The 69,300-nt window shown below is 36.4% G+C and overlaps 3 protein-coding genes across 4 annotated transcripts; 1 reads left to right on the top strand and 2 right to left on the bottom strand.

Annotated features, from left to right (window-relative positions):
* Positions 1 to 13,835: 13,835 nt before the first annotated feature.
* gnrhr2 (gonadotropin releasing hormone receptor 2) lies at positions 13,836 to 16,734 on the top strand. Its single transcript, XM_056462926.1, has 3 exons — positions 13,836 to 14,363; positions 15,620 to 15,824; positions 16,229 to 16,734. The coding sequence occupies exons 1-3, from the start codon at positions 13,836 to 13,838 to the stop codon at positions 16,732 to 16,734; spliced, it is 1,239 nt and encodes a 412-aa protein (XP_056318901.1).
* A 3,910-nt stretch (positions 16,735 to 20,644) lies between these two features.
* wdr93 (WD repeat domain 93) lies at positions 20,645 to 31,820 on the bottom strand. Its single transcript, XM_056462925.1, is given in 15 exon segments — positions 20,645 to 20,793; positions 21,442 to 21,631; positions 23,595 to 23,751; positions 23,870 to 23,930; positions 25,011 to 25,215; positions 25,350 to 25,481; positions 25,580 to 25,663; positions 25,807 to 25,877; positions 29,507 to 29,696; positions 29,766 to 29,850; positions 30,781 to 30,908; positions 30,911 to 31,019; positions 31,102 to 31,166; positions 31,256 to 31,457; positions 31,578 to 31,820. Coding segments are annotated over 15 exon segments (1,998 nt in total). The 3' UTR covers positions 20,645 to 20,717.
* Positions 31,821 to 35,379: 3,559 nt separating this feature from the next.
* On the bottom strand, positions 35,380 to 61,912 carry myzap (myocardial zonula adherens protein). Of its 2 annotated transcripts, none has more exons than XM_056462097.1 (14): positions 61,522 to 61,912; positions 60,639 to 60,713; positions 53,200 to 53,295; positions 48,535 to 48,693; positions 48,317 to 48,409; positions 44,008 to 44,121; positions 43,643 to 43,795; positions 41,697 to 41,822; positions 40,782 to 40,910; positions 40,606 to 40,700; positions 39,252 to 39,357; positions 37,033 to 37,116; positions 36,618 to 36,679; positions 35,380 to 36,529 (listed from the first exon to the last, which is right to left on the bottom strand). In XM_056462097.1, exons 1-14 carry the CDS (start codon positions 61,588 to 61,590, stop codon positions 36,181 to 36,183), a joined length of 1,710 nt encoding a protein of 569 aa, XP_056318072.1. In that variant the 5' UTR covers positions 61,591 to 61,912; the 3' UTR covers positions 35,380 to 36,180. The 2 variants fall into 2 exon arrangements, with proteins under 2 accessions (XP_056318072.1, XP_056318071.1); XM_056462096.1 differs by having other exon boundaries at positions 36,618 to 36,724; positions 61,522 to 61,911.
* Positions 61,913 to 69,300: the final 7,388 nt, after the last annotated feature.

Genomic DNA, 69,300 nt, shown 5'->3' with positions numbered 1-69,300 from the left:
TAAAAGTATTTAAGAATAAAACAATAACAATCAAATTGAATAGCATTTAAAGGAAAATTCTTTTTACAGTTAAACAGCTGAGATTTACTTTAAAATCAGCTGAGATTTACTTTAATACATTCAGGAAATCTCTGGATCGGGTGGGAGCACTTTTATCTTAGCTTAGCATAAATCATTGAATCGGATTAGACCATTAGCAAAAAAAAACAATAAAAGAATTTAGATCAATTTAGGATTTAAAGCTTGACTCGTCTGTAGTTACATCATGTACTAAGAGCAAAGGAAAAAGAAAAGTTGTTATTTTCTAGGTTAATATGTCTAGGAACTATACTCTCATTCCAGCGTAATAATCAAGGAACTTTTCTGCAGTTCCATTGCTGCAGCGGACACACATTTTCTTAATCGTCTTACACACAAACACACACACACACACACACACACGCACGCACGCACACGCACACACGCGCGCACACACACACACACACGCGCGCACACACACACACACACACGCGCGCACACACACACACATATACAGTGTGAGTGTCACCTACAGGTGGTTTGTCAAACCCTCTCACCTGCATGAAGCACACTCCATATTGCGCAATGTTTTGCCAGAAACATTGAGTGTTTATAACAAAGTATCTGTTCAGTCAGTTCTTAATAATAACACTCAAAATACACACAGGAATAATCCTTTCAGTCATTCAGATAAAAGACAATAGTGTTGACTGCGTCATGCAGTAGTCATTTAGTGTGGCTATACTCACAGCAAGTGTGATTGTAGGTAATCACTGGCTTTGCGCTGGAGGTCTCTGTGCTTCAATACTCTGAGGCAAAGACAATTTACTGCTGCCTGTAGAATGGACTCAGCAATAGCATAACAGTATATCTCAGACTGTCTTTGCAGGCAGGGTTGATTTACACACAGACACACACACACACACACACGCACACACACACACACACACACACACACACACACACACACACACACACACACACACACACACACACACACACAGTATTGACTGGTTGTTTTTCTTTTTTTATCCACCCTACAGAGCAAGACTCACCACTCCTTGTGTTTTCCCATCTGTCTATGGCTCTGCTGGGCTCTTACAGTGATTCATAATGAGCCAAACGGCGTGTGTTGAGTTATAGCATCATAGACTCCTCTCTTTTTCCAGCATTTGCATCACCCCACCAGCTTATTGTCTTTTACAAATATATTTAACAGTTTAGTGGGTTTGTAAAGTCGAAATGTATCTCATTATTCAGTCTTGTATAATTTCAACCCATATAGTGCACATATGGGTTACAACCTATAGTGCATATCCTTCATATACATTATTTATTTAATCTCAGTTTTAAATAATAGTACAATGAACTAAATAATACTTTTTACCATAAAATAATTCATCCAATGATATGATGCAATCTATAATACATTTTCTCTAGAGGTCAGATTGCAACAACAACAACAAAAACATCAGGTGGTAGATATGAAAGGGTTGCAGCCTGTTGTTCAATCTAAAGAAGTCTCCTTATCCTTATCTATACTTAATTTTCCATGTACAATATTCATGCTTTGAACGGCATCTGGAATTATATCCCAGAAAGTAAAAACATGCAGCGTGTCGGCTTATGATGTGCTGTTCCCTCCCTATATGTTTTATACATGAGTATTGATCACTGTTGCCCTACACTGGTCTTGGTCTTGTCTCCTGCAAGAGCCTCTGTGGTCTTGATTACAATATTCAGCACCATTTTATGGTCAATTCAGAGGCTTCAATAATCTTTACCCTCATTAATTCTTCATAAACTACAGGAATATAATAGAGATTAACATACTGCTCTGTGTTAAGAGCAAAACATTCAGTAAATACTGTAACTATGTCTACCAGTATAAAAAGAAAAAGGTTAAGCATGTGAAAAATATTAAGTTGGAGGCCGACAAAAAGACTGCTTATGTGTGCTGGTGTTTAGTGTCAATATAAATATAAATGCTCTCTATTTGGAGAATGCAGTGCAGGGCGACATCTAGTGGCCAACTGGTGTAGTATACTGGGTGAGCGAAAGCAAATATTTCATATTTACCAACTTAACAACAAAGGAGTCTAATTATTTTATTTGATAAATGTCCACTATCAGTGTGAGACTGTAGGATAATCAACTTTAAACAGCAGCTTAGGATGTGCCCACTTGGCAATACATCAAATTAGGCCTCGTCCTTCAATAGACATAGACATAGTATATTCATTCATTTTCTTTTCGGCTTAGTCCCTTTATTAATCAGGGGTTGCCACAGCAAAATGAACCACCAACTTATCCAGCATATGTTTTATGCAGCTGATGCCCTTCCTGCTGCAACTAATCACTGGGAAACACCCATACACACTCATTCACACACATACACTATGGAAAATTTAGCTTACCCAATTCACCTGTACCACATGTCTTTGGGGGAAACCAGAACACCCGGAGGAAACCCTCCGCAGGGAGAACATGCAAACTCCACACAGAAACGCCAACTGACCCAGCTGAGGCTCGAACCAGCGACCTTCTTGCTGTGAGGCGACAGCACTACCTACTGTTCCACTGCGTGGCCTGGTACTTTTTTAGATGCTTAAAATGTTTTTGCATTAAAACTGTCATTTATTCATAAGCAATCATACTACTAGTTAAACAAGTACTGTATCCCTTGCAGTGACTCTTATATATATTTAAATACATAAAATATAATAAAAAATACATGTAATTGTTGTATATACTGTCATCTCAGCAAGGTCGCTGGTTTGAGTCCTGGCTGGGTCAGTTGGCATATCTGTGTGGAGTTTGCATGTTCTCCCATGTGCTATAGGTGATCTGAATAAACTAAATTGGCAGTAATGTATGTGTGTGGATGAGTGTGTATGGGTGTTTCGCAGTACTGGGTTGCAGCTGGACGGGCATCCACTTTGTAACACATACAGTGTGCTGGATAAGTTGGCGGTTAATTCGGCCCCTAATTAATAAAGGGACTGAGCTGAAGGACAATGAATGAATGAATGAACTTGCAACATACTAGTATTCGTCTTAAAATGCAATTTAAAGGCTTAACTAAGCTTATTAGGTTAACGGTTTAATTAGGCTTGGTTTTGTAGCCTACTGAAAAAAAATCTACACACACAGTAATTTTTTTTCAACACATCTCTAAACATAATAGTTTTAATAACTCATTTCTAATAACTGATTTATTTTATCTTTGCCATGATGACAGTAAATAATATTTGACTAGATATTTTTCAGGACACTTCTATACAGCTTAAAGTGACATTTAAAGGCTTAACTAGGTTAATTAGGTTAACATGTCATTGTATTAGGCAATAGGCAAATCATTGTATAAAAATGATTTGTTCTGCAGAGAATCAAAAAAAAATATTATCTGAGGGGCTAATGAAGCTGACCTTAAAATAATTAAAAAAAAAATAAAAACTGCATTTATTCTAGCTGCTATATAACAAATAAGACTTTCTCCAGAAGAAAAAATATTACAAATATTGTGTGTTGTATCGAGAATTCCTTGCTCGGTTAAAAATCATTATATATATATATATATATATATATATATATATATATATATATATATATATATATATATATATATATATGTATATATATATATATGTATATATATATATATATATATATATATATATATATATATATATATATATATATATATATATATATATATATATATATATGTATATACAGTTGAAGTCAGAATTATTAGCCCCCTGAATTATTAGCCCCCTGTTTATTTTTTCCTCAATTTCGGTTTAACGGAGAGACAATTTTTTTCATCACATTTATAAACATAATAGTTTTAATAACTCATTTCTAATAACTAACTTCTATACAGCTTCAAGTGACATTAAAGACTTAATTAGGTTAATTAGGTTAACTAGGCAGGTTAGGGTAATTAGGCAAGTTATTGTATAACGATGGTTTGTTCTGTAGACTCTCAAAACAAAAATTTGCTTAAAAGGGCTAATACTTTTTTGTCCTTAAAATGGTTTTTAAAAAATTTAAAACTGCTTTTATTCTAGCCGAAATAAAACAAATAAGACTTAAATATTTTAAATTTAAATATTATAAGACATATTATGAAAATTTCGTTGCTCTGTTAAACATAATTTAGGAAATATTTAAAAAAGAAAAAAAATTCAAAGGGGGGCTAATAATTCTGACTTCAACTATATATATATATATATATATATATATATATATATATATATATATATATATATATATATACACACACACACACACAATATAAATATATAAAATGTATAAATACAATGTATATATTAATGTCTCTAGAACATTGAAGTCTAGAAGTCTTTGAGATGCTATTCAATAATATATTTGTGTTTATGTATACATGTACAAGTACCAAAATTAAAAATTTAACAAAAAAAACTTAAGAACATGGTCCAAAAAATTATACACCCAAATAATTAGGAAAAAGTACATTTGTAAATCAGATTTAAGTGAATTATCTTTCTATTTCTAAAGATGCTAGGTGACCAAACTATTATTTTCATGAATTTGGCTGTTTAACCCTCTGGTAGTCCTCTATCATTTTCAACTGGAAAAATGTAGGGTTTTTAATAAAAAAAATTACAGAATCATTAGAATGGCCTAAAACTCCGTGACTTTGTAGAAAAATAAGCAAAAATATCAGCATTCAGAAAGTATTTTGTTTACAAAAAATGCAAATCCGCCATGATGCTGAAAAAAGTGCACAGGAGCGAAGGGGTAGCACTCTAAAACACCAAGAGTGTGAAATAGACACACACACAACACACGTACTGTATGGATGTTGGGAGCAAAAATATGAACATTTAGAGAACATTTTGTTCGCAAAATCAACAAATCTACCATGATGCCAAAAAAATTGCACAGGAGCGAAGGGGTGACACCACGAGTGTGAAATACACACACATGGTCATACGCACAGCATACAAAATGTTAAGGCTTCTGTATAGTCTCCTTATTGCAATACGTACAGTTTTTGCTGTTATTATATTACAAAAACACTTTAAATCATCGTTTAAAACAAAAATATCTTTTAGATTGTCTAAATGCATATTCAAATCCACAATTCCTTAGTAATTTCTACACAACGAACTCACAAGCAGCTTTGTAGAGATGGTAATAGTAGAACCTAGTGGTTACACATTGTCATTACATGTTGTTTTTTCTCTTTATTTAATCTCAATTTAGTTTTTTGTTTTTGAGTGGCAGAGTCTGTATTTTACCTGGACTAGTAATAATTCTAAATTAATTAAAGTAGTAGTAACAAATGTAATTTTTTGCAATTTTTTTGCATTTGCTTTATAAGGGAATGTATTATTGAGATCTCAATTATTCCCTTTTGAATTGTTGTGTTTATGTTTGAACATGGGTGACATGGTGGCTTCAGTGGTTAGCACTGTCCCCTCACAGTAAGAATGTCGGTAGTTTGTGTTTCCATGTTGTCCCTGTGTTTCCTCCTGGTGCTCCGGTTTCCCCGACAGTCCAAACACATGCGCTATAGGTGAATTGAATAAACTAAACTGGCTATAGTGTATGAGTGTGTATGGGTGTTTCCCAGTACTGGATTGCAACTAGAAAAGCATGCCCTGTGTAAAACATATGCTGGATAAGTTGGCGGTTCATTCCTTTGTGGCGACCCCTGATGAATAAAGAGACTAAGCCGAAGGAAAATAAATGAATGAATGTTTAGGCATTATTTACTGTAAATGTGAATAGTAATTATATTGTGCATAGTGGTTATTCATTAAGACCCAGTAATTATCTGCTATGTACATTTAAAATTGTAATTCCTTTTTATGCTATCTATTCATTAGACACTAGTACTTATTCATTAGGATCTTGTACCTATTAAACTGATAAATAAAGGGTATGGTAACTTACATTTTACTTAAATGGCTTATCTATTTAGCTCTGTCAACAAAAATCTTCCACAATAGTCCACAGCAGCAAATCAACTACTGTGTGACCGAGTTGCACAATATGATGATATTCTTGATGAATCAGTGTTTTGAACTGGTTGAGTGAATGTCATTTCAAACATGTATGGCTTTTTTTATCTGCTGAACACAAAAGAAGACTTGCAATTACTGTATACAGATTTAGAAAAACACTAATGAAAGTCAATGGGAGGAGAAACTGTTTAGTCATTCGTTCATTTCTGGAATATTGTATTTATGAATACACAGTTGAATGACTCATTTACTATATATAAATATTTATAGTATTAAATAAACAGAACACAAAAAGGTGTCAAAATGACAAAAACAAGTCAAAGATGCAAATTGATTTGATGTCAACTGACTACCGTAATATTAAATGACAAATTTGTGCCAAAAAACACATGTTAGATGTCAATTTAATGTTGTTTGACAACATCAACATAGTTTACATGCATTGGGACACAACATGCAGTGTAAATGTGGAATTTGGAATTAAGCTTTTATATGAATATAACGTTTCTTATATTATAATACATTTTGTTTCATTATTTTTGAGGTCAAAAGGACATCAATGTGTAGATGTCAAATGGACGTCAAGGTTTTGTCATTATATCGATTTTTTAATTTCTTAAGCTTTCTTTTACAGCATCGATGTTGTAATGTAATTAAAAAACATTCAATTAAACAGACTTAAGCATTCATTTAGCTGTTCAAGCGGAAAACGTGATGAAAGACATGTAACCGCTAGTGCCGTCAGTAACAGCAGGTGAGAGCAGAAACTCCATTGAAAATACTGGAGTACAATAAATTATCATATTTTAAAGACATGGCGGGGGGAAATTAAATTTAATGCAGTGCTTCATGTCCTGTCTGAGGCCCACTTCATATCGTATATCTATCAGGCAGTGAAGGCCACTGATTTTTAAAGAAATCAGACCTTAAATGTGGCAATTTTATAATGGAAAGACAGTTCACCAGAAGTGCTGAGGCTGGCTGGCTGAATTTAAACGTCTGTGTGCATATACCCCATTAGAGTAGGTAAGATGCCAATATGACGTTCTAAGTTCTCACATCTCTTTCAGGTTCACAGTTGCAACAAATACAACAAATACTTTAAAATGTCAGGAAGAGCCATGACGAACATTACCGGAACATTTGGATATAAAAACAGCAGACACGGATTTGAATAAAGATGCTCAATGTTCTCGTCCCTGAAACTGAAACCGTTTTAAGGCTATGAGGCTTTCGGAGTGGAATCAGTGCCACATCTGAGCGCTGCGTTTGTCCTGCTGTGGGACACATTGACCTTCCTGACAACACTCTTTCACATCACGTCGCTCTATTGCCCCGGAGCATGATACTTACTAAGCACATCATACACCATAAACAAAATCACACACATACACACGCTGACTTCAAGATACAAGTGAGTGTGAATCCAAGGAATGGCCTTGAGAGGGGGTGGGGATGTAGAGTCAGGACCATCTCTAATAGAAAGATAGTAATGGTTCTAGGGGCCCCTGGACCATAATTTCAATCAGGGGCTACAGGAACACCTGCATTGGGTCACACTAACTCTATGCTCAAAAAATGCTGTTTGCTGTTTGTTCAAACTTGAACTACTTAAAATCAGCTGAAACAACACAATCCTTGATTTTTTTTTTCAGGACAACTTAATTTATATTCAATGCACTTTAATTTGTAAAAACTAATAATAACTTAATTCCTAATTCCAACAATTGAGTGGAAACCACGCTGTAAACCCCGCTGCTGTCATTACTAAAGATATTAAGTTAAAATAACTTGACATTACTTAAAATATCAAGTTTTGGCATCAAAACTTAAAGAGCCCCTATTATGGGTTTTTGAAAATGAGCTTCCATGTAGTGTCTAACACAACTTTAAGTAAAGTGAAATATCCAGCTAAGAGTTAAATCTGGAAGTGCACCGTGTTTAAAACTATTAATTCATCTATAAAAGGGTCGACTCATAGGGGTTCGAATGAAGCGTGGAAGTAACGAGTCTTTAGCCGTGTTGGTGTGACGTCGATATGGAACTCAAGCCCCGCCCATTTGTTGCACGCGCAGACCCAGGAAAATTGAAACACTGTGGAAAAAAAAAGAGGAAGACAAACACTGTAGCAGATCCCGGTTGAATCAAGTCGCATAGACGCTGTGCTTTGAAGTGTGAGGGGAAAGTTAGTGTTATTTTCCCTACCCAAAGATGAGGCTGTGAAGAGTCAGTGGTTGAAGATTATTTTTGCAAAAATACCTCGGCATTATGGCCCCAGCCTTGTGCTGTGTTCTCGTCATTTTTCTGATGAGTGCTTCATTAATCTACACGCTTACAACAGGGGATTCATCGGCTGTTTGTTAAAGGAAGGATCAGAAAAGACTATTGATGTATGGGACTTTTTCAGAGCTTGACAGGAACTTTACAGTACACAGTTCATGGACCAGTTTACTTCTCCATTTCACAAGTGTGCCTCCTTGTTTTCTCTAGCTTGCAAATTATGTATTTGATTGTGTTTTATTGCTTGCAATCACTCCACGCGGCTTGTACTGTATCTGGTTAACTCTTTATTTTCTCATATCGCATCTAAAGCAACGTTGAAAACGTAGCGCATGCCGCTTTGTTTACCGATTTAAATGTGTTAATTAACTCGCAATGCACTGCCATTTGTTGTTGCTATGGCCATCATCAGCTGTTCCTGCACACGCGCGGCGGTCACGTTTTAAAATAGTTCAGCTTTTGCCACAGTGTGGATTAATACTGAATGTGTGTCGTGTTTAAGAATAGTGCAATATGCTGGTGTTTAACGGCATTGCTTTAATGCACTCCTGCACTGTGCTCACACATATACTCTGCACTCTAACTACTTCAACATTGTTGATAAGCTGTGGTGGGCGATTCTCTCTGTCTCGCAATGAACAACCAAGTCGACCAATCACAACAGACTGGGTCATCAGACCAATCAGCGCAGATTAGCATCGCGCTAAGGAGGGGTTTGGGAACAAACGAATCACTGAAGCAATCATATGGGAGTCGTTGGGATAATTAGGGCTGCTCGATTATGGGAAAACTCATAATCACGATTATTCAAAACAATTACAGTTGAAGTCAAAATTATTCACCCTCCTGTGAATTTTTTCTTTTTCTTTAATAAATCTTTCCTAAATTATGTTTAACAGAGCAGAATTTTTCACAGTATTTCCTATAATATTTTTTCCTCTGGAGAAAGGCTTATTTGTTTTATTTTGGCTAGAATAAAAGCAGTTTTTAATATTTTGAAACCTATTCTAAGGTCAACATTATTAGCCCCCTTAAGCAATATATATTTTGATTGCCTGCAGAAGAAACTACTGTTATACTATGACTTGCCTAATTACCCTAATTAAGCCTTTGAATCACACTTTAATCTGAATACTAACATCTTAAAAAATATCTAGTTAAATATTATTTACTGTCATCATAGCAAAATCAGTTATTAGAAATGAGTTATTAAATCTATTATGTTTAGAAATGGGCGACGTGGTGGCGCATTAAATAGTGCTGTTGCCTCACAGCAAGAAGGTCGCTGGTTTGAGCCTCAGCTGGGTCAGTAGGCGTTCTGTGTGGAGTTTGCATGTTCTCCCTGTGGAGTTTCCTCCGGGTGCTCCGGTTTCCACTACATTCCAAAGACATGCGGTACAGGTGAATTGGGTAGGCTAAATTGTCCGTAGTGTATGAGTGTGAGTGAATGTGTATGGATGTTTCCCAGGGATGGCTTGCAGCTGGAAGGGCCTCCGCTGCGTAAAACATGTGCTGGATAAGTTGACGGTTCATTCTGCTGTGGCGACCCCGGATTAATAAAGGGAATAAGCCGAAAAGAAAACGAATGATTGAATGAATGTTTAGAAATGGGTTAAAAAAATCTTTTTTCCATTAAACAGAAATTGGGGGGAAAGGGTCGCTAATAATTCAGGAGGGCTAATAATTCTGACTTCAACTGTATATATACAGTTATTTTCCTCCCTGTAAATAAGGAAAGGAAATATAAATACAATAGAATAAAAATATGAAACAAACTGTGCTTTAAGCATCTTCACTGTAAGAAAAAAACTTTAATTATAGCTACAAAAGTCCTTCAGTCAAGAGCAGTGAGGGATTTTGTCCTTTTTTTGTTTGATTAATGCTAAAAACAGTCGGTAGCAGGAATATTGTGCGCTGTCACTTTAAGAGCAGTGCGGTTCTGATTAATGGTTTCACTTTCACGTGTCTTTTGATTCTCAACTCGTTTGTTTATTACACAAATGAGGGTTAATATGAATAGTCACTTAACACCGCGTTTTGACACTTATTTGACAATTAAAGTGCGCACATTAAGATGATTTTAGATGTGTGTGCTCTGCTCGTCTCGGACCGCTCGTCTAATCTCTCTCAAACTTTTAAAAACATGAATGATTCAAATGTACATCAATGAAAGTTACATTACAGTACATGCTTTTAGTCATTTTCACATGAAACTGAGCTTTCATGTGAAAATGTGGTCTCTTCATTGAATGAACTTAAATGTTTAATTACAGATAACTTAAAATGGGGCGACATGTTACATCTTTTTACTTTTTCTTGAGTGTGTTTCTGGCCATATATTTCCGCTTTTAATTTAGAATCTTTAATTTCTTCAATTGAGAAATCCACTATACGTAAATGAATCCTGCATGTTTTCCTCAAAAACACGCATTTCTTAAAAACATTCGCTCTGGAAGAGAACTAGCAATAAATTAGTTGTTCAAACATGCAATCCCAAAATGTAAATGTCTCTTTCATCTCAGGGAATGAAGCTGTCTCATATTTAGAAGAAAATGAGAAAATGACGCAAAGAATTTAGCGATGATAGTGAAACAGCAGATCATATTTGTGCCAAGAAGATGTCAGCATATCAGTGATACAAACTTTTTACTCTATTTACATTATTGTGGACAGTAGCGTGTGTATAGTGAACATATTAGTTATCTTTCTATCTGTAACAGGAAACATTCATTCATTCATTTTCCATCAGCTTAGTCTCTATTTCAGAGGTCTCCACAGCGGAATGAACTGCCAACTATTCCAGCATATGTTTTACACAGCGAATGCCCTTCCAGCTGCAACCCAGTACTGGGAAACACCCATATACACTCATTCACACACATACACACTCATACACTACGGCCAATTTAGTTCATCCAATTCCCCTAGAGCGCATGTGTTTGGACTGTGGGGGAAACCGGAGCACCCGAATGAAACTCATACTAACATGGGGAGAACATGCAAACTCCACACAGAAATGCCAACGGGCCCAGCCGAGACTCGAACCAGTGGCCTTCTTGCTGTGAAGCGACAGTGCTAACCACAGAGCCACCGTGTTGCCCACATAGGAAACAGAAGCTGTAAATGTTACTTTGTTAAAACACTTACCATCCCAATAGTATCTGGATGCAGACTTGGATTTGCAAGCTGAGACTGCATACTTCAGACAAGACATAATCAATGGAGCTAGTGACATCACTGTGAGGGGTAGGGGTAGGTTTAGATGTGCACATTAAAAGCATTGCATGCAGCTCAGCTTACAACTGCACCCGGTCTGCCTGTATATATACCACAGATAGGAACAGACAGCTTAAAGTATTTCATTTGCTTTGTTGCCTAAAGGTGACACACTGGATGAGAAATATATATCACATCACCACAACAGGTATTGCACACCAGATGTCAAGTTCAGTTGAAAACAGAAGCACTGAATTAAGACATCCTAGTTTATATTTGGGTTTCTTCATTATGCACACAAGCACATCAAATAATGTGATCAGATAATGTTTAATGCACAGATTCACACAATATGAGACAGCACTTTTTTCTGGTGTGTGACCCCCTTTAGTTTGTCTAAATCAGATAGCAAGCACAGACTGACATGAGACAGACTGAGCTAAATAGTTAATATATTACAAATTGTAAGCTATCGTCCCTGTATAATCACAGGGTGGTAGCCAGCCTTGTGAAAGGGATGGTTCTTTTTCTCAGAAAGTGGACCTTTTTGCAGTTATTCGCCTCATTTTCTATTAAATTATGCGGTTTAAATTTTAGTGACATTGTAGCCACTATTTTTTAGCTTGTCGAACGGTCATCTTACCCACACGTTTTGATGTACCAAAAGCATTTCTTAAAGATTTAGAACAAAAAATTATGAAAAATTACTTATTTTTTAAATGCAAATTTATTACATTATATATCATTATAAAGAAAAATAGGAATCTGTTGAAGTTTTAAATTAAAAACTGTGGCCTATTGTCATTTATAAGGCTAATAACAAACTGGCCAGTACATTCAACCTCCCTCAGTCAGAATTTGGGATGCCAAATTTGGCACTTCTGAAAGGGAAGTCACACCGAAGCAACAGCCATCACAGGATTCCACTTGGTCTTAAAGTCTTCTTCGATGGGTTCTTTTCATAGGTATTTTTTTAACAATTTATGATGGCATCGATAGAACAAAGTCTAGTCAAAATAGAACAAATGAGCTAATGTATGAATAACCAAATTCTAATGTACAAATTCTGGACCTTTGTCAGTGAGGGGTGGGTCTTTCGAACCACCTGAACCCCCTCTGGCTACGGGCCTGAATCACTTTTATTTTTTTAATTGATTAAAGGTTCCCTGACATGCCTTGAAACATGCAGCATTATTCAGTGTGGTGATGCAAGTTTCACTTGAACACTAGCTATAAGCAGCTTAAAAATAAAGCTTTTCTTTTTGCCATCGAACTCTGTAAAAACAGGGTCTGAAGAGTTTTGTGATGTCTGTAAACTTGCACATATGATCTACTGCAGCGCTATCATGTCTTTGACTGGAGCAGACTGTGTGCACTGCGGTGATCCACAAGACAGTAATGTGAAACCAGATTCATACACACCACAATGAAAAGCATATTTATTGACATATTGTATCTACCCCCCCCCCCCCATTAAATGCAAAATTGACCATGAAAGAAAACAGAAATTTTGTGACCAATTTTTCAATTTTAACTTAACTTTTAACATCTATTTGTAATGCAGGGCACAGGATGCTTCAAAAGTGACAGACTGGATGCATATAAATCATGAGGACTTCAAAAATTATCAGTTGCAGTTTCTAGTTAAAAAAATCTAAATACATATTTCCTAAAACACTGAAGTGATGTGCTTTTACATGAAACACTGAGTTTTTAACAATTTGCACTACAAATAATATTAATAACAACAACAACAACAATAATAATAATAATAATTATTATTATTATAACAATTCTGGTTAGCCTAAAATCTATTTTTATGTTATGAACACTTGAACTTTTCCTAAATGTTAGGATTTTACTGTCTAATTTAATAGCCAATCCATCACAAGTTACATGGAGACACCGCTGCCGCATAAAGTAATACCAATCATTTACACTTTCATCCTACTTCAATCACTTCTTAATGCATTAGCAAACTAACCTTAAGCCTTCATCAGACCCAAGAGGAGGAGTCCTTTGATCACATCCTAATTAGCCACGCCCCCGGTGATGCTGCGAATCATTTGTACACAGATGACCACAGCTCATCCAAACCAGAGCGCAGACCTCTGGGGTCACCAACGAGCCATGACCACCTAAACAAGCAGAGCAGTTTTTTTACATTTAAAAAAGTAACATGAATCTAGATATGAACCGTCATTTAAACAAGTAACTTTTTAAAAAACGGACTTTTCGGACTGATTTCCAGCACCCACGTGTTTAGCGCAAGCGATTTAACTAAAGCACGAACTCAATGTCAAAATGAACTCAACTCATCCGATCGAGGATCTTCAGAACTCCACCTGTAAACATGAAGCCAAACTCTTTAACTCGAGCGTTGCAGGAGATCTTCCTCCTCCTCTTCATCTTCCGCGCTTCACCGCCGCGGCTCAGGTCCGGGTGACTATCACGCTCGTCCTGTGCGCGCTGTCCGCCTGCTGCAACCTGGCCGTGCTTTACTCCGCCAACAACAACCACAGAAAACGCTCCCACGTCCGGCTCATCATCACCAATCTGGCTGCGGCGGATCTGCTGGTGACGTTTGTGGTGATGCCGACGGACGCGGTGTGGAACATCACGCTGCAGTGGCGCGCGGGGGACCTCGCGTGCCGGACGCTCATGTTCCTCAAACTCGTGGCCATGTACTCGTGCGCGTTTGTGACAGTGGTGATTAGTTTGGACCGACAGGCTGCCATCCTCAACCCTCTGTCCATCAACAAGGCGATGAGGAGAAATAAAGTTTTGCTGGGCGTCGCGTGGACCATGAGTGTCGTGTTGTCCATACCGCAGGTAAATAAAGGGAGGCGCACAGATGAAAAGTTTGGGTTGGGCGAGATGGTTACTGAGCTGGTTTAAGCTTATATTTCAGGATAAACGGCTGAATAATATACTGAAACCCCTTGGAACCATGATATCATCATTTATTGTCTAGTTTGAAGCTGCTTTACTGTTATTTCATTCATTCATTCATTCATTTTCTTTTCAGCTTAGTCCTTTTATTAATCAGGGGCCGCCACAGCGGAATGAACCGCCAACTTATCCAGCATTTGTTTTACGCAGCAGATTCCCTTCCAGCTGCAACCCATCACTTTTATTTCAAGAAAAACAAATTCACAAGTATCTTTATTGTATAACCCGAAATTAACCATGTTTTTTGCATCACCAACCATAGATTAACTATTTTATTGTCCCAAATCTCTGGTTCTACAATTGGTAAGCAGAGTGCTAAAAGGGTTACTACACTTTACTATGGTAAAAAAAAAGTTAATCTTTAACATTACAGTTATTAAATTAAAATATGAAACGTTGTCTAAAGTAAAACAATCAAACCAACATGCACTGACTTTATATTTACAAATCAACTGTGAGCTTCTTCACAGTGCTAAACATCAAAGATGCAAAATAGTGCACAGTACTAAGTGTAATTCACAATAGGGCCATTATTGAACTCAAGTCATCAGATTCTATTATATAAAAATCCAGTAAATCTAGATTAATAATGTAATTTAACCTTAATACATCTCACTGCATGTGTTCCCTTTTGAAGATATTAGCTAGTATTATGTTGTATTTATTTCAATGAAATTAGAGCTATTATTTTAGTTTAACAATGTTTTAAATAAATGTTTTGTATTTTCAGGGGCACCCAACTATTTTAGTTTTTAGGGCACTTATGTTATCATAGGTAGAAGTTATTTAAAATCTCTTTATATAGGGCTAAACATGAATAAGCATATGAATGAATGAGCATGTAGGGCTAAAATAAAACATTCAACTTAAACTGCTGTAAATCTTCATTTTGTAAAATAAAGACACTAAATAAAAAATACTTTATTTTGGGTCCTTTTAAATAAGACATAAGATAGATTATTACTAAACTGAAAACGTGTGTGTGTGTGGGGGGGGGGGGGGGGGGGTTTACTGTTATGCCTATGATTTGTTTTGTGTGTGTGTATGTGTTCATAGGGCAAGTAACATAACACTGACTTGTACATGGCTTGCTACAAAACATGTACAATATCTATGCCTGTAATATGTTTGTCCAGGTATTTGTTTTCCATGTTGTGGAGATTGATTCCCCAAAGCAGTTTGTCCAGTGCACGACCTACGGCAGCTTTAGCTCTCGCTGGCAAGAGACATTTTACAACATGTTTACCTTCACCTTCCTCTTCCTCTTACCACTGTTCATCATGATCTCCTGCTACACCAGGATACTGTTTGAGATCTCCAAGAAAATGACAGAAGACAGATGTAAGTTAATTTCATAAACGCCCCACTTGCCTCTCCCTCACTGCTTGCCACAACACTCCATCAAATCATGACAAAATATTAAATTAAAAAATGTTCAAAATGTATGAAAAGATGTATTCAGGATCTTAAAGAGACTCAGAATTAAATGAAATGAGTTCATCTGAGTTCAAGTCCACCGATGTTAGTGTAACTCCACTGTATGGTTTGCTGGGGGGGAAATGGGGAATGGGAAAGTGGGGCACATAATATTAGTGCTTTGATTGGTCAGATTGCCTGTCTATCAAAAGAAGGGTCAATACGGCCATTGCATGTAACTTTACCCTGAGGTGTCTCTGCCCAAACCTTATCATGTCTCATCTGTCATGCTAACATCTTGCTTTTGTTGTGATCTTTGTCACATCCAGTGCTGTCCAACAAAGTGCAGCTGCGCAGGTCTAAAAACAACATCCCAAAGGCACGCATGCGCACGCTGAAGATGACTGTGGTCATTGTCCTGTCATTCATGGTGTGTTGGACACCATACTACATGCTTGGCCTGTGGTACTGGTTCAGTCCCGCTGGCCTGGAGGAAACAGTGTCCCAGTCCCTCTCACACATCCTCTTTATCTTTGGCCTGTTAAATGCTTGTTTGGACCCCATCATCTACGGGCTCTTCACTGTTCCACTGTGCAGAGGCATGAGGCACCGACAGCGAGAGCGAAACATTGTAGCCTTTGAGCTGGAGAACACTAATAACTCTCTAATGACCTCCATCAGGACGTCCACTTCCTCTCTCACTTTAAAGAGACTGGCAGTTCAGCAGACGTCCAGAGAAAAGCTGGAATGGGATGCAGAGTTTGTGCTCAAGACTGGAGATGAGGGGCCAAAGAATGGTGTGGCTTTTGCTAGTCATTCCACCTGTTTGGACTAAAAAAGCAGAAATCTATAATCTTTTGGCATTATAGCCCTCCATGTAATTACTACAGAAGTCATTATGGGTAATTTAATGTGAGATGCCAGCCTGATCTCACAAGAAAACGTAAGTATTTTACGTTTTGTCAGTTTAATGGCTAATTCAGTCGTTCAGTCATACGAAATTGTACGATTTTAAAAAGGAGGCATGGCACCTAACCCCACCCCAAAACCCAACCGCCATTCGAGGATGAGCAAATCGTACTAAATCCTACGAATTCATACGAATTAGCCACTAAATCAAATAGTAACGAATTGCTGTGAGGTCGTGTTGGAGATGCATATGTGATATAATTACTTTCATTCATTTTCCTTGGGCTTAGTCCCTTTATTCATCTTGGGTCGTCACAGTGAAATGAATCGGCAACTTATCCGGCATATGTTTTACACAGCGGATACCCTTCCAGCTGCAACCCAGTACTGGGGAACACCCATACATTCTCACATTCACATACATAGACTACGGCCAATTTAGTTTATTCAATTCACCTATAGCGCATGTGTTTGGACTATGGGGGAAACCAGAGCACCCAGAGGAAACCCATGCCAACATGGGGAGAACATGCAAACTCCACAGAGAACTGACCCAGCCGGGGCTCAAACCAGCAATCTTCTCGCTGTGAGGCGATTGTGCTACCCACTGCGCCAATGTGACACCCAGATGTTTCCAAAATATTTTATTTATTGTAATTAGTATATTAATACTGGCTGATGAGGCAAATCTTGTGCTACAGTGCTGTTTTGGACTTTTAATAAATTTAAATATATTTACAAAAGGAGTGTTTTTTTAAAGAAATGAAAACTTTTATTCAGCATGGACACATTAAATTGATAAAATTACCAATAAACACTTTACGTTGTCACAAAAAGCACATGATTTCAGAAGGATCATGTGACACTGAGTACATTTACATGGACACCAATAATCCACCTTAATACGATTAAGATAATTGCCCAGTTTTTATTAAGTTACCTGCTGTACCGCAAACTCCCCACTGGAAAGGTTTCAGGGCAAGCACGATGAATACAACTCAAGCCACTTTTGAACTTATGTATATTGCGTACACATGCTGTACACAATGTTCATCCACAAAATAGGCAGCCTAAGTACTAACGCTACACTAATCTATCAATACTTCTATGATCTTCCTTGTTTAACTAAACAGTTGCTATGTAATAAACCGGCAAGCATACCAACCCCAAACAATAACAGACTGAGAGAAAAGAAAAAATGACTCTCGTGTCTTGACGCACACACGAACACAACCTATTGGCCAGGAACGGTAATACACATATCCAAAATCTATTAGAATTATGACGTATAAGAAATACAATATAAATGTGCCTGCATTTAAAATATAAGGGTAAATATACACACTTATTATTTTTCCAAATACCTTGGAACATAATAACATCTATCACTCATAATATACATATGAAAACAGTAGTGACACGTACTGGAAAGTCCTACAACAACACTCTGATTAAGAGTCTACCATGTAAACAGATTTTTGATTAATTTAATTTAACTAAACAGAAATTGGATTAAGACATGTGGAGTATGCTGATTTTAGTCGCATTATTGAAGTGCAGTACTGATATGTAAACACAGCAATCAAATTATTACCGTCGTGTCACCGCATTTTGTGACAGGATAGTCTATACACACACAGCTACTTGACACTATGCTCTGCACCTATCGAGTCAGTGAAGGACTACAGACACCTGCATTTTTTTCCCATATGGCATGCAGTATCAAATTCCATTAAAACAACACTCTTCCAGTTCATACTCACTAGATATCCAATATCTCATTTGTCACGGGGGCATGCATGCATTGTTCCTGAATGAAAGTGAAAGTGCCAAACTGCAGTTAAAGTTGACAAATTAAAACTGAAACACCTGAAATTACATAAAACACCGGAGGAAATGTGGATAGCGTGATGACGCAATGATATTAATCGAATTATGTGCTATAACATGTAAAACAAGATCATGAAAGGAACATTCAAAAAGCAACTCATGTAAATGCCTTATCCAGGGCTTGACATTCACTTTTTTGATCACGAGCCACTGTGGCTAATGGTTTTCAACATTACTAGCCACTCGCCATTTTCACTAGCCACAATTTTGTTGTTAGGGAAACATATATTTATATTCATATATTTGACATTGGCATGCTAAAATTACTTAATTTAGATTTTGCGCTATACCCACGTGAGTCCTCATTCATTTTGTGTGTTGTGTATAACCTTGCTGCTCAACCTTGCATGAGCAAATGGGCTGTGGATTCAAAGTATTGCATTGCAATTAGTTCTCGATTCACAAGATTTTTCAGGGCTCAACACTAAGGATTTACCAAATTTTTCTTTCTCTGGCCACACCAAAAATAAACAAATAAAAAATAAATAAATAATTTCTTTGCCACAAATTTAAGCTGAAGGTCCCAGATCACCAGTTACAAGATCATCAGTTACGATCGCAGTAGTTGGGTTTCCAGGCATGATTGGTTCATGCAAGGAAATGGGAGCGCCAAGCATTTAAACACTAAAGCCATCGTCAGTGAGTGAGAGACGCTCCAAGCACCTTATCATCCTCTTATTTGGTATTCACCTGCTTTTTTTTGTTCACGGGAACACAGTTGTTTTTGTCAGTCGCACTTCTCGATGGGCATCCTTTTTGTCAAACGTTTAAGAACAATTCAAAAATTACAAAATTAAGAACATTTAAAATGTAAAAATTATTTTCAACCAGCCAAAGTGGCTAGTGTGAGTGTCTGTCTAACACAGCTGAAATCTACCCGCATTAATGTCAAGCCTAATAATATTATTATCTCATTCAGATTAAAGCAAATAATTCAATTTCTGATGTCCATGTAAACTTATAAAAATATTTATGTATTTAAAGAGAAGACTTATATTTCTTATGTGTATTTTTAATTAAATCTTTTAAATTTTGTGCAAATAATGACTTTTTTTTCACAATTTATCCGGCTTTAAACATTGCATGGATTCATAATTGTTTAAATAGTGTACACTAATTACAACTACATGCATACGGGCTAAAACTGAGCCTTTTGTGTTGCGGTAATGTTGTTATGGGCTGTGAGTCAGATCGTTCAAAGTTCCATAAGCTCACCAAAAATCGTCCCTCAACTGCCCTCTGGCAGTCCAATTAAAAAGTAATGATGTGGTGAAACAGTGAATAAACAAAATGGCATGAATGATTTGAAATGATAAGTGTATTTTTAAAAAAATAGCTGCATTGATTAACAGCGCAACTCAAGTTAAACGAACTTGATGTTCAGTACAAACTGCACTAATCATGAAAAGATGTGCTTGCTGGAAAAGACTTAAGTGGAACAAAGCTGAAAACGAGTGCCCATGGTCTGTCATATGAAATGAACAAGAGCATTACAACCAGGAAAATGGTGTTGACATTCAGTATAATGTGTGTGAGACATCATTAGCTGTGATATTATATGAACATTTTCTGAACAGTCAGTTCGCAATAGTCTGTGCACTGCGAATAAACAAATATTCTGATGTTTTGTTAATTACATAACAACTACTTATCGCAATTGAGCAGTAAGTGTAGAAAAAGATATGCTGGAACCATTACTAATACACTTATGCAATTGCACAGCTTACTCATGCATATATAAACATATATTAAGTCATGTGCATACATAAGCTCATTTGCACTGGCCTAGCATCACGTAGCATAGCTTGAGAAGTGACATGTACCCTCCTCATAACCCCTGAACTGAGACTAAAATAACATAGATGTTCCAAACTGACTGTATTCAGTGTTTAAAAAAGAATCACTATAAATGAACAAATGAATGAATGCCTGCATGCATCCATTTGATCCATATTAATATAGTAAATGGAAAACGTGCTGTCTGTCAGATTGCTTCTGATTCTCATTGTCTTGGGTGTTTTATTTAATACCATGCTTCAGTAGCTGCTCCCATTGGTAAGCCAATTTTCTGTCCATCTCTTTCCACGAGTCAGCTCTACACACACAAAAACATTACACATGTAAAATACAGTAAGTATTTTAGGCCATCTTCACATATAAAATATGTTTATAGTAAAAATAGCAGAGCCCAAACCACAACTATAATAATGACAATTATTATAGCAATCTTAGTTCTAATAGTCATTAATAATATTACAAATTTAATCGAAGGACTTTAGTGTTTGCAGTATTGTAAAATTGCTCTGTTCACTGTGTCAGTTAGATGACTGTTTTGTGCAAGTAAGATTTTAAAACAGCTTAATTACAAATCAACATTTTTTTTGTCCCCATTAAATTTTTAAGTGGAACTAGTGCCTCCAAGGTGTCTAACTAGTGGCTTGGCTGCTGTTGGTCTAGTTTAAATGTTGAACTTACTGCATATTTTTAGCTGCTTTCTGTGTGTAACCTTTGCATTCAGTGAGCTAATAAACTACTATGGTTTATTTGCTTAAGTAGCCATGTAATAAGCAGAATAATATGCATTTAGCTGATTTTTTTTGTGTGTTTCAGAAAGTGGAGTTGTTATCACAAAATAGCCCCTTCAAGGCCTAGTAACTATGTGTTTATTCTGCGATAACAACCAGCTAATTATACATTATCCCTTACTAAATGTATTATACAATTATACTAATTTTTCACGAACCTTTCCTTAATGTAAAGGTTGCAGGCTTCCTCCAAATCCAAGAGTGTTGCTTTGGTTACTTTTTCAGTTACAGCTGGTCTTACAACTCGGTGCTGATCCAACAAAGAACATTCAGAGAAGCTGAAGACGAAGAGAGAGCTGTCATTCTCTTCCCTGTTGATCACCTTTGCCAGGGGTGTTTTTCTATCACCTAAAACAAACAAAGCAGGTGACACTTTAACTCAGTAAATAATTTGGCAACATGTTGATTCAGAAAGCATTCTGATTAAGAACTTCAGATATTAGAATAAAACACATTAAAAGTTCTGTCATGAAACCCTATGCGCACACAGGCTGATAAGTCATGCCTAATCTGCTCCTAAATGATCAACTATATTGCGCAGTATATTGTTCCCTCAGCAGCCAATGAGCGTGCTGCTCAATGTTTTATATGCCTCAAGGGCATTTAAATCGCACAACAGACGCGCACATTTGCGTGCTATTTAAAATGAAACTATTCAGATGGCTCTCTGTGGCGGGGCAGAAATATGAACAGTATCATGGCTGGGTGCTGCAGACAGCCGCCAACTTGCAGCGCCGATGTGTGTACCCTGATAGAAACCTATGTTTAGAATTCTAAAATGCATGGCACTGAGCGGCGCTTCTGGTGTGTGACCCCCTTCAGTGTAGTTAAGCTAGGAACATGTTTTCAGAGACCCTCCTCCACCAAAGCTCCACCTGAGTTCAGATCTGCTACAGGGGTAAAGGTTGATTTATATTTCTGTCAAGTGATTGGTGTGACCCACGGTGCCTGCCTTGCACAAAGTCATGCATTTATACTTCTGTGTGCTGTTTGTGTTGCTCTGCAATAACGCTTACGAAATGCTAGCTGGCAGTAGGTTTTTATGTTCCTCTGTGTCGAGTTTTCTAGCGGGTGTTTTGTTTTTTCTGAACGCTACCTTAATGTACAAGTAGCTAAATCTCACTCATTCTTAGGTGGGAACCGGCGGACGTGCAACAACTTTAATGATAAGGTAAACACAACACAAAAGTCTCCATTTATAGCTCCTTCACAGGACTCAACACTTGTAAACACTCGCTCCATCAGGTATGCAGCTCTTAGCACCACCCATGCTCGTCACTGGTGCCAAGCCGACCATTCACAGAGCTATGCGCTACGTGTTGTTGCGATGTGTAGTTATATTTATTGAGAGGTGTGCGTTACCATCAGCCATGGGGAGGGCTATGCGACCTCGCGAAGGCTATTATGAATATTATATATAATATATTATGTTTGCAGCAACAGTGTGTTATATTTTCAGACTACATGTCTGTCAATATACTGGTGGTAGCAAATCTTGATACTTGCTCTGCCATAATAATCAAAGCAGCAGCAGCGTAGCAGATTTATGTCACCAAGATCAAACCCATCAATAAAAATAAAAAGGTATTCAGATCTATGATATTAAGATCTTTTTAAGTATTAAAAATGTCAATAAACATGCGAAGGTTGTGTCATTTTTTTTTCTGTAAAGGAGGACATGAGTGCAACAATCAAGCATCCTTATGACTCATTCACACTGAATGTGTCTTTGCTTCTAAAACGCTTGACGCAGTGCTCAGGAATGAGTTTAACAAAAGCACAGCGTGAGGTCTACGTGATGCGATGTTATGAACGTAATGTTATACCAACAATAACACACCCATTAGAAACAGGAAATCAATATATTATGATAAGCACATGAAGATACATCACATAACTTAGGATATCTGGACAAAGCCACAATGAATGCCTCCTCCACCATGACATAACGCGAAATAAAACAGTTGTCATGCCAAATTTCTACTACAAACAGCTCGCAACAGTTGCCCCACCTCCAAGCTCTTCTGATTGATCCATTGCTTTTGGGCCTGACAGTGATGAGCTGCTCTGTGTGTGAAAGACCTTTCAACCTGACACGGTATCTAAAAAAATGAAGCACTCACATGTGCAACGCTTCAAAAGAGGCAAGTCCAGAGTGTAATGGTCAAACATGTCTGTCCAGTGTGGGTTCACATAAGAAAACAATAGAAAAGTAGCGCGTTGGAGTGTAAAAATGCATTCTGCATGAACGGCCATTATGGTGTACATTTACATTAAAATGATGGAGAAGTGTCATTTGTGTGAAGCTTACCAACAATATAGAGTTTTTGCTGGAGTGGCTCAAGCACACACACAGGTTCTCTGAGTGAGCCAGATACATGAGTGTGAGGCAGGTTTAAGATGTACATTGGTTCTCCATCCTCTATTTCCCATAAAGATACTCTCCCATTCCTTTGCATCAACAAAGCCTGTAAATCATTTCAGTAATTAGTACTTTTTTGGCTTTGTTATAAAATGACTTTAAACCTTCAAATATCTGAAACTAACATGTCTGACAATGAATTTTGCCGTTAGATTTTACCTTACCAGACATTTCAGGAATGGCACAGGTCCAGCAAAAGTGACAGAACTGCTTGCGTCTGCAGATCTGATGGAAAAAAGTCATTATATTTATTCCAAACCTGACAACTGAAATAGCTTTAGCATGGTAATGGAAACGGCAATGCTAATGCATATGGTCTTGGCAGGGTATCCTTGCTGCTACTGTGGAGCAACTTTGGACTTGCTAATCAATTAACACAAGCTCATTATAAATACGTACCAGTGTATACATTTCAGGAGAGCACAAATTATGTAGCCAGGCATGGCTGTATTTCATCTTACAAAGTAACAATACGGAGCAGTATGACACTGCCAACGGCTTCTGTTTCATTTCGTGCTACCAGCTGACCTCTCACCTCCATGTGGACAGCTTTTCCACTGTTATCAGTTTGCCTAGTGGCTCGCCGCATTTGCGGCATATGTCGGCGGACCTGAGACACAGAGCGAAGTTGTCCGCGATGACGGAGTCCAAGTCTGGTGAAGAACAGTTCCAGAAAGCAAGTAAAACAAAATCAACAGGCAAAAAATAAATAAACAACTAAATAACAGGGTGAGAACGTGGTAAGATCTGAAAACATGAAAAAAATCAAGCGGTCGTGAGGGCTTTTCTTTTACTGGACTGCTTTTCAAAACACTATTAGTTGGGTTTAGGGAAGAGGGTGGGTAGGGTGATCGGTCGGTTGGTTGGTCAGTCAGTCAGTCGACATTGACATCTGGTGGATGTACGCTAGAAGAGCAGTGGTGAATGGCACTTGCAAGACAAATCTGAGATATCAAACAGTGTACACAGCGGCCTCTGTTGGATTCGCAAAAACAAAAACTGCAACAACAACAAAAAAACCTCTAGGGGCGTATTTTGCACTCTCCAAAAAATATATACAGGGGTACATATCCACTATGAGCATGGATTGTAATCAATATATACACTTGTTGCTGTGAACAGGTAAGACATGCATAAATAAATCAAATTCTGTAGCAGGACTGGACAGGAGGAGCTGGGGAAGGAGAGGGTTTCACTTATCATGTGCTGCAGGACGTTGATCTACTTATTAAATCTAACAGATCTATATTAGATATTAGATAGCAGAATTTTAAATTATAATAACAGTAACCCACTATTTAATACCTCTCAATAAGTGCAACAATGCTTGTGTCTCCTCCTCTTCCTGCAGACACACTGTAACATGCCCCACTTCTGCAAGTCAGCACTAACTGTAGTGTTGGTAAATAGGCACCCTGAGGAAGATTGACTGATGGTTCACTTTGCAGAAGGAGCTTCATCCTGCATATGGCACTGTCTACTGGGATCACAATATTGGCATATGGACACCCTGTAATCATAGCATTGTTCATCTCAGTATGATCTGTGAGGCAGTGTATAGACCCAGTAGTTCATGGTTTAATCTAATCATTGAGATATTTATCATACAAACATATGAAATGACTAAACATTGAAGAAAATTACCAAACCGTCGGTCCCATATAGTAACAAGTTGATTGTCAAGCCCTAGAACAATAAATCGTGTGCAGGAACTGACAGCAGAGCATAGGATTTCCTGGGCATTGGGCCATAAAACATCTGGTTTGGGTTCAGTATCTGATTCAGGAACATATTCAGATATAATTTATAAACATGAATAACTCATTTGTTTCACTTAGTAATTAATGCAGTATAAATCTTAGTTGCTGGAGTACCTTTCTCTTTAGGGGCCTTCAACAAAAGATATTGTAGGAGATTACGACTGCCGTTCCACCACAGGCACAATAAAATGGGAATATCTTTAAAAATAACCCAAAGAAATATTTCAAATGAATATTCATAAGGTAGGCTTTCAGAGAAGCGATTGTTCTGTAAAGTGTGATTACACTATCTATTTTTGAAAAACGTACATGTGAAATAATCTCTTGAGTTCATGACTCACCTCCAGCTGCCTTCACTTCCCCAGGCACTGAATGAAAACCGTCATTAAATAAGAAGTGACAAGTACAGTTGCTGTAATGGAACAAAAAAAAAGGGCAAACTGTAACCATTTTTGCAATGTGGAAAAATAGCCTCAGAAATTATTTTTAAAAAGCTGCTCTTGACACCTTTCACAACCTCTAGTGGTTCTAAAGTGACAAATCTCAGTTTCTCATTTGTCACACCGTATGCTTATATATGCTTATATCTTAATTCAGCCCCTCACTTTAGTTAAAACATGATCACAAATTAACTAAATAAAAATAATGAATTAATTATTATAATTAGGCCACAAATTACCTAAAAGTAGAAAATGAATAAAACTACTAATGATTTAACTAAAAATGAGAAAAGAATAATGATAAATGGCAGGATGTTGTTGAAAATTTTGTTTAAATTTAGAATTTATTTAAGCTTTGTCTTTTGTAGTTAAGCAATTTTAGTATCTTGCACTATATGGAAAAAGCTAATTTTACATTTAAAGAAACATCATAAAATCAGATGGGTTTGGAAACACTAATAAACTTTTTTGGTTAATCAGTTTTATTTTAGGCATATATATAGTTGAAGTCAGAATTATTAGCCCCCCCCTTTTTTTTTTCTTTTTTAAATATTTCCCAAATAATATTTAACAGAGCAAGGAAATTTTCACAGTATGTCTGATAATATTTGTTATTCTGGAGAAAGTCTTATTTGTTTTATTTCGGCTAGAATAAAAGCAGTTTACATTTTTTAATCACCGTTTTATGGACAAAATTATTAGCCCCTTTAAGCTACTTTTTTCAATAGTCTACAGAACAAACCATCGTGATAAAATAACTTGCCTAATTACCCTAACCTGCCTAGTTAACCTAATTAGCCCTTTAAATGTCACTTTAAGCTGTATATACGTGTCTTGAAAAATATCTAGTCAAATATTATTTATTGTCATCATGGCAAAGATAAAATAAATCAGTTATTAGACATGAGTTATTAAAACTATTATGTTTAGAAATGTGTTGAAAAAAATCTTCTTTCCGTTAAACAGAAATTGGGGAAAAAAATAAACAGGGGAGCTAATAATTCAGGGGGCTAATAATTCTGACTTCAACTGTATATTAAGCTAACTAGTTAATAATTAAAAGACAAATCAGATGTACAGTAATTGTGTTATATGGCCTTGCAGATGGGCAACACTTTAAATACTTCTTTGCATATAATATTTCATAACTTCGTCTTAACACTTTTAATGTTAAAAAACAATGAACTATAATAGAATCCGTGCAAATTTTGTGAATTATTTTGGTCCACGTTTCTTTATAGTGTTTGTTCAAAAGCTGCTATAAATAAAAAGATCTTCAGTAATCTGTAAAGATCAGTTCACAATGCACCAGCATAACCTAATTCTAAGGGCCCCATTTTTTTTAAATCTAGGTGCATGAAACCAATCAGATTCTTATCTCCCATTCCTTTTAAGAGTCAGTTGAGTCGCACCATGGTGCATTTGCTATTTACATGGCGGACTTTGTAAGTGGAAAAACTGAATGCTTCAGTGAGAAAACAGTTAAAAAGACCATTTGCAGCGAAAGTATAAAGAATGAGCCTCCACCATTCGGCCTCTTTACTTTCTCTTTACTTTATTCTTTACTGTACTCCTTTACTTTCGTGGATAAGGAAACGGTGGAAACTCACTCCACTGAAGACATCCATTAACCTACATAATTAATTCAGTTTGTTAAGCGCAAAGATTTGTTTTTTAAAACTATTTCAAAATTCAGTTTTAATTTTCAGCAAACGGATAATGAAATGTGGTCATAAAAAAAGTGAGTTATATCAAAACACACGTTCTTTTTTATGCCCCATATGGTGATGCAGACGTCTAAAACCCAACAGGTGGACAAATCTAAACTTGTTTTTATTAAAGCAAATATAAATATTCATATAATAAATAATACTGCTAATAATAATAATAACACTATACAAATTGTCATGAATGAACTGAAAAAAGGCATGGAGGCTTGAAGAAGGCATGGTGGCAGTGGTTTTTTATATTTACGTAGAAAATAATAATATTTGTAACATTTTAATCGTTAGTAAAGATCCTGTGTGTATTAAGCAATGTGTAAGCATTTAAACCTGTATAGGTGCAAAACTAATGCACTCTGCACTAGACTTTAGACCCGCTTTTTAGTTGGTCAATGGTGCGGTCTATTTAAGTTCTTCAAAATAGCAACATGCCAACAATGCGTCTTAACACACCTCCTTTGTAGACCAGCACACCCATGAGTCCACAAAGTGGCACAAATGGATTTGCTATTTAAACAATGTGGCGCAAAATGGGAAAATTAGGATTGCGCTTGTGTGAAAATATCAACAAATTGCGCCAAACACACCTTGCGCCTTATTGTGCCGGGTGTATGATAGGGCCCTAATACTTTTGTTTTTGTTGTTAGATTAGTGTGTTATAGCAATAAATATCTGTTTGCGTTGGTTTGAGCTTGTTTCTCACTCATTCATTTATTGTTTCTTGGGTTGTGAAATGTCTGAGAAGTGGCACATTGGAATCTGGTGGGGATTGTGTACATTGGTTGGAATCACACCCAAAGACCCCTTGCTGAACATTCTGTCAAGTTATCATTTGATTAGATACATTTCACAGGATTTCACATTCTTGAGTCCGCCTCAAAGCAAAGCTTTCATGATGGCAAAGCCCCTCATACAGTAGATCAGGGGTGTCCAAACTCGGTCCTGGAGGGCCGGTGTCCTGCAGATTTTAGCTCCAACTTGCCTCAACACACCTGCACGGATGTTTCTAGAAAGCCTAGTAAGTGCTTGATTAGCTAGCCCAGGTGTGTCTGATTGGGGTTGGAACTAAACTGTGCAGGACACCGGCCCTCCAGGACCGAGCTTGGACATGCCTGCAGTAGATGAATGCTGCAGTGTTTGCAGCCGACTAGCTCGTATAATAATCAACTAAATAATGGGTTTTCAAATATATGTGTTTTATGGCATAGCCTCTTTCAAATACATCCAACAGTTTTACATGACAGTCTTTTATAATAGGGACATGAAAAATACATTTTAAAGGGACAGTTCACCCAAAAACAAAAATTCTGTCATTATTTACTCATCCTCCACTTGTTCCAAACCTGTTTGAGTTTCTTTATTCTGTGAAAACAGAAAAAGATATACTGAAGAATGTTGGAAAAAACATTGTCGATGACCTTTTTTTGATCCCACTATGGATGTCACTGACTACTTTCCCCCTATATTCTTTAGAATATCTTGTTTTATGATCAACAAAAGAAAGAAATTCATAAATGTTTAGACTTTTTGGTTTACAAGTCACACTTGAGTGTGGGTAAATGATGGAGATTGGAGAAATTGTCATTTTTGGGTGAAATATTCCTTTAACCCCCTAACATGATGCTAAAATAATGAGCTGTGGTTGGTTTCTTTCATGTTAGTGGGCCTCTGGTCACTCCTTGGCCAGTGAAAGCTGCAATGAAGACTTTCTGTCTTCAGTCTTACAGTCTGGCTATTTGAGACTGGCCAGCATCTATTAGTGCAATGTGAATTGGCCTTAAGAATGCATAATGTGACAAAAAACTGATTTACTCTGTACTATATACATACAAATCAAAGTAAAATCTAACTTCACTTTCAAAATTGATAAAATCTACCTGGGACCCTCTGCTTTCGGCTGTGGTGGTCCTGCAGAGCTGGTGCAGAGGTACTTTGCATACATTTTCCTAAATGCCAGATCTTGGCTTTCCCATTGTTGACTACTAATGAGGTGATTTTGGCCTGAGCCTATTATAGTGCCTTCTTCTGTCTTCTGCAAGACCTCAAGTGGACTTTTCAGTGAGGTTCCTTAAAAAAAACATACACTTCAGTGAAATAAAGGCACAACAAACATGTCTGCAGCAATTTCTTAGATACCTGCAGGGATTTCAGGAGGTTTGATCTTCATGAGTAAGACTACCGGAGACAATTTGGCTTCAGTGGCCCGTGGGGATTGTGTGGCCTACATAAGAAACAGGGCTGAATGTGATCATTTTGATACAGCAACTAAGCAAACAATAACTGACTTTTTTAGACATAATACCAAAATTTTATTCAGTACATTAATTCTAAAAGAAAAACAACAACAAACAAAAACAACTGAAGTTATGCCTCCAAGAAAAAAAAAACTGTATTAATAGTCTGCCTATGGGGTATATGTAAAATAATCTTATTTCAAACTGAAAACAAGTTTATTTTACTTACCCCACTGACAGATTATTCAGCCTGTTTTAAGGAAAATCCCGCTTAATTTTGACTCATGAGTTCTGAAAATAAAACAAGATGTCTTCTCTAGAAAATGTTTATTGATTTAAGAATTTTTTGACATTTGGTCTAAAAACAAGACAAAAACTCTAAGTAAAAGAAGACAAATCTTTTTGCCATGTAAGTTTTCAACATAATACAGCTATGAATAATAAACTAGGCTATAACAAATACTATAAAATACACAAGACATGTCACTCGTATCTTTTTGAATAGGGAAATGTGTAACTGTCAATATGGAGAATAAAGCCTGCCTTCTAGTACAGGAGCCAGTCATCGATTGCTATATGGTGTAAAAAGCAGCCTTCTAGTATAGGAGCCAATCATTGATCGCTATAGACTGACGATACTCTGGAGGAGGGGCTTGGACCAGAGGTTAGTTTCTGCAGATTTTGTGTGATTCGAACGTTTAGATATTAAACTAAAGGGACAGTTAATGTTGAATTTTATTAGTGATACCTAATATGAAATTCAATCATAAGCATGGCAAGCAATTTTGGAGAATTTGATGTTTCTCCATTCAGACAGAATTCTTGAATATAATGCCTGAGAGGTATTTCTAAGATGATCACTGAGTGAAATGACTTGCCTTAAAGGGACTTTGGCTATTCAAACTATAAAGAGTTACCTGTTTGGCTTCAAGCTCTTTAAGCCACATTTCTTTTGGGAAGCGATAGAGATCCAGCCACACAGATCCATTGGCTTCAAAGACAATATATGATGATGGCATTAATGAATCAGTAATGTTATTTTTATATTGTATGTACATATTTTAATAGGAAATTTACACATCATGACTGCAGCTCCAAATGCCCCACTCCTACATACTTCAAATTTTGCACAGATGTTTCTTTGGTTTATATCATCCTGTAAGAAATATGCTATTTGTTACAAAAAAAAATACAAAAGAATACATAAAACAAGCTCTTAAACAATATTATGAACTCACAGTTTCATTGATGACTTTTATTAAATAAATATTCTCCTTGTGATGTACAAAAACCCGTGCAATACCTAATAAGACAAATGTATAATTAAATACACAAAATAGGAAGGGGAGAGATCTCAATGTAAATTGTGTCAAAATATTTCAAGAAAATTACCTATGTCATCCACTGTGCCCAAGAGGTGTGTGACATTTCCAAGAGAGGCACAAGAGATGCTGGTGATCTCCACTCGTTCATCCTGCCATGTTTTCACACAGGTGAAGGTGGATGTACTGATGACCGACATACCATGAGTGTGACCCAGAAACAGGTAAAGTCCATCATCAGAGCCAATCATACAGTTAGTTCGGCTCGGAAGCTGAGAAGTAAATAAATAATAATAATGTCAATAATGCACCAAAGACACATTTGCATATGATTAAAATGGTTGCATAATTATATTGTACGTTTGATGTGCATGTATACTGTACAAATATACCTTAATTTCTGTAGTAGCATTCAACACAGTAGTTTGTCTTGCCACTTGTTCATTTTTCTTGATTTTCTCCTGCTCTGTTATAACTTCAGCACTGCCAGCAAGGTTATTTAACAGCTTATCAGACTCTGTTAGATTATCATCAGGCTGCTGCAGATCTGTGAAATGATTCTCATCATCATCTTCACAGCTGCTGTGGTCTGACAGCTCTGGGATCTTCAAAACTGTTTTGACATTCACAGCCATTGTGTGTTGTTTTTCTGGAGGGGAAAAAAGCAAGAATATTAAATTGATAATTCATCCATAAATGAAAAATTCTGTCATCATTTACATATTACTCATTACTTTACTTCCTTCTGTTGAACTGGAAGAGTGCTGATAAGTTAGACGGCTGATACTGTACCCTTAGACTTGAATGTAACAATCTTTAGTTATCTTTGTTTCAGTTGAACAGAAGAAATGTATACGGGTTTGGAACATATGAAGTGTGAATAAATGATGAAAGAATGTTTACCTCTATGTGAACTATCTATTAAGACTGAAATATATTATTAAATCAAATTTATACCTAAATATAAATGTCAACTGTCATATAAAACAGAGCTAAAACACATTTAAACAGTAGCAGTAATACCTTAAGAAATGTAAAAGAAAGAAGGTAACAGAACTTTTGTGTTTGATACAAGCTAGCTACTAACACAATTGTGCCAAAAGATTATAGCCTAGTGAACAAAAACACATCAACGTATAGACTGCAAATGGTCTCAAAGTGATAAATCGAGAAACCACATCTCCACTGTTACGTTTATTAATGCTTCAAAAATAAACAGGCCTGACGACAACCTGGTGAAAAAGGGGGTTCTTTTTTTTCTCAAAATGCAGACCTTTTTACAGTCATTCGCCTGATTTTTTAAATTTAAATATGAGGTTTAAATACTGCATTTTAATGACATTTTAAGCACCATTTTCTGCTTGTCAGATGGTCATCATAACCACAATTTTTGATGTACTAAAAAAGAGGAATCTGTTAAAGTTTTAAAATAAAAACTGTTGCCTATTGTCGGCCAATGTGGCATACTGTGGCATATTACCTAGGCAGCACATTAAACCCCCTTCAGTCAGAATTTGGCAATTTGAATAATAAAATAATAATAATGTAGAGTTTCACGAATTTTCGAGCTGTTATACTATTTTTATCATGATATTTCTTATCTTTTAAATAAGTCAAATAAAAAAACTAATGTATGACAACAATAGCCTAATTAAGTTAGTATCAAAATTAACTTTTGACGCTTCAAACCTTTTTATTGGTCTTAAAGCCTTCTTTGATAGGTTATTGTCACTATGTATTATGGCATAGCAGTTAAAATAGGACAAATGTGCTCGTGTTCGGGACAAATTCTGGACCTTTGTCAGTGAGGGGGTGAACCCTCCTGACTACGGGTCTGTGTGTAACACCAGGACAATACTTAGCAGCAAGAAGCCTAAATTGTATAGTTGTTTGTTAGTTATTTTCCCACACGTCTGATCTCTTGACCTCCAAAAAGAAGATAACGTAACAACTTTGAAACCAGTTTTTTTTTCACCAAACACAACAATGACGTGAATGGATAATAATTTCATTAACTCACCTTCAACACGCTAGCCCGGAGCTACTTGGGATTGTTATGTTTCCATGGCAACCCTGAATGGTTTCTACGGGCGGTGCTTGTGGACTCTTCCAGTCAGTGATAAACACAGACTCTTAAATAGCTGAAATAAAAAGCTGACTGACTTGAATCATAGCTAACAATAGCAGAATATTACAAGCTTTTGTTCCACTGTTTCACATGAAAGACATTCATTTTTAATGTCAGTAATTTATGACAAATTAACTTAGTCGTCTCCTTTCATGCCGCAGTTCAATATTAAAGCGAGCAATCATATTAATGTGATTATTTTTAGCTGTACAAAAACAGCTCATGCTGCTGCAAACAGGAAGTTCATTTATTCATTCATTCATTTTCTTTTCGGCTTAGTCCCTTAATCCCGGGTCACCACAGCGGAATGAACCGCCAACTTATCCATGTTTTACGCAGCGGATGCCCTTCCAGCCGCAACCCATCACTGGGAAACATCCACACACACCCATTCACACATACACTACAGACAATTTAGCCTATACATCTAATTCACCTACGTCTTTGGACTTGTGGGGAAACCGGAGCCCCTGGACGAAACCCACGGGGACAAACAGGAATTTAACTTAAGTTGTTACTGTATAATTTTCATTGATAACATATACTCTTTAGCTTGTTAAAAATGACACGCTTACATTCTGTTTGTAACAACAGTTATTAAACTTTTCATTCCTCAAAAGGTTCTTTATAGTGGAAAGATGTTCTTAGATTCTTTAGGTGGCATTATATGAAAACATTTGTGCACATTGTGCTGCTCAATCTTTTTGTTTTCAGTTTCAATCAGTAAAGCCTGTAACAAAAGAATGCTCAGCTGATCAAGAGATTGTATTGATGTACAGTATACACATCAACAAATTGGATTAATTGTTAGATACAACATGTATACATATGTTTGTGTACTGCAAAGCATTTGAGATGGTGTATGGAGTATGGTTAAGTTAAGAACCAGTTTATGTGGGTTAAAGTTGTTATCATCAGCAGTGAAATTGTATGTATTTGAGCCATTTACCAAATGGGTGCCTTTTCTGTCCCCAGGACTTAATATGTATAAATATCAAAAGTAACTCAAACATACATGTTATTATTATGCAAAGTGTCTTTTATACTGTTTAAACTGCAAATTTAAATTAAAGGATTGATAAAAACTACCTAAATCACTGAAAATGGCTTTTTGTTTGTTTGTCCCAAGTCTCTATAGCACTGCATTTCAATGTAAAATCATTCAAATATGTATTTTTATTTTCTTTTGCATTGTTGTGGAACTCCAAATCTCACCTTTGCCTCAAATACATTTATTGAAAAACGTATAATTCATTCATTTTCCTTCGGCTTAGTCCCTTTATTCATCCAGGGTCGCCACAGCGAAATGAACCACCAACTTATCAAGCATATGTTTGGCACAGCGGATGCCCTTCCATGCTGCAACCCAGTACTGGGAAAAAAACATATAATTCCTTAGATAAAAAACACATTTTAGTCATGTTCCCTATCTGTCACTCAGTCCTGTTACCCTAATTATTCCCCATCTGAAAAGCTGGGGAATATCCATAAAAAAGTTTATTAAACTGAAATATTCAGTAAAATGTAAATACAGTACATGCATCGATTAGATTAGATTTATTTATATGTTAGTACAGAGCAGTTGAAATTTTCACAGATCAGTTGCCTCAGTATTCATTCATTAATTTTCTTTCAGCTTAGTCTCTTTATTAATCTGGGGTCCCCACAGCGGAATGAACCGCCAACTTATCCAGCATATGTTTTATGCAGCGTATGCCCTTCCAGTCGCAACCAATCACCGGGAAACATCCATACACTCTTGCATTCACACACACACACACACACACACACACACACACACACACACACGCACACACACACACAACGGCCAATTTAGTTTATTCAATTCACCTATAGCACATGTCTGGACTGTGGGGGAAACCAAAGCACCCAGAGCAAACTCTTGCCAACACGGGGAGAACATGCAAATTCCACACAGAAATGGCAATTGACCCAGACGGGGCTCGAATCAGCAACCGTCTTGCTGTGTGTGCTACCCACTGCGTCACACCCCAGTTGCCTCAGTAAACGTTTAAAAAAGTAAGTAAAGAAAATAGACTTAAAAGTAGGTTTGGACATTTTATTTATTGAACAATATACCCAGTTATGTCTAAATATAGTGCTCTGTGGGTGAAAAACATTTAATACCAAATATATTTTAGTGTTTTTTATTACCAGTAAAGACTCAAATGTACTTTATAAACCTTCATCTGCAGTCATCATAAATCATGAATTTGGCAACTGAAGTGAGTCTTCAGGAAGTGCATTAACACATCAACGCTGTGAACAGAGCCCTTTTTCCTCTCTGCAGTTTTCATGTCTTGGTAATGTACTGTGGTCCAGAACAATATGGATCCATAACCGATGTTTTATAGAATAGCATTATGAATGTGTCATCAAATGATAAAAAAACAACAATAAAAAGGTAAATAAGCTGGAGGCTGCACATCAGCTGCTCTAGCAGGAAAAGTGCTTAACTGAAAAAACAAACTAGAGCTTTGATCGCAGTTCATACCATCAATCCTTTTGCTAAAAATTAAACCTCATATAAAGAGCCCACTGAATATTATTATATAACAAAATAATATCTGGGTAATACACTTTAGGAAACAATCTAGGCAAAAATGGGCTCAGAAAACGTAAATATAAATAGATAACAGTAAAATATAGAGGGCTGTCACATAAAATCACTAGTTTTTTTTTTGTAAACAAAGCAAAATAGAGTGCATCAGTATATTCTACTAAAATAAGTTATTCACAGATCAGTAGGTTATTTACATATGCTGTAGTGTTACACCAACAGTAACAAAACACAAATACTTCATGTTCCATTAGCTTCTGCCACTGCCTTTTTAGTAGACATTCATTCATTCAATGTTCATCTTAGCACTCATCTCCATCAGCCTCATGAAAGGAGTGTAGACCTGCGATGGGCTGGTTCTCGCTCTGGGGCTGATGCAAGAAGACACTTCTGAGGCCGCTGGAGATTCAGATTCACTGCCTTCATGCCTGGACTGACCGTGAAGTGAAGATGGAGGTGTAGTTTGTGTGGTATTGGTCATAGTTTCTTGTGTATGTACTACAGTGGACCGCAGCATCGTGCTGTACTGACCGGGAGTGTATTTAAGTAAACTATTGCTCAGTCTGCTAGAGGATCTTGGAGCTGATGAGACATGGTTGGGTTGGAATGGAGCAACATATGGCGGTTCTTCAGATCTGCGAACACAGAAAATGAATGCGTGTAAAGAAAGGGCCTCGAAAGAGGTTTTAAATTTCAATGGCAAGGTGATCTTGTGCTCATTACCTAACAGGCAGGTCACAGCCAACTCCAATGTCCCTGGTGGACACTTTAATCTCAGATGCTTTCTGTATAGACATAAAATACTTCAACTTGTCTTCTAACTCATTATTCTAGGAAAGGAAGCAAAGCAAAGGACAGCGTCAGAACAGGGAAACTAGAAAGAGAATTCATATCACAGATATATAAAGAGGACACTGGACAAGGACCGATTTAGATATAGATGTATGAGAAATTTGAATGACAACCAAAGTCCAGCTGACAGAATAGCAATGGGTTGTCGAATAAGTGCATTGAGTATGCTTATTCCAACCAATCTGTGCCTTTCTGGATTGGTGTAAGGCTAGAAGCTTGCAAAAAAGAAAATCAAAACAAAAGGGAAAAAAATCACGTCCTCCTACATGGAGAATGTTGGACTTACCTCACACTCTACAATAGCAATCCTGTCCAGCAGCTCAGTGATGAACATATCCTTCTGTGCAACTTTGGCTCTCAATGTTTCAACCTGCAGAATTGTTGTTGTTTTAAAATTAAACCAATAAATTACAAACGTATCATGAATGAAAAATATAAGTGCCCCTATAATGTTACTCATACATTTTATATAATTTTATTTATCAAGTATTCTCATATTTTATGTTTGGCAATTTGTTCTCTCTAAACCAGCACAGTGATGATAATGTCAATTGAACCATGTCAATTCTGATAAGGAAACACTGGAAGAACTAGCTGGACTCAAACTTCAATGTCGAGCATTCAAGAGTTTAGCAGGTTTTTCATTGTTGATTGCAGATAATAGTAACCAACCACATGTTTCTATTGAGCACATGTTTTGAACATACACTTTATTAGGTACACCTTACTAGTCCAGTGTTGGACACCATTTTGCCTTCAGAACTGCCTTGACATAGATTTAACAATGAACTGGAAATAATCCTCAGAGATTTTGGTCCATATTGACATGATAGCATCACGCAGTTGCTGCAGATTTGTCGGCTGCACATCCATGATGTGAATCTCCTGTTGCACCACAAACCAAAGGTGCCCTGTTGGATTGAGAGCTGGTGACTGTGGAGGCCATTTGAGTACAGTGAACTCATTGTCATGTTCAAGAAACCAGTCTGAGATGATTCACGCTTTATGACATGGCGCATTATCCTGTTGGAAGTAGCCATCAGAGGATGCGTACACTGTGGTCATAAAGGGATGGACATGATCAGCAACAATACCAATAGGTTGTGGCATTGACACAATGCTCAGTTGGTTCTAATAGGCCCACAGTGTGCCAAGAAAATAACCCCCACACCATTACACCACCAGCAGCCTGAACTGTTGATACAAGGCAGGATGGATCCATGCTTTCATGTTGACACCAAAATCTGACTCTACCATCAGAATGTCACAGCAGAAATCGAGACTCATCAGACCAGGCAATGTTTCTCCAATCTTCTGTTGTCCAGTTTTGGTGAGCCTGTGTGAATTGTAGCCTCAGTTTCCTGTTCTTAGCTGACAGGAGTGGCACCCGATGTGATCTTCTGCTGCTGTAGCCCATGCACCTCAAGGTTGGATGTGTTGTGTGTTCAGAGATGCTCTTCTGCAGACCTCGGTTGTAATGATGGTTATTTGAGTTACTGTTGCCTTTCTATCAGCTGGAACCAGTCTGGCCATTCTTCTTAAAAACCCTAGAGATGGTTGTGCATGAAAAACCCAGTGGATCAGCAGTTTCTTAAATACTCAGACCAGCCCGTCTGGCACCAACAACCATGCCACGTTCAAAGTCACTTAAATCACCTTTCTAACCCATTCTGATGCTCGGTTTAAACTGCAGCAGATCATCTTGTACATGTTTGCATGTCTAATTGCATTGAGTTGCTGTCATGTGATTGGCTGATTAGAAATTTGCTGTAATGAGCAGTTGGACAGGTGTACCTAATAAAGTGGCCGGTGAGTGTATATGCAACATTTCAAAATATTGCAAAAATGGCTGTGTACACTCACAGAGATTTTATATATGTGAAATCCAAATATAAAATTGTATGATTGTTCAGAATCTACTTAGATCAATTATGGAAGTGAAAACTGCTGCTGGTGAATTAGTTCATTCATTCATTCATTCATTTTCTTTTCGGCTTGGTCCCTTTATTAAACTGGGGTCGCCACAGCGTAATGAACCACCAACTTAACCAGCATATGTTTTTACGCAGCAGATGCCCTTCCAGCCGCAACCCATCACTGGGAAACATCCATACACACTCATTCACACACATACACTACGATCAATTTTAACACACCCAATTCACCTATACGACATGTGTTTGGACTTGTGGGGGAAACCGGAGCCCACGGAGGAAACCCACGCGAACACGAGGGGAACATGCAAACTCCACACAGAAATGCCAACTGACCCAGCCGAGGCTCGAACCAGCAACCTTCTTGCTGTGAGGCTACCCACTGCGCCACCACGTCGCCTGGTGAATTAGTTGTTTCTTTAAAATACATTTAGTTGTTGTACGTCTTTAAATCTTTTACACAAACCCTTCATATTTACAAACAGCTACATTACACACTGCATAAAAGGTAACATTTAAAAAGCACAATAGGGGCACTTTTACAGCTCAAACAGCTTCTGTAGATCAGCACCTCTTCTATCATGGCCTTGACCTTCCTCTGCTGAGAGAACACCATGTCGTTGAGGTGCTTTATTCTTTCTCTCAATTCTGCTGCTTCTCCTTTCAGTTGCTCGGACCTGGGATGAAACATGCTGCTTATGAGCGATATAGCATGCAATAAAGCTCTAAATCCATAATACCATCAGAATTATTGGAAATGAAGAATGTATAACAATAATTGCACAGATTCTTTAAGTAATTGTTATTAACTGCAGCTAAAACAAAACCAAATTTTCACACTGAATCTCGAAACTGACAACATAAGGACAGTATTTTTGAAAGATATTAAAATATTCAGGTAACACTGTACAAACTTTATTCGTTAACTTTAGTTAAACAATATTTACCGTTAGATTCAACATTTACTATCATTAATTAAAATTTTGTACTGTATATATTATCATTGGCTAATGTAGTATGAATGAATTTGCTAACAAATCTCTTTGGATCTTGAACCTTGGATCACAAAACCAGTACTATTACAGTATTTTTTGCCAATGGCTAAAAATATTTTGTATGGGTCAATATTTATGGAGTTTTATGCCATAAATAATTAAGATATTAAGTAAATATCATGTTCTATAAAAATATTATGTAAATTCCCGAATGTAAATATTCATTCATTCATTAATTTTCTTTTTGGCTTAGTCCCTTTATTAATCAGAGGTCGCCACAGCAGAATGAACCGCCAACTTATCCAGCATATGCTTCACACAGCGGATGCCATTCCAGCTGCAACCCATCACTGGGAAACATCCATACACACTCATACACTACGGACAATTTAGCTTACCCAATTCACCTATGACGCATGTGTTTGGACTGTGGGGGAAACCGGAGCACCAGGAGGAAACCCACGCCAACACAGGGAGAACATGCAAACTTCCCACAGAAATGACAACTGACCCAGCTGAGGCTTTGAACCAGCGACCTTCGACCAGTCGATCGTGCTACCCATTGAGTCAATGTGACTCCCTCCGTAAGTAAATATACACAATCTAATGTTTGACTGGTAACACGTCTTGCTAAGTACTTAATTTAAACGACTTTAAAAGGGATTTGTTTTCAATATTTCTACCTCAAATTCAAGTTCAAATAGTTGAACCTCGGCCAAATATTGTTCAATCCTAACAAATCAGCTACTGAGGATTTGTGAAAAGCATTGCTTCTTTATCAAATGAAAAAAAAAAGATGTTGTGATACGTTATTAATCAAAACATTAATTATATAAAGATATATAGACTGTCTACTTAAACCATCCTGAATAAGACAATCCATATTTTCAGGTGAAAATATTTTCAGAAGATAAATTAGATGTTACTTACTGTTTGGCCGCAGCTTTGTCTGCATAGTCAGTTTCGTCCAAACCACGCAAGCGTTGCTCACAATCACAAAGCCTTTTTATCAGGTCACCCTTCTCCTGTTATAAAGATAAAATAATGTATAAAATGTTTCCTTCAGGTGTAAAAAGCATAAGGCTGAACTATCTGATAATATTTACCTGAGCCATACAGTTCAGCAGCCTCTCCACTTCTGTAATTCTTTGGTCTCTTTCAGCAATCTTTGCCTCAGCAATCTGAGCATTTTTCTCGGCCTCCTCAAGCCTTTTTATATAGTCGTCAAGCTGTGCCTGTAGACAGGACAAACAGGTTTACACTCAAAACTAGTCATTCTTGTGCCTGTTCCCATTGACCAGTCAGTTCCCACACTGTAAAAAAATATCTGTAAACTGACTGTTTTCTGTATTTTGTCATTCATGTTTTTTTCCTCACTTATTTATGCTTTTAAAATTGCATTATGCAACCTTGATATTTTCTCCAAAAGCTTTTGGTGTTGAAAAGTTCAATTTATGGTACAAAAACCTAGAAATAAGCTGCGAGTTTATTTTCTGTTATTTTACAAACTTAATTCTCCATATATTATTTCTTAAAAATATCTTGTCTCAAACTAATATAAATAAAATATAAATAAAAAAAATTATTTATATAAAATATAAATAAAAAATAAATAAAAGTCACTCTGTTACAAATGCAGTTAAATTTTTAACATCAAAAGTTGACAGAGCAGAAATAAAACTGCCATAATGCAATTCACAGCCTAAACAAGCAGAAAACACCTTCGAATCACAAAATATGAACTCTGGTAATTAAAAGATATTTTCTGCTATGAAATACTCACTATTACCACTAGGTGGCAATCTAATCTAAAACAGGACTGAATCTACCAACTCTGCTTGCGAATAGTAATACAAAAGTATTTATTTATTTTTTTTGTACAATGTATCTGTACAGTGACAAACTTTAAGTCACATAAACTACTATATTGGTGCTACTGCTAATGAAAGTGTCAACTGAGCATACACTGTTGTTTCTGTCTGAAGATTGTGAGAGCATGTGAAGTTTGGTTATATGTGTACCTGCAGAGCCTCGATCTCCTCTCTGTACTTCCTCTGCTGTTCCTGCAGCTGTTCCTCATATTCCCTCTGCAGCTTTGCACTCAGCTCCTTCAGTGCTTGTGTGTTCGCCTCCTGAGAAGTCTCCACCTACACACAAAACGCTATTTAGTTTTCAAAAAGCAACAATATTAACATGTATGAACCGTCCTGGTTTCTATTGAAGCATAATCCATATTGGATCATTCTGAAGATCATGATCATCAGAAGGTACAAACACTGCACATGTCATATTAATAATTTCACTTCACAACAAGTTTCCAGTTTGTATGAAAAATACTTCTAATACTAAAATTGGCCAACATTAAATTCAATATTAAAAATACAATGTCTGCTTTTAATAATGTAATATTAGTAATAAAACAAATATTAGTTTTTCCTTAATTGTAAAGCTTGCTAGTACAATCGGTCTTACATCTTAATAACCCTGATCTATTATTTTTATCTTTAAAAAAAAGCAAAATAACACGTTATTGGGTGTTCATCCCATGACGGGTTTAATAATCATTTAATTACAGCTGTAAGTGTACAGTTTTATTAAAAATAAATAAATAATTAAAACATTAAGCATTTTCTGTTCTATTGATCTATCCATGTTTCCAAGTAAGTATGATACTTCTTGGATCATCATGCTGAAGAACACGATCATCAAGAGGTACAAACATGGGCATTCAGAAAACTGTACTTTTCTCCTTTTTTCATAATTTTACTCAAATTATTATTCAGATTTGTCACAAAAAATGTGTAATAAATAACCTTTACATAAAAGTCACAGAATTTTGAACTCCACTGCATGCATTTAGGTTTTACAATCACATACAGCACCATAGTGCTGTAATATGTCAAATTCTTGTATCGAAAAATCTGTTGCAGTTATATTAGAATTTTTTTTTTGAAAAAACTATAAGAACAAGATAACCCCTTTTTAAAAATGTTTGAAACAACAAGAACTGTTCGCTGCTTTGATCATTTGTCATTAATAATTCCACTTTACATTAAGTTTCTATTTTTTAAACATTAACATCAATTAGTATGAAAAAATACTTCCAATACTAATATTAGCTAACATTAAATTCAACACTAAAAATACAATAGCTTCTTTAAAAGGTAGCAAGGTTTTATCATTTACTTTAAGTCTCTTAACATCTTGCCTCCCATTTAATAGATGCACTCTCCTTCCTTTTCCTTTTAATTTCTTTCTTAATAATTTAATTTATTTGTTTTGAACTATTATTATCTTATACTGTTTAACTGTACACATTTTATTTCAACACTGACAACATATCTGAACATTTGCTTGTGATTGTTGAATGAGTGATTTCTGTTGGTCGTAAGTACATTTTCTGTACACATTTATTACTAAATTACTATTATTAACTTTATCTATTTATTTTTTCCCTTTTATTTTTTCCTTTTTTGTTAAAAAAACAACAACAAAATAACTATATGTAAAAATTTATATTGTAATAGTTTGTAATAGTAAAAATTTTAATAGTGTAAAACATAAAAAAAAAAAATATCTGATTTTTAAATGCAATATGATGCATTTTTAAATGTTAATTACTTAATAGAAGTTAGCTAACAATTTAATATATGGAACTTAGCTGAACATTTTTACTAATGTTATAAAATATTAACAATAAGCAATACATTTATTACAGCTCTTATTAATATTAGCTCATGTATTAAATAATCTTAATTATAAGACCTTATTGTAAAGTTTTGCCTAAATTGTGAAGCTTGCCAGTAGGTCTTACATCTTAACAATCTCATATGTAATGTTTTTGTGTAGTGATGCTTTGTGAAGTGATGTCCCAAAAAGCCAAATAACATGGTAGTAGGGTGTTCATCTGACGGGACTGATAATAATATCATTGAATGAATATCATTAAGCTTGCATGATTGAGCACCTGGTGTTTGAGTGTGCGGTTTTCAGCCTGTGCTGCTGCTAACTGTCTCTCCGTTTCCTTCAGTTTCTCCTCTGTTTTTTCCATTGAGCTGCGCAGAGTTTTCATCTCATCCCTGTTGCCCACACGGTTATTACAGCTTTCCAGCAACGTTTTCTGAAACAGCCATGATCAACAAAAGCAGCACAAGAGCATTATAGCATAAGGATGAACACAAAGCTATTCCCACAGCATGCATTCATTAGTACTGAACATCCTTTTCTCTGTTGAACAGTCTAAAGTGGTTGACGACAACAGACAAACATCAAGAGCTCTCTCTGGACAGAAGGTGCCTTTATCTGGTGGCAGTGACCGTATTGATCGTGTACCTGTAGATCAATGTTTGCTGATATAAGGGAGTTGTTCATCTGGTCAAAGCTTTCCATAGCTGCCCTTCTCGTCTTCACCTCTGACTCTAGATAACGCTTATGAGAGTTGGCTGCCTGGGAAAAACACAGTAAGAAATACAGTCACGTTGAGAACTCAGTGTTTTTATTAAGGGGAAGGCTTTGTAGTAGATCATATTCTTGGGTATTATTACACAGCTCTCTGCAATACTAATTGGCCAGTCGTGACATCCAGTCAACTGAATTTGAATTTTTTTCGTCTCCTGAATCACCTGCAGATTTGTTCTGTCACCTACAACTGCCATCATTTTAAGGCTGGAATACACTACACAAAACAGGCTTTAAAACACTTTTTAAAGAGTTTATAATTGTTCATAGAGGAAAACCTGGGAATCATACACTACACGGCTGTGTGATCACAGACTGAACCACTAAAACAAAAAATGTAACGCAAGTTACTTTTTAGTTTAGTTAATTTGCTTTTAAAAAACTTGCTGCATTAAAATGAACGTAGTCATGTTGAATCCCGCACTCAATGATAAAATGCAGGAACAGACCCTGATTGGCCATCTTCATTTCTGTATCTTCCGTCCATTTCATATCTGTTTAAAAAAAAAAAAAAAAAAAAAAAAAGGAAAACTAAGAAAATGGAAGATTTTTGTTTTTCTTTTGCTCACCAAAAACGAAAAAACGTGATTTTGACTCAAATTTCATTTTTTTGGTTTAGGGTAAGAAAACAGATAAATGACTTTAAAATTCATTATACACATGTAGGTGGTGCTGAAACGCCCTTTTTCCTCTGGTTGGTCAACCAAATCTGAGCTTGTGACATCACCCTCAAAATAATAGTCCCATTTATATTTATATATATATATATATATATATATATATATATATATATATATATATATATATATATATATATATATATATATATATATATATATATATATATATATATATATATATATATATATATATATATTAGATAGAATAGATTTTTTTTCTTTTTTAAATATTTCCCAAATAATATTTAACAGAGCAAGGAAATTTTCACAGTATGTCTGATAATACTTTTTCTTCTGGAGAAAGTCTTATTTGTTTTATTTCGGCTAGAATAAAAGCAGTTTTAAATTTTTTTTCATTGTCTTGAAAAATATCTAGTTAAATATTATTTACTGTCATCATGGCAAAGATAAAACAAATCAGTTAATAGTTTTAATAACTAATTTCTAATATGTTTAAAAATGTGTTGAAAAAATCTTCTCTCCATTAAACAGAAATTGGGGAAAAAAAATAAACAGGGCGGCTAATAATTTAGGGGGGCTAATAAGCTAATAATTTTGACACACATATACATATATACATATATATTTAAAATAGGGGGAATTCAAATAAAAACAAACAAAAACAACTATTAAAAAATAAACAATAAAAAACACTTAGTAAATAATAATAATTATTATTATTATTACTATAAGCCTATTATTTTTATCATCATCATCATCATTAAAGTCATTTATCTTTTTTCTTACCCTAAATGAAAAAAAAAAACGAAAATCGAGCCAAAATCTTTTTTTTTTTTCGTTTTTTTTTTTTGTAACAAACGGTCATTTCTTAATTTCTTAGCTAAAACGGATATGGAATGGACGGAAAATACCCTGATTATGGCAGAGCCTTGCATTTCTGTGATGGAAATATTCTCATTATTTTGAACACATGGAAGAAAAGGGAAAGATGATTATCCGAATGGACAGTGATTTTACTATTTAATAAGACAAAAATACAAAAGTAGCACAATCTGTATATACGACATGTAGAGCTCTGGGGTCAGGAAGTTCTCAGATAACATTATCTTACATTCATTTTTTATGAAAAAAATAATGAATTTTTAAATGAAGGTTATACAGTGCTTTGTTAATTGCAGAGCTCCTCTATTTAAAAAAAGGAGAAAAAACCTGCAAGTTCTGAAAGAGATCAAGCCTCAGCCATGTAATAAAATGCAATAGTAACGCAAAAGTAACTCAAAAGCAACGTAATGCATTACTTACCGTAAAAAGTAACCAAGTAACGCAACTAGTTACTTTGAGGAGTAACTAAGTATTGTAATGCATTAATTTCAAAAGTAACTTTCCCCAACACTAGTTAGCAGGTGCATAACAAATGACAACCAACTTTTAAACTGGGCAACTACGGAAAAATATATTTAGTTGGTTTTAATGTATTTTATATAGCTTCTGGGCAGTTAATTTTCATATATATTTCTCCATCTAAAAATGTGCACATTAAGATCTTGTACAAAAGTTGCACTAAAAAAGCACTGAAAAACAAGTGTTACTAGTTGTGCATGAGTCTCTTAATTGTCCTTTGTCTGAACCTCAAGATGAATCTCAAAATCCTACTGTTTCTGTTGGAAAGCTTTCAAATATGCAGAACAGTGCCAGAAAACTAAAACAGATGCTAGACAACAAAAAAATGTAAAGAACCTAAAGAATTTCTCAGAAGAACAGTGGACTCTTGTGAGCTAGTCAGGAAAAACAAGGACCTTATCAGAAAAGGTGAAAACTAATGCGTAAGAAGACAATACTTCTTTTTCAGTGCATTAAAAGCTGGGGGTGGATCTTGATGCTCACCTTTTTTACCTCATCTTGATATGTGGCATATAAACTTTGACTTTGTGGGAATGTTTATAATTTCTATCTTGTATCTTTTGAACTATATGTAAACATACAGTATGTTATGTGAATTAACTTATTCAGGACAGAAATACTTAACGAAATATGCCATTTTAGTGATCCCTGTTATATTGTTAAAATAATTACAATTTTGTTCACCCTTTATTTTAAGGTGTAATTCTTGCTAATAATTAACCATTAACAATGACTTATGACTCAATAAATCCTAATTTGCTGCTTATTAAGAGTTATTAAGGTAGATTATGAAGTATGGATAAGTAATGTGAGAAAATGATGCAGAATATGTGCTTCATAAGTACTAATAAACAGCCAACATCTTAATAACAGGCAGGAAATAACTATTAGTTTTAGGCGTTTTTTATATATTTATTTATTTATTCAGATTGTCTTAATGTCAACTGCATTTGGGCACATGTAAAAAAATTTAATTCAGTGAAAGATTTTTTTCACCAGCATCAGTTCTCATCATACTATTTTTATGAAAAATATTTTCCATATACTGCATGCGAAGCAAATAATATTTACTTTGTTAATTACAGTCTTGGATATGTCAGTGATGAACAACACCATTTATTTTGAGGTATTCAAAAAAAAGTACTGATGTACCGTAACAAAAACATCCTAAAATATTTTATTTATGATGTTTTTAATTATTATATCATCCAGGAACCTTTTTGTGGATGCACAAGGGTTAAACTAAGGTATTACCAAAATTGATCCTATTCTGCAGGGGTATGTAACTGATAAGCATTGACTTTTCCAGAGGACAAAGAGGGCAATAAAAATAAACAATCATGTATATCAGACTTTACTGACCAAAGTAAAAAATAGGGGACTTTAGCATTAATTCTACTGTATTATTGTTTGTCTTATTGGTAGGTCAATTGTTCATTTCAAATTTCTTTTATTAGGTTTTCTACATCGACTATCAATTACAATGTTCATTTTATAATTATCCTATTGTTAACACTACCCCATATAAACACTTCTCGCCCTCAACAGCTTATAACTTTCATTTAAAAAACGAAATAACCATAATAAGTAAAAAGAAAGAAAGAATAAAAAATAAATAATAATAATAAAAAATGAAAATGAATAATAAACATGTATTTATATATTATTGCTCAGCTTAAGAATCAAGAAAGTTAGCTAGCAGATAATCTAAAAAGGGGTGCTACAACTTGTCAAAGGTCTTTAAAGAACTAGTAAATGATAAAGTATATTTAATGCAAGTAAACACTTCTTTTATCCATGCATCAAAAGAGGGTGGAGAGACATGTTTCCACTTTAAAAGGATGAGACTTCTTGCTAGTAAAGTAGTTAAAGCTAAAGCCTTTCGGACCATTTTTTTGTATATATATATATATATTTTTTTTTTTTTTTTTTTTTTTCAATTATATTTTTTCTACTACTACTGCTAGACCTTTAAAAATTAATACTACTTCATCGTAACAACATATGTATTTATTAATGAGGATAATGTACACTCAGCTGGTCTTTCTTGCAGAATAACCTCCAACAGTATGAATACAGCAATTGTTTATTTATCTTATTCTTTCTTTTCATAGCCACTTGTCATGCTGTGTTTTGCTTACCTTTAATTCTTGAGTTAATTTTTGCATTGATTGCTGCATCCCCCCAAACTGGCCATACATCCGCTCTCTGACTTTCTCCAAAGAGTCACGTACCTTTGAGAAAAGAAGGAAGCTTCTAAGAAAGATATATACATTTACAAAATGCTGGATAGTGGTTTCTCTTCACGAATGCACAGTCTTACAGTTATAGGCACCAATAGACAATTTCTTAAGCTTACCTCTCGGATGTACCTCATCTCGTCTCTCAGCTGATTGACAGACCACTCTCGTGCCATCACTTCCTGTTGTTGGTTGGTGCCCGAGCTCTGCACCACACCATACACTCTGGGCCCATGCTGAGCGGTCTGTTCCCTGCCAATGCCATTGGTCACAGGGTGCTGGGGGAACAGGACAGCAAGGCTCACATTTCAGCTAGTGGATGTCTTTAAAACGGAGACAGTGTCACTGTTGTGTTTAGGAGCCTGAAGACCAATGTCACTGCTGTGTATCTAAGTGTGTGTCTGCTTATTGGAGCATCCTGACTGATACATAAGAGTGAGGTGTGGGTCTGGTATTTTAAGCCTTGCTGCTGAGTGTTCACAATGAGAGGTCGGGATGCAGAGAGTCAGAATAGTCCTCATGGTGTCAAATTTCTGCATGACAGTCCGAAAGGGTAAAGAAAAGTAGTTTTAAAGGAACACTCCACGTTTTTGGAAATAGGCTCAGTTAACTTAGAGTTAATCAGCCTAGTTTTACCATTTTTTAATGCATCCAGTCAATCTCTGGGTCTGGCAGAAGCACTTTTAGCTTAGCTTAGCGGGCATGTATTTTACTCCTTTTTTAAGATTTAAGAGAAGTAGTGTCCAGAATGTGTCTGTAAAGTTTCAGCTCAAAACACCCATCAGATTATTTATTAGACCTTTCAGAATATTGGAATTTTCAGCTCTGAAAACAATGTAGCTGTTTTTGTGGCCTGTGCCTTTAATGCTAGTTCTCCCCGCCCACTGTTCCCATGTGCCTGTCATAGTGTGCCTCAATCTCCACCTTGCTGCGTCAGATAAACAGCACAATGACAGATGTAAAGGAAGCAGATCTCACGTCACATTTGTGAGAAATACTACGCTAAGAACTTTCCCAATGATTTTTTTATGTATTTGTTGTGGAGTTAATTCAAGCATTTCTGCAATGATAAGTCACACATAATGTCATTACAAAGTTCACGCGCACACACACACACACACACACACACACACACACACACACACACACGCACACACACACACACACACACACACACACACACACACACACACAGTGTGTGCATTTAACTTTGCACTGTTTTTGCACTGCAAATGTGACAGGACACACGTTAATATCCACTGCTGTATGAATATCCGTTATGTTAATGTACAAAATTAACCACAAACCAGGATTGAAGCGTCTTCTTTAATAATTGCGCTGACATGTGGCTGTGGTGATAAAGACGGTAAAATCGCTGTAATTCATTACAAACATGCACTGATTTATAAACGTTTTAAACTTGTAAAACTCAGTCTTGATCTGATGATGATCACAGTGAGCTGAACAAATCTTTTAATTCCAGTTGTTTTGCGCATGTCCTGTCTTGTTGATATGATTATCCGTGTTACTACAGAGACATGTTATAAACGGGGAACAGTGAAAACACTATTGGTTGGGTTTAGTGAAGGAAGGGTGGGTCAGTCGATCTGTCAGTCCATCAGTCAGTCAGTCAACAGCGGCCTCTGGTCAATTTCCACGAGAACAGCAGGCACGAATGGCACTCGTGAGAGAAATTTGAGATCTGAAAAAGCATACACAGCAGCTTCTGGTGAATTTACATGAGAACCGCAGGCGTAAATGGCACTCGCGAGAGAAATTTGAGATCTAAAAAAGCGTACACAGTGGCCTCTGGTGGATTCGCAATAAAAATGTAGCTCCTGGGACATATTTGGCGCTCTCCAGATATGTATATAGAGGTACATTTTCAAAATGAGCCTGGGTTGGTTAAAAGTGATCTTGCTAGACTTGGAGATCGGGTAAATGGATTCAATAATGGTAAAACTCAACTGTTTAACTACAGGGGACTTGTAAAATTAGCCTATTTCTTAAAACTACAGTTTCACTGGAAATATGAAAAAGAATTTAAAACTTGGAATGCTGAAACAGGTGTTAACATTATTCAGTGAAAGTAGAGAGGAATTATGTCTTTCATTCCAGTGCCAAGAGGAAGGTGAGGTGAAATGCTGTCATTTTAAAACATGCCTGGGGCAACTGCAAGTGAGAAGTTCTAGCTCAAGGGCATGGTGCTGGAGATCAATGGGCTCTGATTCTGATTCTGCTACTGATTTAGTGAAAACAGTCATACTTCATCATTTGAAAACCTTGAGAAAGCTCTTTTGTATTATATTTATTGAGTGAACAACTATTTTACTGTGCAAATAAAGCCCTGGAGCAATATTGTGCAGATATACTTCAGCTGATGCTTGTTCTGCAAACAATAACACACACTGAACTCAAATATTTTTGGGAACCTAGCACCTGTGTTTTACACTCCTTAGCCACCACAGATAAAACAATCAGATAATATTACCTGATGGCATACGGGCCTTCAAAAATATATGTAGACTATTGTGTTTAAAAGCGCAGGGTTATATAATGGATACTGTGGAAAAACTCTGTAGCTGTGCCTGAAACCACTCACTCGTTCACTCATTCACTAATCCCTAAATAATGCAGAGCAGCTGAATGCATGTTATCAGCAAAGCGTGAATGAAAATGAGTGAGCAAATTTAGATGCTGATGTAAGTGGCATACCAGAGAGCACTCTGTCACAGAAAAAACCCATCTGTAATTTATCCTATTTGGCCTTATGAATTGTGTGCCACTGATCATTTAATATGTTCATTACATTTTTTGAGAAAAACAAAGGAATTGACTCAGGTTTCATTACATTTTTGACGCTAGAAAAGTAAAAATCTTGGGCTGTTTTAAGTTATTGCTTTTGTCAAGAATCCTTCATTCATTCATTTTCCTTTGGCTTAGTCCCTTATTTATCAGGGTTTGCCACAGCGGAATGAACCACCAACTATTCCCCACATATGTTTTACACAGCAGATCCCGTTCCAGCCGCAACGCAGTACTGGGAAACACCCATACACTCTCACATTCACACACGTACTCTTACATTATAACCAATTCAGTTCATCCAATTCACCTAACGCATGTCTGCACTGTGGGGGAAGCCCACACAAACACGGGCAGAACATGCAAACAGCCGGGATTCCACTGAGTCACCTTGCCGCTCATCCTTCTTTATTTCAAATTCTTGCCAAAAGCAATAACTTAAAATAGCCCAATGATGAGTGGAGCAAACCATTACAAACAAACACAGGGGAAGATTAATGAATGGCAATTACTTTAATTCTATTTATATAAAATAAATCAATTTAAAGCACTAAGTTGACCTTTGAGGATCATCTGGCATGAAATGTGATTGTGTTGCCATCTGATAAGTTTTCTTTTTCTTTTACACTATTGCCAGCATTGGATTTTGGGAAATGGCGCTTCAACAAGTGTATGTTGTATTTCCTCTTGAAATCAGAGTGGAATATGGGATTAAAGTAATGAATAAGTCTCGGGAATTAAGTTTCTTTTTATTCAACATAATGTGTGTAGTGCACTATAGCAAACTGAGCAGTTTCAAGCACAGCTTTTGGCATTTTAAAAATTTGTGGTTGGTAAGATTGGAGAAAGTCTTTGAAATAATAATTTTGTGTGGTCACAAAGACTGCATTTATATATCATAAATACAATGAAAACAAAATAAGTTTGACTAATATTATTAGATTATGTTTTCCAGTGCCGGGTTGCGGCTGGAAGGGCATTCGCTTCGTAAAACATATGCCAGAGTAATTGGTTGTCCATTCCGCTGTGGTTAATCAGGGACTAAGCCGAAAAATAGTGAGTGAGTATTAGATTATGCTCACAAAGTTTGCATTAATTAGATAAAAAACATATAGTAGTATTCCAATATATTAATAAATCTCAAAATATCAGTCTTGGTGATTTTTGAAAATGCTGAAGAGAGATTCTTTAAAGATTTTAAAAAAAGTAATCATTTACTCACATTTTACTTCTTCCAAACCTGTTTGACTTTCACAAAAGAATATACGAAGAGTTTAGATGCAAAAACCTCTAAATGCTGTCTGAAAGTTTCCTCTAAAATGAGCATTTTTATCAGGCTCCTGTGTGTATGTTCAGTAACATCACTTTTATGGTAAAGAATAAGTCCTTTTTCCTGGTCTTTAAAATGAAATATCTCAACATAAACAAAGGACGTTGAGAATTTTTTTTAATTTTTGATGAAAATTTCAGCACTTAGAGGTTTTTGCATCTGAACTCTTCATATATCGAAGAAAGCTGGAAACTTGTAAACATTAAAATCCATAGTATTTATTTTTCCTACTACACAAGTCAATGGTTACAGGTTTTCAGCTTTTCTCAAAATATCTTCTTTTGTGCTTAACAGAAGAAAGAAACTCAAAGGTTTGGAACCATTTGAGAGTGAGTAAACAGTGAGTAAATGTAATTGTTTAACTGAATTATCCCTTTAATGTTGATTAATATTTAAAACAATTGTGCTGCTTAACATTTTTGTGGAAACCATAATAAAAATAGTGCAGAACGCTTTGATGACCAGTTTAACGTCATTTATTTAGAATACATTTTGACCAATTTATGTCCCCGAGTAATAAAAATAGCAGTTTAAAAGACAAAAGGGTAACTGACCCCAGAATTACAATCAGAACGCAGACATATCAGTTGACTAATTTTCACCCAAGTATGGCTAATATCCACATGGGTTTTTTCAAAAGCTGTCATACCTTGTCTTCTGGTTGAGGTGATTCTCTCCCAGGAGGTCTTTCTCTCTGCATGAGCCCATTTTTCTTCTTCCAGGTGCCATTGACCACTTTCTCCCCCTGTGATGTAACACATGACATATTTACAAAATGTTTCAGACATACAGATGTTTGAGTTGATATTTTAAAAAGTCATTGCTGTGTTCAACAGCTGTAGAGCTGCGCATCGATGGATTAGCTCTTCAGTGTTTGGACTCTCAGTAGTGAATATTAAACCACACTGAACGGAGCAAAACTGAACTGAACTTCAACTCTGAAAACTGAACTACACTGTTTCAATTAACTATAATCTTCTATGTGAAACTGCTTTGACACAATCTACATTGTAAAAGCGCTGTACAAATAAAGGTGAATTAAATAAATTGTTGTGGATAAGGTCCTATAGAGATTATGCACTTTCCAAATGATTTTTACTGCATTACTTTAATTCTTACTTCCAAAATGGCTCAGTTGGTCTGTTTATGAAAAAGTCTGCCCCACTTTATATTTAACAGACATTTACTAGATACTTACATCAAAAGTATATTGTACTTATTGTGTTCATATTGTATTGCATGAAACTTATGGTGCTATTGAAGTTGGATATGGATATGTTTAGCGACAGGTTTGGTGGTATGGGTAAAGTTATGGGTAGGATAGGGCCTAATGGATGGTTTAATTGTGTAATAATGTAATTACAGAAATTCATCACATGAAGTACAATGTACCAAATTATTAATTTAAATGTGAGTACATAGTAATTAATGCCACAAAGAGGTAGTTCACCCAAAATATGAAAATTCTGCCATCACTTACTCACTTTTCACTTGTTCAAAATCTATTTAAGTTGCTTTCTTCTGTTGAACACAAAAAATGCTGGTAGCTGGTGCTTATCGACTTACATTGTATTTTTTTGTCGTATTATAAATACCAGCAAATATCCTACTTCAGAATATCTTCTTTAGAGTTCACCAGAAACCCAAGAAACTCATAAATGTTTAAAACTACAGGATGGAGAATAAATTATGAGGTAATTAAAATTTTTGTGAACTATCCCTTTAATATAAAGTGGGACCAGACATTCTACAAAGCAAATATGCCATCTCTAACATGAGTGCTATTTTCACATTGTAGTGAGGTGAAAGAACGGTGATGAAGTCCAGCTGTGAGCAGACTCTCAGGGTGTGGTATTTCCCTTTCTCTTATGAGGACATAGTTTCTCAAAACTGTAATATCACTGAAGTCATGGTCAAACCTCCTCAGAGCTCCACTCCAAAACAAAGAACTGCTTTTCAGCATCCTACTCACTGACAGAGACTTGATTCTCATTCTTGATTCTCAGCCATAGAGTGAACAAAAATAAATAAAACAGGAATTATGTTCTGACTGAAGGGGAGAAATGATGTGTAAATAAGATGTAACAATGATTCCAGTGTTATTCTTGGCACTCTGCACTGGACTTTGGACCCTGAAGTGCAGAAGACTAAATTTAAAGCAATCGTTCACCCAAAAATGAGTATTCTGTCATCATTTGTCGACCCCCCTTTACTTGTTCCAAACCAGTTTGAATTTTTTGTCTTCTGCTGAACACAAGAGAAGATATTTTGAGGAAATCTGGAAGCCTGTAACCACTAGTATTTTTATTCAGCTTTTTTCAGAATATCTTCTTTTGTGTTTAAACACATAAGGGTTTTGAATCACATGATGGAGTGTAAATATTAAGTACATTTTCATTTTGAAATTTCCAATCTCTTTATAGAGAAAGTAGTTGGTATCATATGTTGTGATAACTGATGTGTAGAAATGTTTTAGATTGAATTTGGGGATTTAATGTAGCCTAAAGTAATAAATCTAACAGATAATACAATGCAGCCTAGAGTGCCTTACTGAGTCTATTAAAAGGCTACTTTAAAAATAAAATCAATATATCGATAGTCTCTGCTCTCTGTGTTTAGAGAATGAACAAAAGTCTTGAGTCTGGAATTTTTATTTTTTAAAGTTAATTATCTATTTACATTAAATATTTAAGCAATTTCAGTGAGCTCCATATTTATGCTAAAAATATCACTGTGGTGTTAATGTGGGAACGCTATTCTGTGCTTACAGTGTACTGATATACGCAGGTGAATAAAAGCGTGACACTATAACTGCTACTGCATCATGCATTTTGCATGTGTTTTGCATGGTATTGACCAATCAGAAGTTCAAATTCTATATATAAAAAAGAAAAATGATCAACCCTATATAGCCTATAAAGCTTGTGTGAACATGTTATTCTTTTAGGAAATATTTCCCAAGTGATGTTTAACACAGCAACGACTTTTACAGTATTTCCTTTTATATTTTATATTATAAAACAAAACCCTGCAATGGTCATTTTTATTAGCAGTCTTAATAAATATTTATTTTCCATTGGCTACTGTTGTCCAATGACTTAACTTAACTTGCTTTGTTAACCTAATTAACTTTGTTAAGCCTTTTAAATTGGGGCGGCCTGGTGGCACATCAGGTAGAGCTGTCGCCTCACAGCAAGAAATCCTCTAGGTGCTCCGGTTTACCCCACAAGCCCAAAGACATGTGCTATAGATTAACTGGGCAGGCTAAATTGTGCGTAGTGTATGTGTGTTTGTCCTGGTCCTCCAGGTTGGGGGTTGAGTGTTGGGCTAATGACCCACCTCATAAAAATTTGATGTTACGAAACACGAATATGGTGTGGCTAAATATAAACTTTGATATAAACAGCCCTGGAAGTAAGTAAGTAAGTAAGTAAGTAAGTAAGCCTTTTAAATATGCTCTTAAAGCTCAATACTAGTATCTTGCAAAATAACTTTAATATAGTTTATAAGAAATTAGTTCATTCATTCATTTTCTTTCCGGCTTAGTCCTTTTATTATGAATCTGGGGTCGCCAGAATGAACAGCAGCGGAATGAACCACCAACTTATCCAGCACATATTTTACACAGCGCTCTTCCAGTTGCAACCCATCACTGGGAAATACCCATACACACTCAATCACACACATACACTACGGTCAATATAGCTTACAAATTCACCTGTACCGCATGTCTTTGGACTGGTGGGGGAAACCGGAGCACCCGGAGGAAACCCACACCAACACGGGGACAACATGCAAACTCCACACAGAAATGCCAACTGACCCAGCCGAGGCTCGAACCAGGGACCTTCTTGCTGTGAGGCAATGTGCTACCCACTGCACCACCGCGTCGCCCAAGAAATTAGTTATTAAAACTAATTAAAATTAGTTTGTTTAAAACTAATGTTTAAAATGTGTTAACAAAAATCTCTGTTAAACTATTACAGTATGAAATATTTGAAAAAGAATAAAACTTTCACAGGAGGGCTAATCCTTCTTTCTTCAGTTTCACTTTGTAATGTCTATCAATTAATTACCAAGAACATTTAAAAAATTCACATACAGTTAATACTTGTGTTAAGTGACAAACAATACAGTGACCTAGATAAGGTTAAGCTGTATTAAAACTTTCATCATCTTTTTGACATCCTGTAATAAAATTACCTGCATTCTCTGCTCCACATAGTTTTGACATATTATCTCATTGGCTGAAATGCACACTATTCACTGAGCTTATTTGTTGTTGTATAAAATATGTGCTGGAGGGTGTAAACAAGTAAAGCACATGTTTTTACAGTATATAGTGTATCTATTTGCATGCAATGGGTGGTGTTGGCAATAATTTTTAGTTATGTCACAATTCTTTTTCATTTAGCTGATTGTAAGCATTGCTGTTTCTGGATTGAACTGAATTTCCTGTACTCCAACAGGTGTAACTCTGCCAGTCCAGGCCACAGGTATACTAGTATCAAAAGGAGGGTAAAATTACCACACACACCCATCTTAAATTTGCAATGGATTCTTGCTTTGGGTCTTTGCTATGGCAGTAATAGAATATCTTGGCTAAATGAAACATTTTCTTGTTGTTATATCCCTTTTCCCTCTTCTCATTTATTCATCCTTTGACCTAGTTTAGCTTTTGTATAGTTAAGTCACTAATTGTCACAGACAGGAAGCTTGTAGAAAGTCGTAGGAATCTAAATGCTGTATATTTAGAGGTTCATCAAACACACTGTAAAAAATGCCAGGTTCCACACAGTTCTTTCATGGTGTCCCACAACAAATAAATGAAATTAACCTAATTGTTATTACTAATTTAAGCGGGGTGAACAAAAAACAGTTAAGTTGTTCCAGCTGTTGATTCAGCTCATTTGAAGTAAAAAGTTCTTAGTGCAGGCACTGGTCAAAAACTAGAAAACATCAGTATCAGAGGTAAAGAAAAGGAGCCATTTGAAAAGCAGGCAGGCAGCAAACAATTGTAAATCCAAAAACAGTCCAAGCCTAAATAAATGAGGCAGATCAAGACTAGGAAAACACTGAAACAATGAACACGCTTACAATTGTCCATAAACTGAAACAAGACTGAGCAAACTGTCTGAGAATGTGTAGTGCTTAAATAGATAACTGTGAACAGGTACAATAAATTAATCCTGGTAGAGTGTATCAGATGTGGAGGTGCAAAGGGTTATGGGAACTGAAGTTCAGGTGAGTGGTGAAGGTGATGTGTGGAGTGGCTCTTGTTCAGTCCAGGCTGGACTGCTTCAATGCACTCCCAAACATCACCAGCAAGTCTCTGCAGCTGATCCAGAATGTGACAGCGAGACTGGTCTCTTCAATAAACCGAAAAGAGCGCATATCCCTCCCTTATTCATCAGTCTAGAGTAGTTGACAATCATTGTTTGCATGAAATTCAAGATGTTGTCATTTGCCTATAAAACAACACTGTCCTTGAACCGCTATACCTGAATCCTCTACTCTGCTGCAGAAAGTCCAAACTGGGCACTAAATCGATTGCAGGGACTTCATATTTAACGTCTCATCCTGGTGGAATGACTCTATGCGAACTGAGTCTCTGACCATCTTTAAGAAATGTCTGAAGACACATCTGTTTCGCCAACACTTAACTGACTAATAATAGCATTAACTATAGCTGAACTGTTTTTCCTGCTTATTAAGTGCTAAACTAACTTAAACCTGTCATATCAGTTATATATAGCTGCTCTCCGGTGAGCTGAAGAGCTTTTATTGTGTTCATTTGTAAGTTGCTTTTATAAAAGCATCTGCTAAATGTAAATGTAAAATGGAGTACCCTCTAGTATGGCTTGTGGGCACTCCAGCTGGTGACTGTGACACTATAATGTTGCATGGGATTAAATTTAAAGGCCTCTTTATTCAAAGCTAATGCAAAACCTTACCTCATTTGGAAACTACCAAGATTGATATACACATAGTTTTGTTATGCATAACAAAATAATTATTAATAACAATAATGTTGACAATATGTTGACAATGAATTCTGCTTCTGTTTGATCATTTCTGTTAAGTTTTGCATGGAAAAGGTCTGAAGCACATGGAGGTCAGATCAAAAATAAGAAGCTCTCTAACTCTTTGCAGCATATTTGTTTGACCAACTAGAACCCCGTGCAAGCATTTCAAATCGACAAATTCTGGCAGGACGTTAGACAGGCCTGGGTTTTGTATATTGACACTGCACACTACACAATGACCACAGCTGTCCCTTCCCACGAGACAGACACTGATAAGGCCGTCAACAGTTTTGCATTGGCTGAACTCCTGGATTTCTATGAAAGGCTATTAAAGTGCCTGATGTCCCCAAAGCAGTTCCTATCAGAGACCAAACAGGGCGGGTATCAGTTGAACTTCAAGGACTAAGAGCTACAGGGTGCAAGTTCCAGGCCGAGGTACAGATAAAAACTCTGTCATGCACTTGCAGACACACCTCTCTTGACTTCTTTCCCAGTACACCGCTGTCTGTGGAAGGCTTGCAGCAACTACAGTCAAATTAATCTGTCACACAGACTAACCTGTATCTGTAAACAAGCTAGAAAATTAACTTCACCTCCCTTAGTAAATAGGTGACTCAATTTCATGAGCTTTCTTTCATGTGACTCTGATCTTTGGGGGCAGCTCAAGGACATTTATTTACATGAAGTCTAACTTGTTTTTAAATATATTGGCTTAGAATGTAAGGTGGCATTTTGGTAGCTAATTGTGGGAGTATGCATACTTTTGCATGCATATGAAGATGATTATGATGCAACTGACAAGGCTGTAAGGATTTGTGACGCACAAAAGAAAACTGACACAGTCTCTGATATATTTAAACAATGACCCGACACTGACAGACAAAACAATGCTAAAGATTTACCTGTGCTGAAATTCTTGCCACACCCTCAAAAGTTAAGCCTAAAGGTAAACCCTTCACCCAATAATTATGTTCTTTTATTGTTGCTCCCTTTCGGCAAACATCTTTTCTTATACTGTATGTGTATGAGACCATGTGTAGCATAACGTTTTGTACTGATTAATATATAAATGACAACAATATCACAGTAATACCAAAGACTATAGAATACACAAGACATGTCACTCGTATAGTTTTGAATGGAGAAAAGTGTAATGGTCAATATGGCGAATGAAGCCCCGCTTAGTAGTACAGAAGCCAATCATTGGACGATGCAGACGTTTCTCCGGGGAAGAAGCTCAGACCAGACATGTGCTTTTACCACAGATTTTGTGGTCAACAAACGCACTGAAATCTTGCGAATACTTGCTTCACAGACATAAGAAATATATCCACAAAAAGCTTGAAATCTGTACTTTTAAATGAACCCACTACACTTGAAAACAAATGTTCTCTAGTTTTGTAATCTGTATGAAATAAACGTGAGTTACAGTCCGTCCTGTCAAACGCACATCATATGACAGTAGCAACTACTCATACGCCCACAAACTAGTAAACAAAGAGTCGCTGTCATTTCTGGGGGAGATTTGCCATTAAGACCAAGTTGTGGATTACTTCAGAAGAGCAGCACGATCTGACGAAGTGTTTTCCAGAGGATGATAATGTATAAAACGGCGATAAATGAGGTTGGTGTCGTGATCCTGTTCCTTTTGAGTGCGTATGCGCATTAGCTTGGGCAACCTGAAAAAATTGCTGATTTTGTTTGATTTTAACATTTAGAAATTAATTATGGGACAGAATTATTATCATTTTTTTCCATACATTATTTTACAATTTTAAAGAATATTATACACACTGAAGATTATATTTTATGTGGCCAACTAACCCCTGGAGTGCCATCAGTGCTTTCTTAAAAACCCTGGATCAAATCTATTCTAAAAAAATCTGTCATGTGTTATCTTGTTGTGCTTATCCTGTTATAAGCTCACTATGCCATTTGTGGCACTAGACAAACATACTGGCGACAGTAAAAGGAGGAAGTGTATTATTGTGACATAAAGACATGGTCAGCGCCAATCTGTGGCTACAAGAAGTTTACTGAAAGATGCTAAATTGATACTCACAGAGTTGACAGATTCATTCTGAGTTTTCGGACTGTCATCAGGCCGGAGGGTTAATCTGAGTCGCCTGATTCTCCTCTGGTGATCGTCATCACAGATGAACACACAGCAGGATGCAAAAAAATGGACAGACAAACAAACAATGATTAGTCACAATTTTAGTTTCATTGGGCTCAAAATCTCATGATTGTTATCTCAAGATCACATGGACAGCAATTTCCCAGAAACTAAAACAAAAACCCTGCCAAAGATAACTCTTATCTCATATGAAGCGCTTCATGCATGAAAGACAAAGACAAACAAACAGCACAAAAAACCTGTTCTGATTTGGTTCTGACTGACAGAACTCAAGCACTGTTTTAAAATACCAATGTCTCATTACAAATGCTTTAATGATAAACATCTTCGTATATAGCCATCTATTCAATTGAAATCAATTGTTACTACAGTTAAAAATGTGGTTCCTCTGTGGTTTGATGCCCCCTCCGCCAGTTAGCGCCATCTGAGAGGGTGTCAGTTGATTAGCTGTAAGGATGTCTCTGAATGGCAGCTGACCGCAGCAACAGCGGCTGAGCGCCAGGCCCTGATAAAATAAACATGACAGGGCCCTGCCTCCCAGGACGGTGGCTCTTATTACAGGCCCCTCTCTGAACAACACAACGCAGCCCAGCACACGTCAACAGCGCACTATTAGCCTGGATATGGACGAGCCATTAGGGCACAGTCCAGAGCGTGAGTGACAGATACCAAAGAGCCAGAGACACAGAGGACAGAGACTGAACAAAACAGACAAGCTCACTGACAATCAGTCATAGTTGAACATCCACAAGTTAACAAAGTTAAAAAGAAAAAGAGTACAAAAATGCGAGGGGCTTGTGTTTCCTACCTCATTGAGGTCTGGTATCTCAGTGGTGGCTGTAGTGCTGTTGGCACCAACCATGCCATTTTGCAGCATGTCTCTTTTTTAGAATCCACTCATCCACACAAACACTACAAACGTCTGCGCCCACCACTGCAGGCTACACACCAAAGAAAAACAAATGTAGTGTGTGTGTGTGTGAAAAGGAGGAAGAATGAAAAAAGTTCCTTTCGATTGCTCTGCCAGAATTCCTTCCCCCGGATGAGAACGAAGAGAGTGAGACAGGAAAAAAAAGAGGCTCAGTATTCCAATGTGCAGAGGTCAGTAGAAACACAGCTCTCCAGTGTGCAGACAACTCCAGAGTGACAGCGTCCCATACAGACTCCTCCTGACTGACTGAGAGAGAGAGTGAGAGAGAGAGTGAGAGAGAGAGAGAGAGAGAGAGAGAGAGAGAGCGAGAGAGAGAGAGAGAGAGAGAGAGAGAGAGAGAGAGAGAGAGAGAGAGAGAGAGAGAGAGAGAGAGAGAGAGCTATGGCAGTATCTGTGTTAGCTACGTAAGCCCTGTTACCCATCAGACCCGTCCAGCTACATTTCACCTGTGTGTTTTGCAGCTCCCTACCTGTAGTTAGCTGTTTTCATGGGGTGGGGTTGATAGCACTGGGGTGGAGACCGGTACAGTGTCACACCTTAGGCGGATTACACCACTTTACTGTTGCTTGGTCTGTTATGATTAGAATAATAGTGTATTAAAATAAAACTTAATTTAATAATTGGATCATAACAGTGACTTACAAGGGGAAGTTGAAAAAATATATATTATGGTAATAATGTGCTATTGCTGTAAATCTTGGTCATAACTACTATTTTTAAAGTAACAGTTCACCCCAAAAATGAAACATTAATTATTATTTACTCACCCTCATGTCATTTCAAACCGGTTTGACTTTCTTTCCCATTTGAACATATAATATTTCATTTTTTAATGATTTTTTTGTCCATATAATAAACATTAAGGTCACCAAAACAGCTACCTAAATTGTTGAAAAAATGAAAAGGAAGGCTCTCATCCAGGTTTGGAATGACATGAGATGAGTGAATATCAAAACTGCATCTGAAATGTAATCATTTCACTACATTGAATCTCAATGAATTATTTTGCAAAGTCAAAGTAGGCATTTTTCTGTGAAGACACAAATAATTACAAAAATATCAAAGGTATACCATAAACTGTAAAACTGTTTAAACTATAAACCAGTTTGTATGATTATAATAATAAATTAATGTAATATTAGAACAAACGCCAGTTCAGCAGCATAAGATTATTTTGTACAGGTAAAGTGTTGTCTCAGGTAAAAGCAGCCTAGACAAATGCAAGAGGCATATATAAGTGCAGTTTGGAAGTTTATTTAAATAATCCAATGCTAAATCCAGAGGGGCAAGGCAAAGTCTATGACAAAGAACAAGAATTAATAACACAAGGAGATCCAATCACCTCCAATAACTGACAAACACTGAAACAGACAGTGTTGACAGATATAGCTGACTTTTTCCAGCCCAAAAGCTGTCCAAAACCCACCCAAATATTAGACTAACATTATATTTAATTTTAATTGATTTAAATCTAAATTAACCTAGTAACTTTAACTGTCATAATTTTTAACCATACAGAAACCCACACCAGCAGTCAATGATCCACAACCTAACTGGATCACATCTAAACACTGCCCCCTCTCACCCACACACTGCACTTATTATTGTTGTGTAGATTACACTACCTATTAGAGTATGTTTTACTCGAAATAGGGTATAAATTCGTTCTATTTGGTGTCTTAAATTCTTTTGAACATAAGTAGGCACTGCTTGTCAATCAGACAATGCTTCTATGGTTGTACTTGCTGTCAATTGCGGAAAAAATAATTGATAAAAGCACCATGATAAACCACCGTAAGTTGAACTGCAGGTGCTGCATGATGCACCTCCTCTTGCGGGTGGGCCCACACAGTTTGCGCTATGCACTGGTCACTACTAACTGAATGGAGTATGAGCACCCAGTTATGTTTTGTTAAATAAGCTGCATATAGAATTTCCGTTTCAAAACCGCCCAAATTTTGTCAACCCGCCAATGTCATTTTTTACCCACACCATCAAATTTAAAACCGCCCAATTGAGAGAGAAAACTGCCCAATCTGGCAACAATGGAAACAGAGTGACTTTATACTTTAGAACAAGATAACAAGGTAGCAAGGGGCGGAGTCAGCAAATGAGGCATCGAACAAGGGTAACCATGGGGATTAATGAGGGTGTGGCACAAAGAACACAGTGCCTGAACATAGGCAGCAACAGGGGGAGCACAAGGGAACAAAACAGGATAAAAACCCAACTTAATTCTCTCTTATTGCTTTAATCTGCGTGATTTCGTTTGTTTAGCTTATTTCAAAGTGCGCACGTTGCAGGTCAATCATTAATATAGGAAACCGATTTACTACATGACCCAGTGTAATCATTAACCATCTGTAGTTGTGAGATTCTCCCCTAGGAAAACACACACAGAGGCTGTAAATCTCATGTTTTATGACTTCTTCCTCCATCATATAGAATCTTCACAGAGGTATTGGGTCATTTCAGTGACAATCCTTCCTTTAAATCTGACAAAGGTCTTGATTACCTAGAAATCCATGAGCAAGACCAGATCGAGCAGAAAGTGAAAGGTCACAAGGATTATGTTTCATGCCTTTCATCATGAATAGGATATCTGTTGGAGTGGTCCCCATCTACAGAAGATTTGCTTTTCCCATTCAGTCTTATAGTGCTCAAATGAGCCACCGAAAGTATCTTTAAGGCACAATATGTCATTTTTCCCCTTAAAGTATCAGAAAACCACTAGAACAGAGTTATATGTAAGCAATTTATCTAGTGACATGGAGCTGTCCTGTGTTGCCATGCTAATGGTTTTATTCTATTAGACTGCACAGTGCTGCATTATAGCACTTTAATTAGAACTTTAAAGTGTATTTAACATAATAAAACAGCACTGCTGCTTCCCCATATGTTCAGACAGAAGAACCGGAAGTAGTCGACTATGGCGTCATAAAAGGAAAAATCATGGTTTGGGGTTACATTCAGTATGAGGGTGTGCGAGAGATCTGCAGAGTAAATGGTAATATCAACAGCCTGAGGTTTCAAGACATTTGTGCTTCCCATTATATTACAAACCACAGGAAAGGGCAAACTCTTTAGCAGGATAGCGCTCCTCATACTTCAGCCTCCAAAGTTTCTGAAAGCAAAGATGGTCAAAAGGTGCTCCAGGATTGGCTAGCCCAGTCACCAGACATGAACATTATTGAGCATTTCTGGGGTAAGATGAAGGAGGCATTGAAGATGAATCCAAAGAATATTGATGAACTCTGGGAGTCCTGCAAGAACGCTTTCTTTGCCATTCCAGATGACTTTATTAATAAGTGATTTCAGTCATTGCAGAGATGTATGGATGCAGTCCTCCAAGCTCATGGGAGTCATACACAATATTCATTCTTTTTCTACTGCACCATGACTTTATATTCTATTCTGGACATTATTTCTGTTAAGTGACAAGACCTTTGTCTAAGAAAAGTCAGACCTTACTGTCCTAATTAAATAATTAAAAATCCAGGCATGATCATATTTTATTTTGGTAAAATAAGTGTGATCTAGAGGACTTTTCCTTTCATATAAGCCACTTCTGATACCAAATGATCAACTAGAAGTCAAGATATTATTTGTTGCTCCTAAAACTTGGATAGGTGACAGGACTTTTGTCAGGTAGTGTACAAGTTTTTAATACTTTAGCTCATCCATGAACATGATTTTAACTCCCATGATTCCACACACTTAGTCACAGTTTTGTACGGTATGTGTTGTGAACATGCACCCTCTAGTTTGTTACTTCTGTAGAACACAAAAGAAGATGTTTTGAAGAAGGTTGAATAACTGTAACCATTGACTTCCATAGTATTTGTTTTTCCTACTATGGAAGTCAATGTTTACCAGGTTTTTATATTTGTTTGTGTTCAACAGATGAAAGAAACTCATAAAAAGTTTTAAACCACATGATGCAGAGTAAATAGTGAGTAAATGTTAATTTAATGGTGAACAATTTCTTTGATAACAACGATTCTGCGAGTGAACTGCGCCAGATTTTTTTTAATTTAAAAAATAATTAAAATTAAATAAATACACAAAGCAAGCCCTCACTTATGTTAATAAAATACATTTTGAGGCATTTAGCAAAAGCTCTTATAACTGGTGCTTTAACTTTACATGAAGGTTATCTTCAAGGAAACAACACACTACATGCAAATTCAGATAAGACACTTCCTTGCAAATAAAAAGATTTTTCTAGGAAAATGTGTTTCATACCAAGCAGTAGGAGTATCGATTCTGATCTCACGCAATCCAACTCTGTGAAATTGCTCATTGACTTGAGAATGAGTACTCATTTGATGGTCCACTTAGACACAGAGTAAAATGATGTTCACTCACATTTGACAACTTCCTTTTTTAAAACTCATAGCACAATAAAACTACATACACACACAGATTACAATATTGCATCATTAAAGCTGGATAACATATGTAAATAAAAAATTTTATTTAAAAAAGGAAATTTAATAAATTAATGACTGATAAGAATAAGTCATTCAGTAATGCCATTTGGATAACCATACCATGGTTAAAAATACCATGGTTAAACTATGGTTTCTGTGGTATAGATAGCCTGTAAATCTGAAGTGATCTTAATCTTCTCAACCTAATAGTTCAGCTATAATAATTCGACCCAGGCTCATTCTGAAAACGTACCACTACATGCATATACATTTCTGGAGATCGTGAAATACGTCCCAGGATAAACGTTTTTGTTTTAATGGCAGTTTTTGTTTTCGCAAATCCACCAGAGGCCACTGTGTACGCTGTTTAAGACCTCAAATTTGTCTCGCGAAAGCCCTTCACGCCTGCTGTTCTCACGTAAATCCGACAGGTCGCTGTTGACTGACTGATTGACCCACCCTCCTCTTTGCCTAAACCCAACCAATAGTGTTTTCAAAAGCACCGATTGACCTGCTTACCCACTTCCCTAAAGCCAACCAACAGTGTTTTGAAAAGCAATCCAGAAAAAGAAAAGCCCTCGCCTGATTTCTTGGCTTCTGTTTTTGTCTTACCTTCTTTCTGGAACCGGTCTTTGTTGGACTCGAACCCCGTCGTTGTGGTCAGTTCTTCTCTGCGTTTCAAGTCCGCAGAAAACTGGTAACAGCGGGAAACTGGTAACAGTGGGAAACTGGTAACAGCAGGAAAGCCATCTATACGGTAAGCAGTCAACTGGTAAGCGCGAAAAGGAACTGCATCATACCGTCCCGTAGCGTTCACTTTAAAGACGAAATACAGCCATACGTATATTTGGCTACATAATTCACAATCTCCAGAAATATAGTATATTTCTCCAGTATATAGGGCTTCATTTTAAGAATGAGCCTATGTTAAATAAATATGATTTGTGCTACTATAATAACTTGTCAGCTGATGTCATTAGTATAAACAGCTTTTAGACCATTACGAGCTTTAATATTCTCAGGCTTGTAAACAGTGCTCATGCAGGTACTGTACTAAAGTACCCAACCTGCATAAAATTGAATGGCCTAATACAGTAACTAGCCTGCATCAATTATTCAGATGAGATATTGACTGTTTGAGAGGACAACACACACACACACTACAGCTTTTTCCTGGCTGTGGAGCGTTTCCACATTAATGCTAAAACAGGATGTAGCAGATTTTCCCACAATCTGACCTGATGACAAATTTACACAGCTGCTTTTTTTTCTGTCCTACCATGTGACATATTATTTAAGTTTAAATTCAGGATTTCTCGTACACAACATAACTGATAAACACAGCCATGTCCATCCAGCTCACTGCACCATTAGTGTATGCCTGACTGCTCCCACAAGGAACATAAAAAGTACACTATGGAGACTACATGTACCTGTCTCATTATTTACGTATTGTCACCTTGCTTACCTGGTCTTACTAGACGGGCTGGATTCCCTGAAGAGTGCATCAGACGCGTTTCTACATCAGATGAGATGAAGAGTGACAACAGGAAACAGAGAAAGGAGAAAGAGAATGCAATTACAATGTGTTCTTATAGAGAGGTTATAAATGGAAGAACAATGTTATTACTAAATTACTGATTCTTTTATGAAACATTGCATTTTTTGTCATAAATGATTTGTTTTTTATGTACTCACAAAAAAAACCTAAATTCATGTACATTAACAACCAGTTGCTAACAGACACTATGATTTTTCTGTGTAACAAAAACTCCTTTTCTAATTTTTGAGCGTGCAGTGGACTTTCTCAAAATTTGTGCCACAGATAACATTTTTATTACTTTTCTAATTTCAATCCATTCACATGAAAAATATACTATAGTAATTTATAGTAAACACAGCAGTGTTCTGGAACCATACTATTGACCTTATTCTTCAATGCGGAAGTGTGCGCGTTTTAGCCACTGTTTTAGAACTTCCGATTCAGCTGCCTATGGGAGAAATGACTAGGAATAATAAACGGCAGAAAACGGTCAAACTACTTACTATACAAACAAGTCTTTGGATGACAATACAGAGAAAGTAGAATAATATAATAAAAAAAAATATCAGTTTGCAACACCAAGCAGCAAAACGAGCTGTTTTTAACGTTTAAAAATTAATGGAAGTGAATGAGACCGGAAGTCTCGAGCCAAAATGATTCAAATGGCTGCGCCCACTCGTACTCGGAGAATAGTAAAGCACTTGAATTAATATGTTGTGGTATTTCTACAGTTGCTATGGTAATATGACAACTACAGTAATATAAACAAATTGCTCAATACTTTCTACAACTATGGGTGTGTTATATAACAATACACCACAGGTTACTGCAGTTAAAACTAAAGTGTGCTACAGTTTTTAAGTTCACATTAGTTAATTCATTATCCAAGAGTTGTAAATACTAAAATATATACAGTACAGTATAATACACTTTACTATAGTGTGGCTCAAAAACACTAGTATTTACTATGAACTACTATGATCTTTTTCATGTGGGCATATGGCAACGTGATTTATAAAAAGAGACCGCTGATAATCATTTTTTTTTTAAATTCAACATTTAATTTCAAATGTAGGGGCGGCACGGTGGTTAGGAACGTAGTGGTGCAGTGGGTAGTGCTGTCGCCTCACAGCAAGAAGGTCGCTGGTTTGAGTCCCGACTAGGTCAGTTGGCATTTCTGTGTGGAGTTTGCATGTTCTCCCTGTGTTGGCGTGGGTTTCCTCCGGGCGCTCCGGTTTCCCCCACAAGTCCAAACACATGTGCTATAGGGGAATTGAATAAACTAAATTGTCCATGGTGTATGTGTTTGAATGTGAGAGTGTATGGGTGTTTTCCAGTACTGGGTTGCAGATGGAAGGGCATCCGCTGTGTAAAACATATGCTGGATAAGTTGGTGGTTCATTTCACTGTGGCAACCCTGGATTAATAAAGGGACTAAGCCGAAGGAAAATAAATGAACGAATGGATTTCACATGCAACACCAACAATAGAACATTTTTATAGATATCTCTCAATAATTTTAGTATTACTTTGCATTACATGGCTCATTTTAGAGACTTCATCATGAAACAAAATATATGATGTATAAAAAGGGAATACTATTATGCCATGTGTTGTAGGAGATAAAACGATTGTTGCATCCCAAGTCTCATTGTTGTTACAAATGACCACAATTCAAAT

Source organism: Danio aesculapii, chromosome 7, assembly GCF_903798145.1.
Source record: "Danio aesculapii chromosome 7, fDanAes4.1, whole genome shotgun sequence".
NCBI lineage: Eukaryota > Metazoa > Chordata > Actinopteri > Cypriniformes > Danionidae > Danio > Danio aesculapii.
The sequence above is the reverse complement of the archived record's forward strand: the minus strand, read 5'-3'. Positions and strand labels throughout refer to the sequence as shown.

Excerpts from the sequence above, each read along its gene's own strand:
- gnrhr2 (XM_056462926.1), top strand. The coding sequence starts at position 13,836 with ATGAACTCAACTCATCCGATCGAGGATCTTCAGAACTCCACCTGTAAA. Across the intron at positions 14,364-15,619 it reads TCGTGTTGTCCATACCGCAG|GTATTTGTTTTCCATGTTGT; the intron begins GTAAATAAAGGG and ends ATGTTTGTCCAG. Across the intron at positions 15,825-16,228 it reads GAAAATGACAGAAGACAGAT|TGCTGTCCAACAAAGTGCAG; the intron begins GTAAGTTAATTT and ends TGTCACATCCAG.
- myzap (XM_056462096.1), bottom strand. The coding sequence starts at position 61,590 with ATGCTGCAAAATGGCATGGTTGGTGCCAACAGCACTACAGCCACCACT. Across the intron at positions 53,296-60,638 it reads AGAATGAATCTGTCAACTCT|GGGGAGAAAGTGGTCAATGG; the intron begins GTGAGTATCAAT and ends GTTACATCACAG. Across the intron at positions 40,911-41,696 it reads AGGAGATCGAGGCTCTGCAG|GCACAGCTTGACGACTATAT; the intron begins GTACACATATAA and ends TCCTGTCTACAG.